This window comes from Nicotiana tomentosiformis, chromosome 1 (assembly GCF_000390325.3).
Source record: "Nicotiana tomentosiformis chromosome 1, ASM39032v3, whole genome shotgun sequence".
NCBI lineage: Eukaryota > Viridiplantae > Streptophyta > Magnoliopsida > Solanales > Solanaceae > Nicotiana > Nicotiana tomentosiformis.
The window spans coordinates 143,538,016-143,608,335 of NC_090812.1; the positions used below are offsets into that span (position 1 = coordinate 143,538,016).

The 70,320-nt window shown below is 38.9% G+C and overlaps 2 protein-coding genes across 2 annotated transcripts; one reads left to right on the forward strand and one right to left on the reverse strand.

Moving 5' to 3' along the window:
- Positions 1–30,143: 30,143 nt before the first annotated feature.
- LOC138910778 (uncharacterized) lies at positions 30,144–37,294 on the reverse strand. The gene is made up of 3 exons (XM_070201993.1): positions 37,267–37,294; positions 31,034–31,669; positions 30,144–30,850 (listed from the first exon to the last, which is right to left on the reverse strand). The coding sequence occupies exons 1-3, from the start codon at positions 37,292–37,294 to the stop codon at positions 30,144–30,146; spliced, it is 1,371 nt and encodes a 456-aa protein (XP_070058094.1).
- Positions 37,200–48,290, forward strand: LOC104099345 (uncharacterized). The gene is made up of 20 exons (XM_009606304.4): positions 37,200–38,550; positions 39,337–39,540; positions 40,269–40,373; positions 40,468–40,533; positions 40,620–40,784; positions 41,160–41,234; positions 41,314–41,468; positions 42,586–42,721; positions 42,809–42,878; positions 42,981–43,108; positions 43,224–43,280; positions 45,380–45,565; positions 45,692–45,784; positions 45,891–45,976; positions 46,058–46,124; positions 46,215–46,281; positions 46,405–46,541; positions 46,885–46,976; positions 47,228–47,294; positions 47,715–48,290. Exons 1-20 carry the CDS (start codon positions 37,336–37,338, stop codon positions 47,877–47,879), a joined length of 3,336 nt encoding a protein of 1,111 aa, XP_009604599.1. The 5' UTR covers positions 37,200–37,335; the 3' UTR covers positions 47,880–48,290.
- The last annotated feature ends 22,030 nt before the right edge of the window (positions 48,291–70,320 follow it).

Sequence of the window (70,320 nt, forward strand, 5' to 3'; positions counted from 1 at the left end):
TCGTGCAAACATCTACTCCACCAAGCCCTCGCCTCGCGAATCTGCCTCTGAACGACTCGAATCTAACCACAAATAACTCAATACAATCAATACGAGCTATAGAAATCAATTCCATATGTATAAGCTAAGTTCTTTAACAAAAGATAAAAAGTCAACTCAAAAGGTCAACCCTAGGCCCACGTATCGGAATCTAACAAAAGTAACAAAATCAGAATACTCATTCAACCACGAGTCCAACCATACCAAAATTATAAAATTCCGACACCAAATCGTCACTCAAATTTCCAATTATTACTCTCCAATACATGGGTCAAAAACACCCAATATATAGGGAACATTCAATGGGTAATCAATATAATTAGATAAAAACAATCAAAAGTTGCTTACCTCTCCAAATCTAGCGACAAACTCTTCAAAACTTGCCTCAATCCAAGCTTCCAAAGTCCAAAAATGAATAAAGCCAAATCCAAGCTGCCTAGGTATTTCGCACCAGCGACGCCAGTGGTCGCACTTGCGATCCTGCTTTTGCGGAGAAAACGTTGCTTCTGTGAAGAACACTAGACCCCCAACCATGTGCACCTGTGGTCCCCTCTTCGCACCTGCGGGACCGCATCTGCGGACAACCTATCACTTTTGCGATCCTAGCCACACTACCCATCTCCGCTTCTACGGAACACAACACGCATGCAGCATAGCCCTCGCACCTGCGACCCACCAGCAGCCTAGCCAAACATGCATATGTGATCCCTGAGCCGCTTCTGCTGCATCGCACCTGCGGAAAATCCCTCGCATGTGCGATTGCACCAGAACTAAAGCTCCAACATTTTTCCTAACTGTAATTCTCAACTCGAATTCAATCTGAATCAAACCCGAGGCCACCGGGACCCCATCCAAACATACCAACACCTCCAAAAACACGATACAAATTCTCTTGAAACCTTAAATCACATCAAACAACATAAAAACGTGAATCACACCCCAATTCAAGCCTATTGAAAATAATGAATTTCCAAACTTCTACAATCAATGCTGGCACCTATCAAATCAACTCTGATTGACCTCAAATTTTGCACACAAGTCATAAATGACGCAAAAAATCTATTCTAACTTTTGGAACAAAAATCCGAGCCCGGTATCTCCAAAGTCAACTCTCGGTCAAACTTCCCAATTCTCTAAACTTCTATTTTTCTAATTTTTGCCAATTCAACTCAAAATCACCTACGGACCCCCAAATCACTAAACAGACACACTCCCAAGTCCAAAATCACCCTACGGAGCTATTGGAACCATCAAAACTTCATTCCGGAGTCATTTATAAATAAGTCAACAACCGATCAACTCTTTCAACTTAGCCTTCCAAATCATGGGACTAAGTGTCCTAACTCATTTCGAAACATCCCCGGAACCAAACCAACCACCCCGGCGAGTCACATAACAACAAATGAGCACAATATAAGAAATAAATGGGGGAACAAAGCTATAACACTTAAAATGAATGGTCGGGTCGTTACATTCTCCCCATCTTAAACAAATGTTCGTCCGTGAACGGGTCTAGAATCATACCTGGAGTCTCAAATATGCGTGGATATATGCTCCGCATCTCCCGCTCGGACTCCCAAGTAGCCTCCTCGACTAGATGACATTTCCACCGCACCTTTACTGAAGTTATGTTCTTTAAACTCAACATTTGAACCCGTCGATCCAAAATAGCCACCGGCTCCACCTCATAAGTCAAATCCCCATTTAATTGAACTGTATTGAAGTATAAATCATGAGATGGATCGCCACAATACTTTCGAAGCATGAAAACATGAAGCACTAGATGGACACTCGATAGACTAGGTGGCAATACAAGCTTGTAAACCACCTCTCCAATCCTGTCAAGCACCCAAAAGGCCCAATATACCGAGGGCTCAACTTTCCCTTCTTCTCGAAGCTCATAACACCCGTCATGGGTGACACTCTGAGTAATACCTTTTCTCCCACCACGTAATCAACATCACGAACCTTCCGATCGGCATAACTCTTCTATCTAAACTGTGTCGTGCGAAGCCGATCCTGAATCAACTTAACCTTGTCCAAAGCATCGTGAACCAAGTCAGTACCTAATAGCTTAGCCTCGCCCAACTCAAACCAACCAATTAGAGACTAACACTGTCTCCCATACAAAGCCTCATACGGAGCCATCTGAATACTCTATTGGTAGTTATTGTTGTAGGTAAACTATGCAAGTGACAGAAACTGATCCCAAGAACCCCCTAAATCTATGACATAAGCACGTAGCATATCCTCCAATATCTAAATAGTGCACTCGGACTATCTGCACATCTGAGGGTGGAATGATGTACTTAATTCAACCCGTGTGCCTAACTCTCACTATAATTCTCTCCAAAAATGTGATGTAAACTGGGTGCCCCGATCTGAGATGATGGACACCGACACACAATAAAGTCAAACAATCTCACAGGTGTAGATCTCAGCCAATTGCTCCGAAGAATAGGTAGTCCCGACTGGAATGAAATACGCGGACTTGGTCAATCGATCCACAATCACCCAAAAAGCATCAAACTTCCTCGAAGTCTGTGAAAGCCCAACTACGAAGTCCATGGTGATACGCTCTCATTTCCACTCTGGAATCTCAAGCCTCTGAAGTAATCCACACGGCCTCTTATGTTTGTACTTCACCTGCTGACAATTTAAGCACCAAGCTACAAACCCCATTATATCTTTCTTCAACCTCCTCCACCAATAGTGCTTCCTCAGGTCCTGATACATCTTTATAGCACCCGAATGAATGGAATACCGCGAACTACGGGCCTCCTCAAGAATCAACTCACGTAGCCCATCTACATTGGGCACACAAATTCAACCCTGCATCTGCAACACCCCATCATCCCCAATAGAAACCTCACTGGCATCACCATGTTAAACCGTGTCCTTAAGGACAAGCAAATGGGGGTCATCATATTGGCGCTCTCTAATTTGATCATATAAGGAAGATTGAGAAACCACACAAGCTAGAACCCGACTAGGCTCCGAAACATCTAGCCTTACTAATTGATTGGCCAAGGCTTGAACATCTGATGCAAGCGGTCTCTCACCAACAGGTATAAATGCAAGGCTACCCATACTCACCGTCTTTCAACTCAAGGCATCGGTCATCACGTTTTCCTTTTCGGTATGATACAAAATGGTAATATCATAGTCCTTTAGCAGTTCCAACCATCTCCGCTGTCACAAATTTAGATCATTTTGCTTGAACAAGTGCTAGAGACTCTGATGATCCATAAATACCTCACAAGACACACCGTAGAGATAATGCCTCAAAATATTCAATGCATAAACGATGGCTGCCAACTCCAAATCATGAACGAGGTAGTTCTTCTCATGAGGCTTAAACTGGCATGAATCATAAGAAATCACTCTACCATCTTGCATCAAGACACAGCCAATACCAATCCGAGAAGCATCATAATACATTGTATAAGAACCTGATATTGAAGGTAAAACTAGAATTGGGGTTGTGGTCAAGTCAGTCTTGAGCTTCTGAAAGCTCTCCTCACACTCATCCGACCACCTGGCTAGCACACACTTCTGGGTCAACCTGACCAAAGGCGCAGCAATGGATGAGAAACCCTCCACGAAGAGACGAAAATATCCATCCAAGCCGAGGAAACTCCAAATCTCAGTAGCTGAAGATGGTTTATGCCAACTCTGAACCACCTCTATCTTCTTTGGATCCACCTTAATCCCCTCACTGGAAATCATGTGCCTCAAGAACGCCACTGAACTGAGCTAAAACTCACACTTAGGGAATTTTGCATAAAGTTTCTCCTCCCTCAACCTCTGTAGTACAATTCTGAAATATTGTGCATGCTCCTCCTGGCTATGTGAGTACACCAGGATATCATCAATAAATACTATGACAAACGAATCAAGATGTGGCTGGAATACACTGTTCATCAGATTCATGAATGTTCTTAGGGTGTTGGTCATCCTAAAAGACATCACAAGGAACTCATAATGACCATAGCGGGTCCTGAATGTCGTCTTCAGAATATGCAAGTGCCAAATCTTCAACTGGTAATACCTAGACCTCAAATCAATCTTGGAGAACACTCTCTCCCCCTGAAGATAGTCAAATAAGTCATCAATGCACGATAAAGGATCCTTGTTCTTAATCGTAACTTTGTTCAACTGCTTATAGTCGATGCACATCCGCATAGTACCATCATTCTTCTTTACAAACATAACCGGTGCACCCCAAGGAGATATACTAGGTGTAATGAACCCCTTATCAAGAAGCTCTTAAAGTTGCTCTTTCAATTCCTTCAACTCTGTTGGTGCCACACGGTACAGAGGAATAGAAATTGGCTGAGTGCCCGACACCAAGTCAATACCAAAAACAATATCCCTATCGGGTGGCATGCCCGGCAGGTCTATAGGAAACGCATCTGGAAAGTCTCGCACTACCAGAACAGAATCAATAATAGTAGTATCAGCATCAACATACCTCACAAAGGCCAAATATGACAAACACCCCTTCCCAGCCATTCGTTGGGCCTTCAGATATAAAATCACCCTACTAGGAACATAGCCTAGAGAAACTCTCCACTCGATCCTAGGTAACACCGACATCACCAACGTCACAGTCTTAGTGTGACAATCCAGAATAGCATGGCATGGGGATAATTAATCCATACCCAGAATCACGTCGAAATCAACCATACTAAGCAATAAGAGATCAACTCTAGTCTCAAATCCTCCAATAGTCACCACACACGGCCAATACACATTGTCCACTATAATAGAATTGCCCACCGGCATAGATACATGAACATGTGAGGCTAAGGACTCACGGGGCATATCCAGATAACGAGCAAAATATGATAATACATACGAATAAGTGGAACCATGGTCAAATAATATAGAAGCATCCCTTTGGCATACTGAGACAATACATGTGATCACTGTGTCTAAAGCAATGGCCTCTGGCCTAGCGGGTAAAGCATGGCTTCGAGCCTGGCTGCCACCTGATCGGCCTCCCCCTCTAGGGCAACCTCTAGCTGCCTTATCCGTACCCTAAGTTGGCTGAGCCGGTGGTGAAGTAACTGGTGCAGAAGTCATAGCCTGACCCCTCTACTGAACTGGACCTCCCAAGAAACGAGGACAATACCTCCTCACATGTCCAAACTCCCCATACTCATAGCAACTCTAATCCGTCAATGGTGATGGAGACTGAATCGGGCCCCGAGAACCAGAATAACTGCTAGAAGAACCTGGCACAGATGAACCTTGAATTGATAAAGCACGAGATGAGCTCTGAGCTAGGAGGGCACTGAGAGATGACTCTCCAGGATGAGCATTGTATGAACCATGGCTAGCTGATGCACCACGATGAACCAGACAAGAAATTTGAGCGGGCCTATAAGGACAACCCCTGCTGGTGGTGAGCCTGTCCTCCAGAAGAAACACCGCTAAATCCACCCAAACTACGAGGCCGCTTGGCCTCCCTCTCCTCACGCTCCTAACTACGGACCTGCTCAAGCCGCCGAGCAATATCAACCACCTCATCGAACATAGCACCTGATGCAATCTCTCAAGTCATAACAAAGTGCAGTACATAGTTGAAGCCATCAATGAACCTCGTAATCCTCTCCCTCTCTTTGGGAACCAACCAAATCACTAACGATCCAACTCTAAAAATCTCATCTCGTACTGGGTCACGGACATACCCTCTTGATATTGCTGCTCAAACTTCCTATGTAACTCCTCTCTGCGGGTCGATGGCACAAACTTCTCCAAGAAGAGAACGGAGAACCCGTGCCATGTAAGTGGTATAGCACCGGCTGGCCTACTCCGCTCATAGGCCTCCTACCATCTGAAGGTTGCCTCCGATAACTGAAAAGTAGTAAATGAGACCCCACTAGTCTCTAGAATACCCGTCGTGTGAAGAATCCGCTGGCACCTATCTAAGAAGTCCTGAGCATCCTCTGACTCAGCCCTACTGAATGATGGAGGCTTGAGCCTCCCAAACCTCTCTATCTCTTCTCCTCTTCATCACTCATAGTGGGCCCCACCTAGGTCAGAGCAACTGCAACAGACTGGGTTGGTAGTACCCCCGGTGTCTGAAGTCCCTATAGCACTTGCTCTGAAGTACAGGCGGCGGGAGTCTAAGCACCTCCCCCGGCCTGAGAAGTGGTTGGCGCGGCTTGAACTGAAACCGCCTGAGCCGGGCAAGTGCAAACAGTCAATATCTAGGACAGAGCCTCCTGAAGGCCTGGAGTCACAATAGGCATAGATGGTGCCTGAGCTGGTCCTACTGGCTCACTACATATGGAATATGCTCCTGAGCTGGAGCAACTTATGGGACTACAAGTGCTGCTCTAGCTATTGTACGAGTTGCACCTCGACCTGTATTGCGGCCCCGACCTCTCAAGGCCCTAGCTGGTGGTACTGGTGGCTGTCCACCCGATCTAAGTAGCACGTGTTCTCACCATCTGTGAGAGAATAGAATAGCAGAATTTTAGTTTTCGGAATCAACAAATTCGCATGACAAGAATATAAAAAAGTGAAGTTTTCCTAATGGTTCGGCAGCCTCTTGAAAATAAGTACAGACGTCTCCGTACCGATCCGCAAGACTCAACTAAACCTACACATGACTTGTGAGACCTACGTAACCTAGGCTCTGATACTAATTGTCACGACCAAAAATCTCACATGTTGTGATGGCGCTTATCGCTATACTAGGTAAGCCAAAAACTCACAAATTACCATGCATTTTAAATTTAAAACATACCAAAATAAGCTTAAATAGTAAATATCGCATAATAACTGATAAGAAAAACATCGCAACTCAATACAAAATTCTCCAAAATTCTGGTGCCACTCAGTACATGAGCATCTAAACGACAACATAGTCTGACTACTAAACACTGTCTAGAAAGATAAAATAGTACAAATTAGTCGAAACGATGGAGAATTAAGGTCGGCGGACACCAAGGCAGCTACCTTAATAGTCTCCGAACAGCTAAAGCTCCAAAGCTAGAAGTCGTCGTACCCCGAAGTACTTGGATCTGCATACGAAGTACAGAGTGTAGTATGAGTACAACTTACCCAATGTACTCAGTAAGTAACAAGACTAACCTTTGGGCTGAAAGCAGTGCCGAGCTCAAAATGATACAGTCCAAACCAGATTACAACGGTACAGTTATGACAGTAATACTACGGAGAAACTCATAATCAAATGGTACACAGTACAAGAATGTAGACATATTTTCAAGTATTTAACAGTTTAAGCTTAACACAGATAAAATATGCCAAGAATGACTGATATGAGGAATGTTACATCTCTATATCTACTTGTCGAAAGTGCATGCCATATGTAATGCATCGCCATGATAACCTTACGTACTCACACTCTCAGACTACTCAATATGATTGTCTCAACTCTCACTCAGTCACTCAGTCACTCAGCACTATACGGTACATGCGCTCACTGCTGTTTGTCAGACTCCGGATGGGCGGATCCTACCCAAGAGCTAATGTAAAGCTAATCTAGCTAGCTGCGGCATGTAGCCCGATCCCATAATAATAATGCCTATAAGTCCTGATGCGGCACGCAGATGCAATAATAATATATATAAAGCCAAGAAGGCATGCTAGGGCGTGCATCCCGATCCACAACCTCTCTCACAACACGAATCTCAGGCCCCAACTCACTCATCAATCTCTCCAGTCTCTCGGACTCACAAATCTCATGCCAATCAGCCCAAACAATGATATACGATACAACAATAAATAGTAACAGAGACTGATATACGTTATGCAAATGATAGATGTGACTGAGTACGAAATTGCCATTTAAGAAAATAATTCAAAAACAGAAAGGACCCCAGTGGGTCTCAACAGGATAAGCATATAGCCTAACATGATTTCTAACATGGATTGCAGCTCAATTACTCTACCACATAGGGATCACATGAATAGCAACAAGGTTTGATGACTACGCCCACATGCCCGTCACCTAGCATGTGCGTCACCTCAACACCAATCTTATAACATGTATTTCGGGGATTCATACCCTCAGAACCAAGTTTAGAAGTGTTACTTACCTCAAACAGTGCAAATCTCTACTCCAACAAGTCATTGCCTCGCGAATCAGCCTATGAACGACTCGAACCTAGCCACAAACAACTCAATACAATTAAAACGAGTTATAGGAATCAATTCCATATGTATAAGCTAAGTTCTTTAACAAAAGTCAAAAAGTCAACCCTGGGCACACGTCTCAAAATCCAATAAAATTAATAAAATCTGAAACTCATTCAACCATGAGTCCAACCATACCAAAATTACCAAATTCCAACATCAAATCGTCACTCAAATCTCCAATTATTACTCTCCAATACATGGGTGACAAATCCCCAATTCTCACCTCAAAAACACCCAATCTATGAGGAAAATTCAATGGGTAATCAATATAATTAGACAAAAACAACCAAAAGTTGCTTACCTCTCCACATCTAGCGTAAACCCCTTCAACAATTGCCTCAATCCGAGCTCCCAAAGTCCAAAAATGAATAAAATCTGAGAACCCTTCGAATATATACTCTGCCCAGGTATTTCGCACCTGTGAAGCCGGGGGTTGCACTTGTGATTCCGCTTTTGCGGAAAAAATGCACTACAACAAAAAGTATTTTAGCGGCAATTATTTAGTGGCAATAAGATAATTGCCATTAATTAGTTCCTTATGTCAAATTGTTAGCGGCTAATGTAAATTAGACGGGAAAAGCTATATTTTTACTGGTCATTAAAAGAAATGGCCAGTAAAATAACTTTTAAATCTTGCCTCCAAAAGCAAACTTTATGTTTTTCATTTCCCTCTCACTTACTCTGCACGCCTCTTCCTTTTTCTTTCTATAGTGTTTCTCTTCTATCTTCCCATTTCAAACATCTCAGAATTTCTAGATCTTTGGACAATCAATGAATATTAAAGATAATAGCAACAACCAAAAAGAAAGAAAAATGATGAACACTGACATTACAGCATTGACAAAGCCCGATTAACTAGTTATAGATCAAAACCCTCTGCCTTACCACTATCGTCGGCATCTCTATCACTGTCAGTTACCTCTCCGATACTTTCGCAAATTTTTCTACTTATATTTGTCATTTTCTATCCACATCCTTATATAGATAGAATATTTTATGTATTCCATTTTGGTAGAAATTAACTATTCTCAAATTTGGTTTTTGTTTTTAGCTTTGCGTTTGTTCGATATTCATTTTGTAATAATAGGTATTGGGTTTAATTCCATCATTTGCCTTTTACTATATTGCTTGTGAAGGGATTTGATTATGAATCATTTGAGTATTCTATATTATTTTAGGAGTTGCTTCTAGAGGACAAAATTAAGAAACCTATTCAGTGTTTGATGAAATGTCACAAAGAGATATGTTTACTTGGATAATAATGACCAATGTGTATGATGTTTTACTAGTAGTTCTATAAATCTTTAAATGTCCAGACATCGTTTTATTTCTTGACATGTGTAGGTTGAGAAGTTGTAATTCATATGACCCTGAGTTAGATTAGTATGATTTGAAACGTTTTAAAGACAAAAGCTCCTAGAGAAGAGAAATAGAGCGCAAGCATATGCAACAATAGACCAAATGAGGAGAACACTAGACCCCCACCATGCGCTCCTGTGGTCCACTCTTCGCACCTGCGGGGCCGCATCTGCGGACAACCCATCGCTTCTGCCATCCCAGCCGCACTACCCATCTCTGCTTATGCGAAACACAACACGCATATGTGGGCTCGCAGATGCGGCATAACCCTCGCACCTATGACCCACCAGCAGCCTAGCCAAACACGCATATACGATCCCTGAATCGATTCTGTGGTGTCGCACCTGCGAAAACTCCCTCGCATGTGCGATTGCACCAGAACTGAAGCTCCAACATTTTTCCTAAGTCCAATTCTCAACTCGAATTCAATCTGAATTACACCCGAGGCCCCCGGGACCCCATCCAAACATACCAACACCTCCTAAAGCATGATACGAATTCGCTTGAAACCTCAAATCACATCAAAAATGCGAATCGCACCCCAATTCAAGCCTATTGAAACTAATGAATTCCAACTTCTATAATCGATGCCAAAATCTATCAAATCAACTCTGATTGACCTTAAATTTTGCACACAAATCATAAATGATACAACAGACCTATTCCAACTTCCAAAACCAAAATCCGATCGTGGTAACCCCAAAGTTAACTCTCGGTCAAACTTCCCAACTCTCCAAACTTCTATTTTTTCAATTTTTGCCAGTTCAAGCCAAAATCACCTGCGAACCTCCAAATCACTAACCGGACACACTGCTAAGTCCAAAATTACCCTACGGAGCTATCAGAACCATCAAAATTTCATTCCAGAGTCATTTACACATAAGTCAACATCCGGTAAATTCTTTCAACTTAGTCTTCCAAATCCTAGGACTAAGTATTCCAACTCATTCTAAAATATCATCGGAACCAAACCAACCAACCCGGCGAGTCACATAACAAACAATGAGCACAGTATAAGCAATAAATGGGAGAACGGGGCTATAATACTCAAAATAACTGGTCGGATCATTACAGACTATCTCTAAAGAAGAAAGGGTTGAGAAGATACTAACTAGGATTTTACCTATCACATGGAAAAGCAAGATCACTGCCATTTAGAAGTCAAAGTACATTGCTACACTTCATTTGGCTGAGTTGATTGGAAATCTCAAAGATTATGAACTTAGGAGGCAACCTACAAAGATGGATATACCTAAGAAGGAAAGGAGATTGGCACTCAGAATCATTGAGGGTTCTGATTTAGAATATGATGAAATGTCAATGATCACCAAAGACTTCAAGATGTACCTAAGGAGACTTCTTCAAGAAGTGGAAGCTATAGCAAGGCTAAAGCTCCAGAGAAGCAGGTAAATGATGGGTGCTATAAATGTGGAAAGCCTAACCACATGATCAAGAATTTTCCTTTGTGGGAGATTGAATAGAAAAAGGAAAGAGATTAACGAAGGAAAATGAAGAAGAAACAGGTTCATCCCAAGAAAAACAACAATAGGGGATCGACCAAAGCAATGGTTGCTGCTTGGGAAGATAGCTCAGATGAGGGCTCTGATGATGATGATGAATGAGCTCTAATGGCTATTGGAGAATATGATGAAGAACCTGAGGTAAATGTCCCTCAATTAAAAGATAAGATCAAATTTCTTTCTAAAGAAAGATCGTCTGAATTACTGTTGGAGTTAATTAATGAGTCTGAATATGTAAATACTAAAAAGGAACAACTATCAAAGGAGTGTTTCATTTTGAAAGAAAAGTTCAAAAACCTTAAACTTAGGGCTTGTGAAAATGAAAATGAAAATGCTATTTTAAAGAATCAGGTTCATGCACTTGATACAACTATTTTAGAACTTAGATATAAAAATCTGAAATTGAAGTTAAGAACAGGTAATGAAATAGTTAGTGATACACAACTCTCACTAGAAGAAGATTTAGGCAAGGTCAAAGATAAGCTATATAAAAGGGATGAACATGTAAGATCTTTGAAAGAGGAATTGACTAAGATTAAGCATAAGCTAGATAGAACATGTAAATGGAACACGTCCTCTAATGCACTTTCATGGGTACAAGAACACCATAGTATCAACAAAAGGGGACTTGGCTTTAGAAACTCTACACCTAAATGGGATCCCAAAAAGCAAGTACCTCACACTTCCTGAGAATAAAATTTGCATTCATTGTGGTAACACTAGACACTATAAAAGTGAATGTGCTGCAAAAGAAAAAGCAAGTCTAAGGAACAAAAAATTATTCTAGGAAAAAAACAGGTTGTCAAGTTGGGCAAAGAAGAATATGATTTATCCATTTGCCTATAGAAAGGGACCCAAACTAGTTTGGGTTCCTAAGACTAACCCATGATTTTCTTTTACAGGTCCAATGAAGGAGAAGAGCCAAATATGATACATGGATAGTGGTTGCTCAAATCACATTATAGGAAACAAGAACCAGTTCCTTTCACTTGCGGCCTTTAAAGGAGGTAATGTTTCCTTTGGAGATGGAAATAAGGTAAGGTCACTGGAGTTGGAAAGGTAGGCAAATCTGATTATCACTTAATTGAGAATGTCTACCTGATACATGGACTGAAATACCACTTGATAAGTATATCACAACTATGTGATAGAGAAAACATGTCAACTTTCACCTCTACAAAATATTTTGTGATTAATATTACCACTGAAAAGATAGTTTTATAGGGAAAAAGAGTGAACAATATATATATGGTGGATTTGTCCACACTCTCAGATAATGAAGTGTGACGACCAAATAGGTCATTTTGAGTACTAGCCTTAAATTTTATGTTTCAAGTCCTCCCATAGCTTCATTTGATATTTCTTAATTTATGTGCATGGTCCGTGTCGATTTTCGAAAAGTTTTTATGTCAAATTTTGAAAAAAATAAAAATTTTGACTAAAAATGAGGCTAGAGTTGACCACATTCAATATTTTGGGTAAACGGTCTCGAATTGGTGTTTTAATGATTCCAGTAGATTCGTATGATGTTTTTGACTTGTACGTACATTTCGTTGGGGTATGGGATGACTCGAACGCGTTTCGGCGCATTATGTCTTTAATTGTGAAATTTGAGTTTAAGTTGAAAATTCTTTGGTTTTGATGATCGATTCTTGTTATTTGATATTTTGATAATTTGAGGTAGAGAGAAAGTTTACATAATGTTATTATACTTGTGTGCATATTCGGTTTGGAGCCCGAGGGGATCGAGTGAGTTTTAGATATGTTACGGAAGAGTTTGCTTGATTTTTGAATTGCTGGTGCATTCCAGGTGTGGTGTTAAGTTACAGATTTCACATTTGCGAGCCTCGCTTTTGCGGCCAAGATATCGCATTTGTGAGCATGGGCTTGGGCTGGGAGACTTCACATTTACAAGGTAATGTTCACCTTTTCAAAGGAGGGACAATCGCATTTGCGAGCTAATTGGTTGCATTTGCAACTACGGGCATTTAGGACAGCTTCTCAAATGCGAAGAAGTTACCCGCATTCGCGATAAAAATGTCATATTTGCGACTTCAGTGCATCTGATGCACTGATCGCAATAATACGCATGCTATCTGAACATAATTGTTACAGGAGACTCAAACTTCATTATATAGGTCTCATGAGCCTTTGCACTTCCTTCTTGCTTGTCAGTACATCCAGAATCCACTTGATTGCTTTGATTTGATGGGAATTGACTTTAATCCTTCTACTAGAAAATAAAAACCCCACAAATTTACCTAAAGCTACTTCAAATGCATATTTCTCTGAGTTTAGCTTCATGTTGTATTTTTAGAGGATCGAGAATGTTTCCCTCAAGTGACTTAAATGATACACTGATGGATTTACCACATGCCATTGATATACACTTTCATAGTGTTCCTGATGTGTTCCCTAGACATCCAATTTACTAAATGTTGATATGTAGCTCCAACATTCTTAAACTTGAATGGTATAACTTTGTAGGAATGACTCTCTTGATTTGTGATGAAGGGGGTCTTTTCTTGGTCCTCTAGATCCATCCTAATATGCTTGTATCCGAAGTATGCATCCAGGAAGCTTAATAGTTCGTGTTGGCAGTTGCATCTATAAGTTGATCAATGTGTGGCAGTGGGAAAGAGTCTTTGGGACATGCCTTGGTCAAATATGTGTAATAACATACATTCTCAACTTTCAATTCTTTTTTGGAAACACAAACACATTTGCTAACCAATCCGAGTTCTTGATCTATTGGATTGATCTAATCTTTGATAGCTTGGATACCTCTTCTTCGATTGGCTAATTCCGCACGAACCCAATTTTCCTCTTTTTATTTTATCGGTGGCTAGTGCGGGTCTATGTTGAGTTTGTGAGTCATTACTTTCAAAGGAATATCTGTCATATTAGCATAGGACCAACTAAAGCAATCTGTGTTATCTCGTAAAAATTCAATTAACTTACCTCTGAGTTTGGGGTCAAGTCTGATCTGATCAGATATAGACTTTTCTCTCCAAGAAGTCAACGAAAAGGATGATTGATTCCAACTCTTTTGTTGTTGAATTAGTTGCATCCTTTTTTCTAGGTTGCTAATTGTATTCGAGATTACGGATTATTCTTGTTCCGCATCATCCGATCTTTTACCAGCTGAAGGATCTAAGTTGCTTGATGACCCTCATTGCTTTGATTGCTATTCTTTGACTCCATCTCTATCCAGGTTATTTTCTAAGACCACAGAGTTGATTTTTCGGGCTGCTCTTTGATCTCTTTTGATTTGCCTAAATTTCTCATTTAGATGGGAATTTAATTAACTGATGTTGGGTGGATGGTACAACATCTATGTCATGAATCCATGGTCTTTCCAAGATGATGTTGTATGCCATGGTTGTATCTACCACTTGGAACGAGGTATTTTTTTATCACACCTCATGCAAAAGTGGGTAAAATAATTTTCACACAAGTTGTTTCACTAGAACTATTGAACTCGGACAATATTCGTGCCTTCAAAATATTTCGGTGTGTCAACTATATTTCTTTTATGACTAACAGGTGCATAATATTTGATGAGATATAAGGATCAACTAAAATACTTTTAACATCAGTATCTAAGACAGTAATTACCAATGGGTCATGATGTGGGAACATCAATCCATCGACTTCTTCATCGTCGAAAGTTATGTTGTCTTCGGCCAACTTCTCCCTGCGTATTTTTTCGTCTGTGACTAAGTCCTTGGCATATTTTTTGTAGTCATTTACCTGACACCACTTACCTCTTCCCCTCCGAAGATAACATTCACTGAATGCTTGGGCGACAAAGCACGAGAGGTTCTTCATTTTCTTTTTGATTTTTCATATAATATTGCTTCCTTCTTTCGCTAAGTAATTCCTTAAGGTATTCCATTTTTAGGAGGTAAGCCACCTCACCTTGTAGAACTTTTCAATTTATGGTCTTGTGCCTGTGATTGTTATAGAATTCACACCCGAACTCTTGACTTCTCTTGTTGGGATCTCTTCTTATCTCTTTAGGCCATCTTACCTTTTTTCCATGTATTTTAGCATGGACACTAATTCAGAGATACTAACACTGAAGTTGTGACCTTCCAACTTTGACATCTCTAAATATGTGCCTAGCCGGGATAGTCTAGTATTGTTCCTTTAGTTGCTACCTATGTTGTCTCGACTTATTCATGTCTTCTGTTGGCATCCCATCGTGAAGGTGTAGAGTAAGTTTTATAACGATTCCTTGAGTTCCTGTGATCGGGCTCCGCTCGTCTTGATGTACTATTTGGATGACCCTCGTATCTGCTTCTAGACTTGTTGTCGGCACCAGTTCGAGCTATTGTATCTTCCGTTATCTTGAGTTTGGTGTTGTAACAGTTATACATATCATTTCAAGTTGTAGGGGAAAAATCCCGGAGACTCTCTTTCAATCTCCGCGTAGCTTTTGAACTTCTTTCATTAAGATTATCTGCAAAAGATATTGCGATCCAATTGTTCGGGACTGGGGGCAATAACATTCTTTCCCTTTGTAATCGATCTACGAACTCCCTAAGTAACTTTGTGCGCCCCTAATGGATTTTGAATATGCCTTTCACTCTTTTTTCCACTTTTTGAGCTCTGGTATGTGCCCTAAAGAAGACATCTGCAAGTTTAGCAAATGAATAGGTAAGATAGAATACCAGTTTAGTGCTCTTTTTTGTGAGCGTTTCTTCGAATTTCGTCACGAGTACTGACTCATTCTCCGATTTTGTCAAGTCCCTTCCCTTAACTCCAGTCGTGTAGGCTATGACGTGATCTCGAGGATCAGAGTTTCCGTCATATTTTGGAATATCCATCATCTTACAACAACAACAACAACAACAACAACAACAACAACAACAACAACAACAACTCAGTATAATCCCACTAGTGGGGTCTGGGGAATATCCATCATCTTAAACTGCTTAATTATCAGTAATGGCGCATCACTTGGCTTCCACAATTGTTGAGAGTATTTGTCCATGCCAATTTCTTTGATAATGGGTGGAACTCCGAAATTTGGTCGGTTTGTTCATTCAATTCTTTAATCTGTTTCAACAAAGTTTCTTACAAGGTTAATTTATAACTTTGTAATTCAAACGTACAGGTTGTGCATGAACCTCCAGCTCACGAGTCTCCGGGCAGTCCTCCAGTACCAAAGTTTCTAGGGACGGAATTCGAAGTTTCAGGGACTAGTTCTAATCTTGGTAGAGGAACTGTTGGTGCTCTGACGTTAGTATTGATAGTTAAGGTCACCAACACTTTTCTGATCTGATTGTTCCATGCATGTTGCTTAGTTATGAAACTTCTCATTGTTTCTTCTAATCCAAGTTGCTCTATGCCTCTGCTAGAAGATATCTCAATGGAATTCTTCCTAAATGAACGCGTGAATTTTCGGGTTTTTAATCATCCGGAGTACTTCCCGTCGGTAACTTGCTGAAAAGGATCAGTTGGTTAGTTGTTAATTTCATACATTGTATTTAAATAATAGTTGACAAATGAGAATTTAAAGATAATCAAAGGAGTTGTAAGATGATCAACTACATTTTGAATAAACACAAATTGCTTAGGTCCATGCGGGTGCCAAACTATTTAACCTAAAATTTAAATAATAAGTTACTTCAATTAAACTTATAGAATTAGGCCACAAGCAATCTTTTCACTTCGATTGAGTCGATCCTATCTAGTGAAAAATGAATGAGCAAATCAAATAACCGTAAATATAAACAATGCGATAGCGATAAAGAAGAAGTAAGGAAATTCTTAGATAATAATCCTATTAAGAATGCAAGCAATCAATTGAAGCGCTAAGAGCAAGATCAGTAGTCAATTCAGTATAATAACAAGAAGACTATATATTTTCGGATAGGCTACAATTGTGGGGAATTGGAGTATTTGTAATGTTAATATAGTGTAATTGTCCCCTAAAATCATGTCTGTCTATTACGAGCATTATCAACTCGTTCTGTGCGTTATGTTGGTGGATTTATAATCGCATAGGAGATAATGTCAAATCTCAAATATTTTAAAATATGTTGAATTGAGGATCAGATTCTCCGGATGATTTTCTCTGAAATGACGATGTTCGGTCCCATTCGAACAATTTCGAGAGATGCTTCTTGATCGACCTTCCTGTCCTTTGATCAAAGATGATCTATCTAGCTCGATGCTTACTAGAAAATACTCGCCATGTAACTAATATTGTGCTTGCCACGTGGTATGACCGTATTTTACCAATATTAATTTTTAAAAAATTAAATAAACACCTGAACCTATTGATAAGTTTGAGTTATCCTTCCCCACAAGATTTTGTATTTGTTTTAAATGTAAGTGTATACATTCGAAATCGGGCATGTCAAATTTCGTAGGTACGAGGAGCTGCCTCGAGAGAAAGCTTGTAATAGACCAGGCTCGGGCTCAATGGCTGAGTATGAAGCATGAAGATCGAAGTGCTCGCTGAAGATAGAGACCAAGTATGACCGACTTCGAGCAGGGCATAATAAAGGAATGGCGAGATATTAGCAACTGACCAAAGATCTCGGCGAAAATTCCGGAACAGATCAAATCAAGCGGTTATTGACGCCAGTCATGGGATTTGTTTCCGTTATTAGAATTGTACCTTATTTAGGATTCATCTACTATATAAAGAGGGACTCCATTCATTTGTAAGGGGCATTGGATTCACTAATAAAGATATACAAAAATGTTGTTCTCTATTTTACTTACTATCCATTACTGTTCATCATTGTTTATCCTCTGTTCTTTACTGTTCTTCTTACTCAACCTCAAGACCATCTCGAATCGAGGTCGAAAGCGCTGCTAGAATACTAGTTTGATTTATTTTACTATTCAGATTACCTATTCAATTCCTTGTTTGTCAATTGGTATTGGATTAAATCGCGTATCCTTAAAACCACCAAATAAGTTTAATTGTTACTCGAATTTTAGGGTAAATAGTTTGGCGCCCACCGTGGGGCTAAGGATATTAGTGATTGTTCAGTACTAATTTTGGTAAAACACATTATTTTATGCTTGTTCTTGTTGAGTGCCTTTGCTTTCAGGTTAAAACATATCAAACTCACAAAACGCATCCACACATGGTAACAATAGCCTCGGATTCCATGATGAAAACGAAAATGTGATTGCTTCAGGAATCGAGGTGCCACAGGCTAATCTCGGGGCAACACCGGTTGCCAACCTAGTCGATGTCAGTTCTGTCACGCCCCAAAACCGAGGAGCACAACCGGCGCTCAACCGAGAGAACCCGGCAGAACAAGCCTGTTAGATTTCCCGAACTCATCCATGAATAAAGAGGAGATGTACTCCATTAATCAAATACTCAAAAGGTTATATTAACAACTTCCTTTTCATTCTCGTTAGCAGCTTCATTCATAATTTTCAAAATATTACGAGTTTATAGAATTACTGAAAAATATGATTTCCAAATACCAACGTGTCTAGTTCAATTCCCAATATCAACCACAACCCACAACTTGTCTACGGAGCCTCTAAGTACAATAGAAGAGTAATATGGAAATGTCGGCAATAAGGCCCCGGCTATACCTCAAAACACAATACATGAGAAACGAAAGATACATGACCCCGAAATAAAGTGGGGCTCACCAAATCAGCTGAAAAGAGTGTATTGTTATCACTGATCAATACCGCCTGCTGTAGAACCACCTGCATCCATTAAAGATGCAGCGCCCCCGGCAAAAGGGACGTTAGTACTGTCGAATAGCACTAGTATGTATAGCTAAAAGTCTTCTTTCAAAATAGAATGCCCATATGATCTATACGTGGAACACATAATATAATGTAATGGAAATAACATGTACAAACAAGGACAACGAAAGTGGCACCTATTGTCTGCATTAATAATGTGTTTCATTATACCGTCCTTAATTTTCACATATCATATTATACACTTATGCGTTTCATAGACCGTCCATAGTGTTTATTCATACCGTACACCTATACTTCTCATACACAATGCACATATCCGTTTCATAGACCGTCCATAAGATTTCATAACACAATATACCTATGCGTTTCATAGACCGTCCACAGGATTTCATAACACAATATACCTATGCGTTTCATAGACCATCCACAGGGTTTCATAAAACAATATTCCTATGCATTTCATAGACCGTCCATAGGGTTTCATAACACAATATTCCTATGTATTTCATAGACCGTCCATAGGTTTTCATAACACAATATTCCTATGCGTTACATAGACCGTCCTTAGGGTTTCATAACACAATATTTCTATGCGTTTCATAGACCGTCCATAGGTTTTCATAACACAATATTCCTATGCGTTTCATAGACCGTCCATAGGGTTTCATAACACAATATTCCTATGCGTTTCATAGACCGTCCATAGGTTTTCATAACATAATATTTCTATCCGTTTCATAGACCGTCCATAGTTTTTCATCTCATTTGGCCATTCACAAGATTCTTTATTCTTGGAACAATAGCCGTATTTCATATTTCCCACTTTTACCTCTTTTAATTTCAAAGATCACCATCAAATATCAACATATAAAATATTTTATAAATCATATACTTCAAATCCATTTGAAATTGGAACTTCAAACACAAATGGTTTCTTCCCAAAGAATGAGACATGCCAACCAACAATAGAAACGCACATGAAGAATCATAAACAATCAATACACCATTTACTCTTGCAATACTCTTCCCCAGAAATGACAATGTACAATTTTAACACATGAGTATATAGAACTCGAATCACCCTGGATATATTTATAAAGCAAAGCATTAGTTAAAGCAGCCATTAATGGGCATGAACGAGTACAAAAGCTCTTAGGCAAATTCTATTTTCCAAATCACATTTAACACGGTTAAGTCGAGGCTCATTTCATATTCTTTATCGCATTCTCTCAAATCATTTGCACTACTAGCCACAATCATAACTTAAATTCTTGGCACGTTGGCCACACTCTATATCCCCAATTGACTTATTTCTCTTCCAACCATCTTTATAGATTATCAACAATAAGACATTTCCGAATCAAGACTTTAGGTACATATATGAACAATTTAGAGTCTTAAGAATATTGAGATTTTCTCACACAATTTGACATACTAACTTTCATTTGAAATACGATTCAAAGCCACAACAATTTAATACGCAACCCATACTTTGAAACTTACGGAGTTACGGGAACATTATGAAATTCAATTCCAAGAGAGAAAGTTTAGCCAACATACCTTGATGGAGCTCTTTAGTGCTACTAAAACCACCTACTACTCTTACAACTTCAATCAACATCAATATAATTCAATTGGACCAATATTAATAACAAATTCCATAATTTAGGCCATTTAGGCATTTTATCAAACACCTAGTAGGCATGAATCTTTATATCTCTTACCCATAGAATTAATTCATCCAACTACTACCATTTACCAACAATTTAACCCATCATCATTCTTAAACAATTCATAACTTCCAACATCACATACATGACCATCCATCCACACCCAACTAAGGCTGTCCAACGGGACGGGCCATCCCATCCCGTCCCAGTCCCGTCCCACTTAATTCTAAATGGGATGGGCCAATGTTAAACGGGACACGGGATGGGACAGGATGGCCATTTCGGCGCGTTTCGGCCCGGCCCGGCCCGCCTGTCCCGTCCCGCGTCCCTTTTTTTTTTTTGAATTATAGTCGTTGGGCAACGACTATAATTGCAAAAATAGATGTTCCCAACGGGCAAGAATGGCCATATTTGGCCCCTACCTCCACCCCTACCCCCCCCAAACTTTTAATATAATCCCTAAGTTTATTAAATTATACTTTGTGGAATTTCTGTTGTATTTGGTAAGTATAAAACTAATCCAACTTATGCACCGGTCATTAATAAAATGATTGCAAAATTATAAAAGTATTTTTTTCTTATTCCCCAAGTTTATTTAATTTCTACTATACTTAACACATTTTTAAAATTGAGAGGTACAAAGGAACTTGTTCGTAAAATTTATGAGAATTTAGCAATTCAAAAAAATGAACAACCATCTCTCGAAGACTGCCAAGCTAACATATATTCTTATGTTAGATCAATGTTTGATAAATATAAATCTATAGAAATAACAGGTGGTGAAACTGCTCCTTCTACTTCTAAGTCTAGAGTAGAAGTTCTATGGGAAGATATGGATGATATAACAGGTTTTGATTCCTCTATTGATGATGAACTTGATTCTTATCTTAATCAAGGATTGGAAAGTATTAAAGACAAAGAAGGCAACGAACAACTTTTGGCATGGTGGAGGGAGCGTGACAAGGCTTTTCTAACACTTTCAATAATGGCCCGAGATATCCTTGCTATTCAAGCATCATCAGTAGCATCGGAGAGTGCTTTTAGTGCGGCAAGATTTTAAATCGGAGATCATAGATATTCATTAGCGGAGGACAGTCTAGAGATTTCCATATTATTCAGAGATTGGATTAATTCAGAAAGATAATCTTGATTTTGAAAAATTAACGACTAGGGAAGAAGAAGAATACAATGAGATACTTAGCACTGGGAGCGATGACGGGATGGAACTCATGGAACATCAATCAGCATTGCCAATTCCAGAACAATGTCCGAGAGAAATTATAGATAAGTTACAACGAAGTTATATAGGAGCTTACAAATATTAGTATGATAATTTGTAATTGGCTACTAAGAGGTCTAGTTCAAACAGAACCCTTCCTAGAAGGTGGCTGCGTAGATTATGTGCTCTTCAAAAGAATTATATTTGTATGTGAGATTTGAAAGTTCTATTAATAAAATAAAAGGCTCTAAGTGTTGAATTCTTTTTATGAATTGTCTTACACTCTTACTTAGTTACTTAACGGCTTGACATTATATTAAATAAATTATAACTCTATTATAAATTTATAATTACTAGAATATTTCATTACAAGTCTTTTGTTTTAATATTTTATAATTCTTTACTTAGTTTTCTATTTTCGGTTTAATTTTTAAGTTTATTAAATAAGTCAAAAAATTAGATATTGCAAACTTTAAAAACTTAGTCATTGTCAAAAAAATAGTCGTTGCCAAACTCAATGCTTAAATAAATTTTTTTTAAAATGGCACTTAAGGCCCGCGAACCCGTCCCGTCCCGCCCCGTCCCATCCCGTTTGTTAGCGGGACGGGATGGGCCTACCGTTTCATCCCATTTGTCCTGTCCCGCCACCGTCCCGGCTAAATGTCGTCTCGTCCCGTCCCGTTGGACAGCCATACACCCAACCAACAAAATTCCATCAAATAATTACCTTTCAATCTCTACAAATAGATATGTATTTAAATTGGAAACTTATGGCTTCCAATCACCATACCATAAGTTCCATTACTTAACTCATACTCATATTCCCATAATATATCCATACATGTAAGTCTAAGAGTGTAAGATTACCTTTTGGAAGAAATCTTGCAAAACCCTCCCTTGAGTTCTTGAAGAACTTTCTTGAAGATCTATGTATTTTATGGAGGATTGAGTTAGTTTTAGGGTGGAATTGATGGAATGAAACATAAATTTTGAGTTAGTTTTAGGGTGGAATTGATGGAATGAAACATAAATTTAGTAGGGATTACTCACCTTGAAGATGGAGGGAGTTGGAGATCTTGAGAGAATGGAGGAAAATCCCAAAGTTCGGCCAAGAGAAATGGGGTAAAATGAACCCCGAAATGAGTATATAGCGTTTCGGGGGCCACAGATGGTGTGGGGCGCTGCCTGTGGCACTGGTTCCAGTAGCTGAAAGATCCTAACACCAGGGATAGCGCCTCGCACTGCCCTGGGCGCTAGCGACGGGAAATGGTTTTTCCTGACACGGGAATGGGCATAACTCTCTCATACGATGTCCGAATTCAACGATTCTTTTTGCTATGCCTCCGTAATTGCAATACGGATCTAATGTTTTAATAAAAACTGAATTTGGAGCTCATTTGATTATTGTGATACCACATATACTCGAAGAAGCGACGTCGAAACATCCTAAAAATATCCAAATTAAATTACGTGCATTCGCCCGAGTCCAAAATCACCATCCGGACCTAATAAAATTATCAAAACTCCAATTCGAGGTCGAATACAAAAGAAAACTCAAACTTGATCATAAATCTCATGGGTCTCCTTTAATACTAGAATACGTTATTCCCAAATACCGTTGTCGCACTTTAAAATGTTAAATCATTAGGAAATTTTAACGGGGCCTTACAAATTCATTTGCAAAATTTTACGAGGTTTTACACTTAAGTACTTCGAAATTTTCTAGGGTGTTACAAGTTCGCACGTTGCTCTAAACGCGGACCTAGGCGCAGATCTCGATATAAGTGTACGTAGAGAAGGCTGATCTAGTGGCCAAGGAACATAGGCCAGATAAAAAAATTGAGACATACAACTCTCGAGTTGATCAGATACCAGGGGCACCGCCAATCTTGAGAGGGATGGATTCGAAGAAGTTTGTACAAAAGCCGTTTCCTCCAAGTGCGGCTCCGAAGACTATTCCAAAGAAGTTTCGTATGCCAGACATACCCAAATACAGTGGGACTACCGATCCCAACGAGCATGCTACTTCATATACATGCTCCATCAAGGGTAACGATTTAGAGGATGATGAAATCAAATCCGTGCTATTGAAAGAATTTGGAGAGACCCTTTCGAAGGGAGCAGTGATTTGGTATCACAATCTACCAACAAATTCCATCAATTCTTTGCCATGTTAGAAGATTCTTTCGTAAAGGCACATGCCGGGGCCATAAAGGTCGCAACGAGGAAATTGGACCTTTTCAAGGCAAGACAAAGGGATAATGATATGCTAAGGGAGTTCGTGTCCCGATTTCAAATGGAATGCATGGATTTGCCACCGGTCACAGATGATTGGTCTGTTCAAGCATTTATCTAAGGGTTGAACGAACGGAGTTCGATAGCATCACGGCAAATGAAATAAAATTTGATCGAGTATCCCGCAATAACTTGGGCAGATGTACATAATCGATATCAGTCGAAGATCGGGGTCAAGGATGACCAACTAGGAGCCCCTTCCGGTTCAATATATCTAAACAGGTCGACAGTTAAAAACCAGAGGATGTCAACAGGGAGCCAAGGTCGAACATGGACCGATATCAACCATATACCGCAGATCGAAGGAATAATGGTTCAGGATGCAATTCCGCCCGGAACGATCGAAGAAGTGATCGAGGACAGAATTCTCGGGGACTTATGAGCAAAAGTGGTTTCGACAAGTATGCCAATCCCACAAAGGCACCTCAGTTATCGTAATATAACTTTAGCATCTATGCATCGGGAATTATTTCGGTAATCGGAAGGATCAGAGATACTAGGTGGCCCAAACCCATACAAACAGATCCTTCCCAAAGAAACTCAAATTTGATGTGCAAGTATCATGGCACGCATGGTCACAAGACCGAGGATTGCAGGTAATTAAGGGAGGAGGTAGCCCGTCTATTCAATGAGGGCCACCTTTGAGAGTTCCTCAGCGATCGAGCCAAAAATCATTTCAGAGAAAGGGACGCCAACAGGAAAAATGAACAGGAGGAACCCCAACATGTCATTCATATGATCGTCAGCGGGGTCGACATCCCACGGGGACCCATATTCAAACGCACTAAGTTATCAATCATTAGGGAAAAATGAACCCGAGATTATGTGCCCGAAGGCACTTTATCATTCAACAACGAAGAAACAAAAGGCATTTCTCAGCCCCACAACGATGCTCTGGTAATTTCTATCTTATTAAATAAAGTTTAAGTGAAACGTGTTTTAGTGGATCCAGGTAGCTCGGCAAATATCATCCGATCGAGGATTGTGGAGCAGCTCGGCCTACAAAGTCAAATCGTACCCGCAGCTCGAGTCTTAAACGGCTTCAATATGGCCAGTGAAACAACTAAAGGGGAGATTATTCTACTAGTGAACATGGCTGGAACCATTCAAGATACCAAGTTTCACGTAATCGAGGGCGACATGAGGTACAATGCCCTGCTTGGAAGGCCTTGGATCCACAATATGAGGGCAGTCCCTCCGACTCTCCACCAAATGATGAAATTCCCGACGTCGGACGATGTAAAAACAGTATACGGGGAGCAGCATATTGCAAAGGAAATGTTTGCGATCGATGAGGTGACCCCGATATCGACACTATCAACCTCGAAAAGGTCGACCATCAAAGATAAACAGGAAGTCAAATAGCAATCACGACTACTAGCCTCGACCGAATTAGGGAAGCGGGAGATAGAAGAAGAAGAGGAGGATTTTCTGACCCCTCAAACTTTTGTTGTTCCCAAAGATACTGACGCCATTAAGTCAATGGTCGAAGAGCTGGAACAGGTTATATTGATCGAGTACCTGCCCGAGCGAAATATATACCTGAGAACGGGATTAACCCCCGAACTCAGGAAAACACTTATTCAATTTCTTGTTGATAACATGGATTGTTTTGCTTGGTCCCATTTAGACATGATAGGGATTCCATCGGAGGTAACGACACATCGGCTAAGCCTGGACCCTAGATTCAAACCGGTGAAGCAAAAGAGAAGACCCCAGCTCGAAGTAAAGTACGCATTCATAAAGGACGAGGTAACTAAACTTCTCAAAATAGGATCCATTCGGGAGGTGAAATATCCTGAATGGTTAGCCAATGTAGTTGTAGTCCCTAAAGAGGGGGGAAACTTAGAATGTGTGTAGATTATAAGGATTTAAACAAGACATGCCCCAAAGATTCTTTTCCACTACCTAACATCGATCGCATGATCGATACCACGGCCGGCCACGCGATCCTTACTTTTCTCGATGCCTATTCCGGGTACAATCAAATCCAAATAAACCTGGAAGACCAAGAAAAAACTTCATTTATAACCAAGTATGGAACATATTGTTATAATGTAATTCCCTTCGCACTAAAAATTGTAGAAGCTACTTACCAACGCCTAGTGAATAAAATGTTCGAAGAACAAATAGGTGAATCAATGGAGGTTTATATTGATGACATTCTAGTTAAGTCTCTGCGCACAGAGGACCATTTGGCTCATTTGCAGGAAACGTTCGAGATTTTAAGGAAATACAACATGAAGCTCAACCCCGAGAAATATGCTTTCAGGGTTGGTTCGGACAAGTTCCTCGGCTTCATGGTATAAAATCGGGGGATCGAGATCAACCCCGATAAAATCAAGGCCATCGAAGACATCGCCATCGTGGATAGTGTAAAATTCGTATATAGGCTAACTGGACGGATAGCTGCCTTAGGCCGATTCATTTCGAGGTCATCGGATCGAAGCCACAGATTTTTCTCTTTACTCAAAAAGAAGAGAGATTTTGCCTGGACCCCGGAATGCCAACATGCATTGGAAGAGTTGAAGTGATACCTATCGAGCCCACCATTACTTCACACTCCAAAGGCAGATGAGAAACTTTACTTGTACTTGGCAGTATCAGAAATCGCAGTAAGTGGTGTCCTATTTCGGGAAGAGCAAGGTACGCAATTTCCCGTTTATTATGTAAGTCGGACCTTAGGAGAAGTAAAAACTAGATATCCACACTTAGAAAAATTGGCACTTGCACTGATAAGCGCCTCTAGAAAGTTAAGACCATATTTTCAATGTCACCCCGTATGCGTATTAACCATCCACTTCGTAATATTTTACACAAACCCGAACTGTCGGGCCGATTGGCCAAATGGGTCATCGAACTTAGTGGGTACGACATCGAATATCAACCCCGGACAGACATCAAGTCTCAAATTTTAGCGGACTTCATGGTCGGTTTCACGCTAACCCTCGTACCCGAAGTTGAAAAGGAACTCTTGTTGAAATCAGGTACGTCATTAGGGGTATGGACCCTTTTTCACAGACGGTGCTTCAAATGTGAAGGGGTTCGGGCTAGGCATCGTGTTAAAGCCGCCCATGGGTAGAACTATTAGGCAATCTATCAAAACTTCTAGGTTGACTAACAATGGGGGCAGAAGTCATTGAAGTCACGTAAACAAAACCTTCGAAGTTCAAGAGGATAGAATGCAAAGGTATTTGGACAAGCTGCAGGTAATTGTGCATCGTTTCAAGGAATGGACTTTACAGCATGTACCTCGAGAACAAAACAGTGAGGCTGATGCACTTGCAAACTTGGGGTCGTCGGTCGAGGAAGATGAGATCAGCTCGGGGACTGTAGTTCAACTCTCGAGATCCGTGATCGAGGAAGGTTATGTCGAGGTAAACTCTACAAGCTTAACCTGGGATTGGATGAATAAATATATTGAATACTTGAAGAATGGAAAGCTCTCATCGGACCCTAAAGAGTCGAGGACCTTACGAACCAAAGCTGCTCGATTCACATTGGCTGAAAATGGAACATTATACAGAAGAACATTCGATGGACCATTGGTAGTGTGCTTAGGACCAGGAGGCACCAATTATGTTTTACGAGAGGTCCATGAAAGCACTTGTGGGAACCACTCTAGCGTCGAATCACTCATTCACAAAATCATTAGAGCAGGATACTACTGGGATAGCATGGAAAAATATACTAAGGAGTTTGTTCGAAAATGTGATAAATGTCAAAGGTTTGCACCGATGGTCCATCAGCCCGGAGAACAACTTCATTCAGTACTATCCTCATGGCCATTCATGAAATGGGGGATGGATATTGCCGCCCCCCTTCCATCGGCCCCAGGTAAAGCTAAGTTCATTTTATTTATGACTGACTATTTCTCTAAATGGGTTGAAGTACCAGCATTCGAGAAAGTGAGAGAAAAAGAGGTTATAGACTTCATCTGGGATCACATCGTGTGTCGATTTGGGATACCCGTAGAAATAGTATGCGACAATGGTAAGAAATTTATCGGCATTAAAGTGACGAAATTTCTCGAACACCATAAAATAAAAAGGATATTGTCAACACCGTATCACCCTAGTGGGAACAAACATGCCAAATCGACGAACAAGACTATCGTCCAAAACTTGAAGAAAAGGTTGAACGAAGTTAAAGGGAAATGGAGAGAAATTCTGCCCGAAGTCGTTTGGGTGTATCGAACAACATCGAAGTCCAGTACAGGGGCAACTCCGTTTTTCTTAGTATATGGCTCTGAAGCCTTAATTTCAGTCGGAGAACCCAGCGTAAGGTTTCAACATGCATCGGAGGAATCAAACCACGAGGCTATGAATACTAACCTTGAATTATTAGATGAAAAACGAGAAGCGGCACTTGTTCGAATGGCTGCACAAAAGCAACGAATCGAAAGGTACTACAATAGAAGAACCAACCTTCGCCACTTCAAGGTCAGGAACTTAGTCCTAAGGAAGGTCACCATCAACACTCAAGATCCTAATGAAGGGAAGCTCGGCCCGAATTGGAAAGGACCCTATCAAGTCCTTGATATAGTTGGAAAAGGGTCTTATAAACTCGGAACGATGGACGGTGAACTATTACCAAACAACTGGAACATATCACTTCTCAAAAGATATTATTGTTAAGGTATGATTTTCTCCCTTCTTTTGTCTATATATATTCAACGCTAACTCATTGCATGAGTTCGACCAAAGACATCGAGACCTTAGGTTTTAAAGTACGCGTTGCACTCTTTTTTCCTTAGATCGGTTTTTATCCCAACTGGGTTTTTTCGGCGAGGTTTTTAACGAGGCAATAATTATGTGCTACCTGAGGACAATTCAATAGTATCCAAGGCTTCTTTGCAATCAACCTCGAATACTGGAGGGCATCACCCTCGGATGATGTATTCTCGAGAACAGTACTTCATGTCAAAGGGCCTCGATAGGGAAGATTTGTAATGGACCAAACGGTCAAGTGAACCGTGTCCATATAAATTAGTCGAGCCCCGATGGTAAAACATGTACACATGTATAAACTATTCAAAGAAACATTCTCTCTTTATTTAAATATTTTGTGTCTCGAAGAAAATTATCAACTTTACAAACCTCATGCTTATGATATTGCGAGAAATGGCTCAAGAGCCAAAATGCAAGTATACACTCGGAGACTACCATCGATAATAGGCGTATTCGAGTGTATATTCACAAATTCATAAGACCTCAAAGAGGCACCCCTCGATCTATAGGCCAAGGATACCATTCTCAGGGACTGACATTTCAAACAAGTTCGAAATGTTATTGGGAAATAAGAGCAAGAGGCATATCCGAAGGCTACAGCCAAACTAAAGGCTACGGCCAAACTAAAGGCTACGACCTAAATAACGCAGCTCGGAGACATCCGAATTCCGCAATAATGATAGGCCTTCAAATTCTCTGAAAAACCGGTTTAAAAAGGCTACCTCGACAAACAATCAAAAGGGCTTCGATAAAATCAGTCCTCAAAAAACCTTAAGAGGTATCAAATTATCTTTAACACAAATGTGCTAAGGCACAAAAGGCAAAATGGTTTCAACCGACATCGGACTTTGTCTTTTAAGCCGAAAGGGGGAAATAATAGCCGTCTTTTAGAGGCCATATGGGCCCAACCTAAAAGAGCCTAAGGGCCAATACATTTAGAGTTCGAGACTCTGTTCTCACTCAACTTGGACCTAAGGGTTCCACTATTCCAAGTTCAAATAAAGTTGACTTGAACTTAGCTCAAGGATCTGCCATAAAACCTTAAAGGGTATCTTACTGCAAGTTCAAAAATTATCCATTATTTGATAAAACATTTAAGGGTTTATTCTATTCTAAGTTCGAAACATACTCGAACTTAGTTATAAAAACAGTCAGTCATGGCATCGATCAAGCCATCTGAAATCTCGAATATATTATTGAACTCGGGGACTCGCCCTTGCGTGTCTAAAAAACCTAAGGGTTTTGTTCTAAGTCCGAACTAGTGTTCACTCGATTACAAAGGCTGCAACAATAGAATTTTCACAAGGCAAAAGCACAAAATACGTTTGAACATAAAAGTGAGAAGATATTCAAAAGAAGTTTTTCTATTATATATTGACAGAAAAAATTATGTACAAGAGACTGATTAAGGTCTTACAAAAAGGGAAACTAAGTCCTAAATACGGCCGGTTTCGACCTCTTCTTCGGGAGCAACTTCTCCTTCAGGCCCCTCATCGGATCTGCCTCGACTTCCGTCTTCATCATCGTCTTCGTCATCGAAAGAGGCAAGCTGCCTAGCTTCAGCCTCAAGCACCTTGGCTCGGGCTATCTCCTCGGAGAGGTCAAAACCTCGAGTATGGATTTCCTCGAGGGTTTCCCTCTGGGATTGACATTTTGCCGAGTCAATGATCCATTGCTCTCTGTCAGAAGCCTCCCTTAGCTGCATTTGAGCAGCCTCAACATTGGCTCGGTACATGGCAATGGACTTGTCTACCATGACTTTTGTCTTCTCGATCTCAGCTTTGGCCTCAACAAGCCCGGTTTCGAGCTTCTCGATCCTCTTGGCTTGGGCCGAACTTTTCTCTTTGACGCCCCAAAGTTGAACCTCGGCCGATGATAGTTTGGCCAAGGTAGTTTCTTTTTCTGCAGCCAGGCGGTCCATATTCTCCTTCCACCGATCACAATCGGCCTTGACCTGATCGACTTCTCCCCGATGCAACTCGATCATTTCAACCTTTTGCTGCAGCTGAGATAACGAAGTATTAGCTTCCACAGTTGGGTCAAGTTCATACTCTATCAAAAGGATGTTCACCTGCTTATCTAGCTCGGCCTCTTCCTCACGAGCCTTGGCCAAATCCGCTTGAAGGTCCTTCGTCTTTTTGGCTGCAAAGAAGCTTCAGAGTGTTCCTCTCCTCAGAGACCTTTTGGAGCTCAGTTTCACACTAGCTGAGGTCAGCTCGAAGCTTGGCAAAGGCTTACACAAAAAGGGAAAACACAAGTTAGATTTAGAAAAAAAGAGTAAAGAAAAGAAGTGCAGTAAACAGATTCTTACCCGAGATAAGAGACGTTGGGCCTCTTCTAAAATAATAGAAGTGTCACTGATATCAGAGGCATCATCGACTCCAGTAAAGCAATCCCGAAAAGGATCCCCTACACTAGAGCCTCTGCCTATATCAAGGGTCTTCAACTCTCGAGCTTCCCTTAACGCCTCCTCATAAAAAGTCGGAAGAGAAGGCAAGTGACCTGCTATCATGGTCCCGAGCATGTCGCTCGGGACGCTCTGATCGATCTTCGGGGTTTTAGAACCGGCCCAGTCTAGTGTAGCTGTAGATGGCCGAGAAACGATCTCGACCTCTGGTAATTCGGGATGCCCACCCGATTTCTTTTCGGAAGCCTCCTCGACACGAGGCTTGATTTTAACAGTCATCGGCGGCTCAGAAAGTTTAGAGACTTCGACGGCTTTCCTAGGTCTAACCGTCAGTGCCGAGGCATTTTCCTTTTCTTCCTCTTCTCCGTCTCTCAATTTTTGGACTGAGTCCATCGTGAGAGCGATTATATTTCTCCTCACCCTTCGAGGTTTGGGCTTCGGTTCCTCGGACTGCGAGGCAGTTTTCCTCTTCTTGTCTTCCCCCGGCTTCGGAACCGGGGACTTGGTTTCTTCCTCGCCACTTGAAAGCCTCAAAATAGCATCCTTGGTCAGGCCTGCATAAAAGAAAATTAGTGACGAATGAAGTATAAAAAGTGTTTCAAAACATGAAAAAGGAGATCCTTACCGTGATTCTTGGCCTCCCATATGCCCTTTGCCAAATCACGCCATGCGCGTTCGGCATAAGTGGAAGTCGAGGCTAACTTCCGAACCCAATCTTCGAGGTCAGGTATCGCTTGAGGCATCCAAGGAACAGTTGCATGTCGAAAGGGGATATCAGGCGAAGTCGAAGAAGGTACGAAGAACAAAGTTTAAAAGATCACTTACGGTTGAAGTTCCACTCCTCAGGAACGACATCTTCTCTTCCGGGATAATGTCACGGGTCCTCACCCGTACAAAACGGCTCATCCAACCCCGATCCTTGTCCTCGTCGATGCTCGGGATCAAGGCCTTCATTGCCCGGTGTTGGAGCCTGATTAGTCCTCGATAGATTCGAGGCCGGTACAACCACATAAGGTGATTTAGAGTAAACTCTAGCCCCTCGGCCTTGCTAGAGAAGAAGCGCAACATGATTACTGTGCGCCATAGAGAGGGATGGATTTGGTCGAGGGTGACCTGATATCTTTTACAAAGATCAATAATCACAGGGTCGAGGGGACCCAATATGAAGGGATAAGTGTCAACACTTAGGAACCCCTCCACATAAGCGGTGATGCTCTCTTCGGGAGCAGGAATTTGCACCACGACCTCGGGACCACAGTTGCAGTTCCTCTTCACGGCCTCGAGGTACCTATTTGTTATCGAGCACATGTACATCGACACATACTCACATCGGCCTGGGATCGATGAAGTATTTTCGACCTTGAAGTCGGATTTTAGAGTACACGGGCCGGGAACATACTCGTGGGGAAGCGGCTCCACCGGCGCCTTGCCGCTGGACGACCGGGAAGAGGAGCAAGAAGCTTTCTCCTTCTATGGTACGGTCTTTGAGGTTTTCGCCATTTGTATAAGTAAAGAAGAGCGAAGGAAGATGAAAAACTGGTGGTTTCAGTGCTAACGAATATGGCTCTACAAGCGGCGAAAAGGAGGAGACGAAAAGAGTGAGAAGACTTATAGGTTTGATTAGATAAAAAGTAAAGTTTGATTAAATGAAGGAGCGGGTATTTATAGGCTCACGGCGACGGTTCGATGGCGCTAGTGGTCGACCGCTAACTGACAGGCATTAATGATTTGGGGAACTGAACCGATGGGACGTTTCGATCACATCCGTCACTTACGTCATGAGGACGACGTCATGATCGAGGTTTCGGAAAATCAAGGCTCAAAACGTTTCTTATCATTTTATTCCAAATATTGCGGGGACTATCTGTATACGGTCGAAATCGGGCATGTCAGATTTCGTAGGTACGAGGAGCTAGGGCTGCTTATCGGACGGATTGGGCGGTTATTTACTCTTAACGGTTTGGGTTATCGGTTATCGACTTTTAAATGTACTAATCCGCTAGCCACCCGATAAGATATCAGGCGGATTGGTATCAGTTTAGCTCTTATCGGGCGGTTATCGGCTAATTCAATCTATATTGCATGCATTAATTATTTGCTGACCGATGTGACTCAAAATAAAATTCATATGCTCAGCAGACTACATTCCAATCTATAGAATATAATAGATGAGTCCATTATATCCCAAAGCAGACTACATTACAGATGAGTCCAGAATACATGTCTTTCCTCCGCCCACAACTGCAAAGGAAAAGTCAATGATTAATTTTGAAATGATAAAATTCTAGTCTATATTCAAAGTGAGTATAGAATACATATTTCAAAATGATTAATTCATAAGTGAGCAGACTACACAGAAATGTTTGGCCTGCAAGTAACGCCAAACAGTGCTTGAATTTATGCAGCTTCAAAGTTCAAACAACAGCTTAATCCATAAGCGAGTAGATCCCTGTAAAAAAATATGCATACACCAAATTTCAGCATTAGGCAACGAAGTAAAGACTGTGATAAATAGTACTGTCTTGATTCTTGTTTGATGTTTAGATGACTTTTCTGATACATATTCTTTCCGAATAGATCATTAAATGCTCAATATTGTTTTCGCAACGTATTTTCTAGTAGATTAGAAATAGAGATAGAGTACTGGAACTCCTTCAAATAGTGACCCAATACGTTATATATGGAAGTGGAAGAAGGATATTTAATATATATATATATATATATATATATATATATATATATATATATATATATATATATATATAACGGGTTAACGGACCCCAAACCGATAAGCCGTTAATAAAAAAAGTTCAATCTGTTCTCCGTCCGTTAAACCATTAACCCGATACCAATAAGCCATTAATCTTCGGTTTCGGTTCGGTTTTCGGTTTCGGTTCAGTTTTGAACACTCCTACGAGGAGCTGCCTCGAGAGCAAGCTTGTAATAGACCAGGCTCAGGCTCAATGGCAGAGTATGAAGCATGAAGATCGAGATCGAGCATGACCGACTTTGAGTAGCGCATAATTACGGAATGGCGAGATATTAGCAACCGACCGAAGATCTCGGCGGAAATTCCGGAACAGATCGAATCAAGCAGTTATTGACACCAATCATGGGATTTATTTTCGTTATTAGAATTGTACCTTATTTAGGATTCCTCTAGTGTATAAAGAGGGATCCCATTTATTTGTAAGGGGCATTGGATTCACTGATAAGAATATACAAAAACGTTGTTCTCTATTTTACTTATTATCCATTACTATTCATCGTTGTTTATCCTCTGTTCTTTACTGTTCTTTTTACTCAACCTCGAGACCATCTCGAATCGAGGTCGAAAGCGCTGCTAGAACACTGATTTGATTTATTTTACTATTCAGATTATCTATTCAATTTCTTGTTTGTCAATTGGTATTGGATTAAATCACGTATCCTTAAAACCACCAAATAAGTTTAATTGTTACTCGAATTTTAGGATAAACAATAATATAGTTATAAAAAAGTTAATTATTTAATATTTAATCTCTTTATAATACTTTGACACCTACATAACAGCTAATTCCAATTCATACTCTTCTCGATTTGCCGTTAATTAGCCCCACCAATATCAATATTCTTAACTTTTTTCTGGTCCTGCCTTTTAAATTTCTTTTTTTTTTAATGAATAGAAAAGTACAAGGCCGACCAAGTTCTATAGTCTAATTTTTGTTTGACGGCTAAGTCTGAAAAGAATAAAATATTAATATATTTTTTCATTAACATTCAGATTTTCTTTCTATTGTTTTTATTTTATAGAGTGAGCAAAGTGAGGAAAGGAAATAAAAACGAGGAAAACAATAAGAGAAATTTCCACTCTTTGCTCACTAAAGAGAGAACGGCAAAATAATTTTCCCTTTCATATGTTGGATTAGGGGTGCTTATCGCGCGGATAGGCAGATCGGGCGGATAATTACGCTTAACGGTTATCGGATTATAAATGTAGTAATCTGGTAGCCATCCAATAAGACAACATGCAGATTGATATCGGATTGACAATTATCGGGCGGTTATCAGGTGGCTTATCGGCCAAATCAAATAGAAATTTTTTGAACAATCATTCAATCAATACCAAACAGTTTCAAATCAATACCAAATTTTTAATACCATCTAAAATCTAACCAAACAGTATTTTTACATTGAAAAGTTTTCAAGACTACTCATACTGTCATACACGTATTAACCAAAATTTTAATACCTTCAAGACTACTCATACAGACATACACGTATTAATCATTGAGATTTTAATTTTTCAACTTCTCAGATCTCAATTCAAGAGAGAGACAAGACTGACGACTTCTCTGTCTCTAGTGGCTGCAGACAATTGAGAATTAGAAAATAGAAATTGGGGATTTAGCCATTTAGGGTTTATATAATACTTTATATACATAGGGGTAAAAGTGTAAATATAAAAATTCTTAACGGTTTACCCGATAAGAAAATTGAGTAATCCGCCCCCAAACCATTAAGCCGTTAATTATAAAATCTCAATCCGTTTACCATCCATTACCCCGATAATCCGATACCAATAAACCAATAAGCCATCGATTCGATTCGATTAATGGTTTCAGTTTGATTTTGAACAACCCTATGTTGGATAGTCTCACAAGTGGAAGGAAAATTCCAATCTCCCCCCCCCCTCCTTTTGTTTTCTTCATTTTTTGTCCATGCTTTCCTCTTTTTAGTTTTCTTCGTGGAACCCTTTTGGAAAACCTATTTTTACCATTTTAGTTCAAATTTTTACTATATTCATTCAAGAATACCAAACAAGGAACTTGTGACAATTTCAATTGTTCTCCATTTGCGCTTCTCTCATTAATTCGTATTTTTCTTGACCATGTTTATTTCTCTAAATTTTTACTTAATTCATTCTTTTCTTAATGTGACTAAAATTCTTTTTTTTTTTTTTTGCCTCATGTAAAAAAGTGTTTATCATTAGAGGTGCCAAGTGGAAGTGTGATGATCTTTGCTGCAAGAGTACCGTTCTAACTGATTTCCAATATATATATATATATATAATAAAAGCACAATAAATTTAATGTTAAAAACATAGGGTTGTTTGATTGTGAAATAAATTATCCCGAAATTATCGTACAATAATTAAATAATAATGGAATTACTTAATAGAAATACTTTTATACATAGAAGTTTGGTTCGCTATATCAAAAACGAGATATAATGTAAAACATGTGTTTATTTAAACTAAATAAATCGGGATAAATTTTTATTTTTAATTTAACCTTGAATTTCTTTAAATATTTTAGGAGAAAAGTATTAGAGAGGGACAAATGAGCCATTTTATTATTTTACTAAGGATTAGTAATCTCGAGATTGTTATCTTATATGAGTATAAAGTTTTCATATAAACTAAATAATAAATATAATTGTGGTATACGTAATTCTAAAATTGCTAATCGCAAAATAAAAAATTATACACCAAATATAGAATTAAATAATCTCATAATTTATACCAAAATTATAATCCCTTATTCCACCATTCAACTTACTCTTAAAATCTGAATCCACCAAATATAAATATTCTACTCCCTTCGTTTCAAATTAAATGATGTACTTTTTTTTTAATCTGTTCCAAAATAAATGACACATTTCTAAATTTAAAAATAATTTAAGTTTAAACTCTTGATTTTACCCATTTTACCTATAAATTTCAAAAATTTTCTTTTTCCCTTAAACTCTATGCAGAATCCAAGTAAGTCATTTAAATTCTCATCTAAATTGAGATGGTGTGGGAGTATCTGCCTTTTATTACACCCTAGATATTTTAATACCCCGATAGGCTTCAACCTGGTTCCTACTTAATCATGTCATGTCTGCCCGCCCTGTCAGCACAAGTTGTATTTTCTTTTGTAAAATAAAAATAAATGAGGGAGAACCTTTTAGTATTTCTTATTCTTTTATTTTTTAATGAAATAAAAAATTCAAAACCAAAAACCCTCCTAATCCCCACTCTCTCTATTTCCACGAAGTCCAAAAAGAGTGCGCCAGTGTGTGTTTCACGAATCACGCCTCTCTATATATTCATAGCGACACACACTTCACTCATCCCTGTGTGTGTGAGAGAAAACAAAACCCCAATTTCACAAAACTCAAAACTCACCGCCACCTTCTTTCTTCTCCATAGCCATATCCACTCACACACACCTCTCTCTCACTCACTCAATTCGCCATGGCTGCGGAGCAAGCTCAACTGGCTGCAATCCTCGGGCCAGATTCAGCACCCTTCGAAACCCTCATCTCTCATCTCATGTCCGCTTCCAACGAGCAACGGTCCCAAGCCGAGTCGATTTTCAATCTCATCAAGCAAAATGATCCGAATTCACTCGCTCTCAAGCTCGCCAACGTCCTCACCTCTTCCCCGCACCAGGAAGCCCGCGCCATGTCAACAATCCTCTTACGAAAGCTCCTCACGCGTGACGACTCGTTCATCTGGCCCAAACTCACCGAGTCGACTCAGTCGGGCATTAAAACCGTCCTCCTCACGTGCATCCAGCGCGAGGAATCGAAATCGATAATTAAGAAGTTGTGTGATACTGTATCGGAGCTCGCTTCTTCGATTCTCCCCGAAAACCAGTGGCCTGAATTGTTGCCGTTTATGTTTCAGTGTGTTACTTCTGATTTACCTAAATTGCAGGAATCCGCGTTCTTGATATTCGCGTTGTTGGCACAATATGTTGGCGAAATGTTAGTTCCGTATATTAAGGATTTGCATTCAGTGTTTATGCAGACGCTGAATCATTCGCCCAATCCTGATGTGAGGATTGCGGGATTGAGTGCTGTGATTAATTTTATTCAGTGTTTATCGAGCTCGAACGATAGGGATAGATTTCAGGATCTGTTGCCTGCGATGATGAAGACGCTGACCGAGGCGTTGAACAGTGGGCAGGAGGTGACCGCGCAGGAGGCGTTGGAGTTGTTGATTGAATTGGCGGGTACTGAGCCTAGGTTTTTGAGGAGACAGCTCATTGATGTTGTGGGCGCAATGTTGCAAGTAGCCGAGGCGGAGAGTTTAGAAGAGGGGACGAGGCATTTGGCGATTGAGTTTGTGATTACGTTGGCTGAGGCGAGGGAAAGAGCGCCTGGAATGATGAGGAAATTGCCGCAGTTCATTAGTAGGTTGTTTGCTATTTTGATGAAGATGTTGCTAGATATTGAGGATGACCCCGTTTGGCATAGTGCTGAAGTTGAGCATGAGGATGCAGGGGAGACGAGTAATTACAGTGTTGGTCAGGAGTGTTTGGACCGTTTGGCGATTGCATTGGGCGGTAGTACTATTGTTCCTGTTGCGTCGGAGCAGTTGCCTCCTTACTTGGCTGCTCCCGAGTGGCAAAAGCACCATGCTGCACTCATTGCACTTGCTCAGATTGCTGAAGGTTGCACAAAGGTACTAATGAATTTTCTATTTCATTTGTCTTTGTACTCTGTTAGCACTTTTTACTTTAGGTCTATATGTCAGTTGAAATTATAAAAAACTTCTAGTACATCATTTTATTTTTATACTGTATAATATTGGCCTGAGATGAATTTATATGGAGTAACATGGTCGGTGAGGGTTCATATAGCTGACCCCAACTGTTTGGGCTTAGTTGTTTTATTTGTCTTTGTACTCTCTCAGTTCCATTTTTAATATGTTAATTTTACTTGTATATCATATTAGTGATAGAAAAAGAACATGTTAAAGTAAATATTTGTCTGATAATGTAAAAGTTAATTTATATAGTGTACTTTACATGTATTGTTGAAATTGTAAAAGTTGTTTATAAATAGAATTGTGTCAAACACTTTGGGACATTCTGGAAAGGGTAGATTTCACATAGATTAGGACAGATGGAGTATTTATTAAGAGTGATCTCTGATGACCGTAGACCCATGTATGTTGAACATCATAGTGAAGATGGTGCTTTTTGATGGTTAGTTACTTGCTACTACAGCACAGCTGAATCGGTTGCTGATCCTCATTGGTCATTTTGGTTATTTTCACGAGAGTTCATTGGACTAGTATTGGTTTTTAAACAATGCCGTGTTGCCAATCTTGCAAGTATATTTATGTATGAGTTGAAGACACTTTACTCAGCAATCTGTCTGAATTCTGTCTGTTTGTCAATTTAAGTCTTGCTTATTTTGCTTTGCTGGTTGATTTTAATTCCGTGACTTTTTTCTGCTGTGATAGGTGATGATTAAGAATTTGGAGCAAGTGGTAAACATGGTTTTGAGCTGTTTTCAAGATCCTCATCCTCGAGTGAGATGGGCAGCTATTAATGCAATTGGCCAGTTGTCTACTGACTTGGGGCCAGATTTGCAAGTACAATACCACAGCAGAGTACTGCCGGCATTGGCAACAGCTATGGACGATTTCCAAAATCCACGAGTACAGGTTTGTCCTAGTGCTATTGTGAACCCTTTTTAGATGCTGTACCTTTGTGAAATGCCCCTTTTAAACAGTAGCAGAAGATAATGCTTAATAAAGGAGAGCCAAGGCTTCACTTTTTTACAGTATTGGTTTCATGTCATGCCTATAAGATTTTTTATTATTGATTGTTGTCATCTGAGAAAGAACACAACTCAAATAAAGGGTTTATACGTATGACACCAATTAGTTGAGATTATGATGTAGCTGTTTTTATTTGTACACTTACACTAGGTCAGAAGTTTTATTCCTCCTTGCTTTTGGTTTCTGGTTAGCCACTTTTATGGATTGAATGATTAAATGTACCTCTTTTTTTTGGAGAACCCTTAATTTGCCTTAAGGAAAAATTATCTGTTGATGAAACGGGTGTGAAAAGAGCGGAGCAGACACATAGGTTGAATCCAACGTAATTTGGATTGAGGTTTAGCTGATTATTGTCACTTGTGGGAAGAATGATAATATTTTTTTAAAAAATATGTGAGTATACTTAATTAATCATTAGGGGTAGCGAATGTTTTCAGTACCTGATTAATCAATTGTGATGGTGAGTTTTCGTAACTTCAAAAGTGTAGCCTGCACTTAACTATCATATACATTACTGTTGGTTATGGTGCTTATGCATGTTATTGCTTGGTTTGGTTGTCAATGCAGTTAAATTATTATTTTTGCTTTTTTTTCTTTTCCTTTATTCACAGGCACATGCTGCATCAGCTGTCCTCAACTTCAGTGAGAACTGCACACCAGAAATTTTAACACCTTACCTAGATGGAATTGTTAGCAAACTGCTTGTACTTCTGCAGGTATTCTACAAGATAGCATATGTGTCTTATCTTTTACTACTGACAAATGGTGCTCATGATTTCTTTCTGCTCTTTGCTATTGTCTGAAATGCAGAACGGCAAACAAATGGTGCAAGAAGGAGCATTAACTGCTTTGGCTTCGGTGGCTGATTCATCCCAGGTATTAACTTGTTACAGTTCTCTGATACCATTAATTTTTTTTATCTCCATATTGGACCACAATGGTTAATAAATTACATTCAACAGGAGAACTTCCAGAAGTACTATGACGCTGTAATGCCATATTTGAAAACAATCCTGGTAAATGCGAATGATAAATCTAACCGCATGCTTCGAGCCAAAGCCATGGAGTGCATAAGCTTGGTTGGGATGGCTGTTGGCAAGGACAAATTCAGAGATGATGCTAAGCAGGTCAGTATGACAATAGAGAAAAATGTTGCCCAGTTTTAATGGGTGAGATTTTAGTTTAACTTAGCTAAAGATAGGGCATAATTGAAGAAAAGATCCATATAGGTGATACCCACTACTTGGGAATAGGACTTAGACTTGGTAGAGAACTTTCATTATTATTATTATTTATAAAAATATTTATCTTTTTCTTTGCTTTAGTTTTACTATATTTCGGTAATGATCATATTGCCGACCCTAACTTGTTTGGGGCCGAGGCGTAGTTGTTGTTGCATTGTATCAATGTCCTTACAAATAGTGGTCCCTCATACATATGTTTCACTCGTATCAGTTCAACTTTTAGCATATTGCTTACATTAAACTTTATTGTCTTTACAGGTTATGGAAGTGCTTATGTCACTACAAGGATCGCAAATGGAAGCGGATGACCCTACTACTAGTTATATGTTGCAGGTTTGGGTGCATTCCTTGAATCCAAAGACACAGAACTTATTTGAACACTGTCATCACTACATTCTTGATTTCATTGTAGGCATGGGCCAGGCTTTGCAAGTGCTTGGGACAGGATTTCCTTCCTTACATGAGTGTAGTCATGCCTCCTTTATTACAGTCTGCTCAACTAAAGCCCGATGTGACCATATCATCTGCAGATTCAGACAATGAACTTGATGAATCAGATGATGATAGGTAATATTTTCTCAATGAAGTTTACGCTTATACCTTTAACTTGAAGTTCTTTGCTGATTGGGTTCGTCTCAGCTGGTATCACTTGTCATTTTGTATTTTATGTTATGTAGAAATTTGTTGGTAAAAAATATAAAATTGGTGAAATATGCTGGTCAGACTTGGGTTAAACTGTTTATGACAGGAAACAGTAGAAAACCTTGTAAAAAAGTTACTAAAAAATGAAACCTTCAGAATTCCAAATAAATTGCTATATTTTATTCTTTGATTTAAAATAATAGCCACAAAAAAAAAATCCACAGTGTATTGACTTCAGTCTAAGGAAATTGTTGTTGAGTTTTAGTGGAGTTTGTTTCCACATCTTTCATATGCCATTCTGCAGATGCCCAGCATAACTTCATGAGTTGGAAGGAAATGATCATTCTTTGTCACTAGAGTTTTCTAGTGGTGAAGAAAAATTATAAATTTTGTTTGATTTTGGGTTCTTAAGTTGCATTTCAAATAGATCAATGTCCAACATAGTAATTATCATGCTAAATTTTTTAAAGTAAATATTGTTTTTCCTTCTGAAAATATCATAAGAAAATGAAATGTGCTTTCTGTCCAGAGGTAGAGCATTTTCATTTAAATCCATATAACTTGAATAATAAGAGTGTAAAAAATAACTAAATGGAAGGACTCAGGTTTTTAAAGAGGTTGCAAAAATCTCTAATTATAAATTAGTTTTGGGATACTAAACGTGTATATATCTGCAAAAGCAGTAAGAAATTCATAGAAATAATGAAAATAATGAAAGAACACACAGATGGTGCAGGGCAGAAAAGGGCATATTCCTGAAAAATGTTGAACAGAACAGGCCGGGCGAGTTAAAACTTTAGTGGGTTAAGGTTTGCCCGCCCCGCCCCATTTACATCCCTACTTGATACAATTCAATTAAGAGGATAATGACTTCATTCCTGCATTCAAAAGTTCTGATATGCAACAAACTTAGCTGTATATTCTAAACGTTTATGATCTGTTCTCATTTTTGTTCTTATGGACTTATGAATTGTATCGGCTCCTCATTTGTGGGCACTCTTTGGAGTTCCGTCAGATCTTAGTTAAGATTCATATCTTGCAGTATGGAGACCATAACTCTTGGGGATAAAAGAATAGGCATCAAAACAAGTGTCTTAGAGGAGAAGGCTACAGCTTGTAATATGCTATGCTGCTATGCTGATGAGCTAAAGGAAGGTTTCTACCCATGGATTGATCAGGTTGGCTTTAATAATCACTTGCATATTCTTTTTTACATGCTGTTGAGTAGAATCCCGCTTAACAAGGGACATTAATGCATTAAATAGGTTGCTCCGACGTTAGTTCCACTTCTCAAATTCTATTTCCATGAGGAAGTAAGGAAAGCGGCGGTGTCAAGTGAGATTTCTTACTTTTCTATACCTTTCTTTGGTTTTCCGTTCTCCAATTATTGTTTTTTTTTGGGTGATGACTGATATTCGATTTTGTCTTGGCTTATAGCAATGCCGGAGCTGTTACGTTCTGCTAAACTGGCTGTAGAGAAAGGGATTGCTCAGGGCCGAAATGAGTCCTATGTCAAGCAATTATCTGACTACATTATACCAGCTTTGATTGAAGCTTTGCATAAGGTTGACCTCTCTAGTTATTTGTTGGTGTTATGGTGTTCTTTCTTCTGTAGAAAGTGATTATGGTACATGTGTTGGGATTGGAGGTTTCTGACATTTCGGTTGCTATCTCGTGCAGGAGCCTGATACAGAAATATGTGCAAGTATGTTAGATGCAATTAATGAGTGTGTGCAGGTTGGTTAATCTTTTAAGACGGTTTATTTCTTTTGATGATATGTTAACCATGATAAGCTTTTTTTTCTTCTTTTAAAACTATTTCCTTTTAAGTTAACAATATGATGAGAGAATTAGCCTCTGCAGCATACGGTGTTGTGTGGTTTGTTATGTGGCCATTTATGTTTACTTTTTTTAGTCATTTAAATTCTTTCTTTTGCCTTTATTAGATGTAGCTAATGAGTATCGGCACTCGCATTGGAAATTAGAGACTTGTTTGTATGCAATAATACTGCAACATGCATGATTCATTATCTTGTTAAATACCTTTTATGCATGGAGTCAAACCTAGTTCACATTCTAATTCTACAGAAGCATCTTGATAGAAAACTCAGTGCAGCCAGCAAATGTGACTCACAGTTCTTTCAACTTGATGTCAGATTCTGGAAAAGAGGCTTTTTAATCAGAGAGCCTCTCTTCCCTCAGCCCCCACCCCCACCCTCACCCCCCAAAGAAACAAAGCTAGGCAGCTCACTGGCCGTTGAGGCTATGACATTGAATAGGCTTAGTCACTTATCAAATAAATTGTTACATTAGTTTAATCAAAGCTAGAAGCGGGGCTGGTAGCTCTGTAGCTGAAAATATGTCAGAGCAGTAATAATAAGCTTGTAAAATTCATATTTGTGATATCTATTGAAGAAAAGTGGATCGTAGATAGAGTAAGGCCTTATTTGTTTGCAGAATGTTAATAATTCAAATCTCAGATATTAAGTGCGTTTGTTTATTAAGTGTGTTTGTTTTTAAAGTATGAATCTTAATTATTCAGATCTTAATCATTAAGTTTTTTATTTTTTACTTCACAACCACTTAATGGGTCTTAATGGGTCTTAATAGGTCTGTATGATTGAAATCTATAACAAACACTTAATTTCATTAAGATGCTATCATCCACATTTATTATTAATTGCCACCATCGCCTACCATTATCAACAATTACCATGCCACCCACCACCACCACCACCTCCTCAATCATAGTCGCCACCATTATCAACAACCACCACCTAGAATCCCCACTACCCCCACCACCATCATTCTCAACCACAACCACAACTAACCACCCCAATACCATCAACAACCATAGCCGACACTGCCCACCATTATAAACTACCACCACCATTCTCAACCATAATCGCCATCACTATCAATTACTACTAGCTACTACTCAGAACTACCACCGCCAACCACCGCCTGTGGTTAGGACACCTCTCTATCAAGGAGGCGGCGGGGATTCGAATTCCCCTGGGGTATGGGTACTACGAAAGGAAGTTGATCACGGAGAGAAGGGCCTTTGTCTGGTTCAGTTTCACTCTAAAGAATGTCCATTTATCTTCCTATTCCATTCTTCCTATCCTACTGGAAAGAAAGGGAACTGCTTCATCAGTCCACCTGAAGCCCCTTCCTCCAGCGCTCTCACCTGATCCTGAGCCAGAGGCCCCCGAAGGAGCCATCATCGTCTTATTTTCCAGATCAAGACCCACAAAAACCATTGCAAGTAGGAAACCTCCGGAATACCACCCGAACCGACTAACAACCAAGTGAACAAGAATTCGTTAGTCAGGATTCACAAGCACCACCGTTAGCCATCACCACCACTATCTACCATATTTTAAAAATATATATATTTTATTGATAGAATATTAGATTAATAAGTATTTTATTTGAATTTTATCTTTATTAATTTTCAAATAAAGATAAATTTTATACATTCAGATGTTAAAAAACAAACAATCTTAATCATTTAGTATTTGGATCTTAATACACATCTTAATATTCAGGCGTGTATTCAGATTTAATTGTCTTAATCTTAATGCACATTTTGATATTCAGATGTGTATTCAGATTTAGGCGTTTTAATCTTAAAAATACAAATCAGGTCTACGACATGAGACTTGGGAGACCTAGAGCTTGATTTCTAGAAGTAATTACTAGAAACCTGTGAAATGGCCTTTGTGATTGCACAGGGCTTAAATGCATCTTTCAATATGTGATTCTGTCAGTATTCCATGTGGAACATAAGATGTTTAATCTTATTAAAGATCCTCTTTTGCTGTTTTTTTCAGATCTCAGGACCACTCCTGGATGAAGGTCAGGTCCGAAGCATTGTGGAAGAGATAAAGCAGGTCATCACAGCCAGTTCAAGTCGAAAACGAGAACGCGCAGAGAGGGCCAAAGCTGAAGACTTTGATGCCGAGGAAAATGAGTTGCTAAGGGAGGAAAATGAGCAAGAAGAAGAAGTTTTTGACCAAGTATGCTTTTAACATAAGATTGAAGTTCATAGATGAGTTAGAGTGGTGTATCTTGATACATATCTCAAACCTTGGAATCTATTATATGTCTTATTTGTCGAATCTCATTATTATCTTTTTTACTAGGTTGGTGAAATATTGGGCACACTGATCAAGACATTCAAGGCAGCCTTCTTGCCTTTCTTTGACGAACTTTCATCATATCTCATGCCTATGTGGGTAAGGATCACCTCATGTTATTTGATACAACTTTGTCTTTTGTGCTGTTTGCATCTCGTTATATAACTCTTTTTTCTCCGTCCCTTCCCCACTTGCATCCATTAAGGGCAAGGATAAAACAGCTGAAGAAAGGAGGATAGCAATTTGTATCTTTGATGACGTTGCAGAGCAGTGCCGTGAAGCAGCTCTAAAGTAAGTCTATAGCTTTGTCTTAAAATTGAGCTGCTAGTATTCTAAGTGTTCGATCTGACTGTTTTTCCATTTGCAAAATAGGTACTATGACACATATCTGCCTTTCCTTTTGGAAGCATGCAACGACGAAAGCCCGGATGTCCGGCAGGTTTGTATAATGTTTTGTTGGTTGTAGCATTTTCCAGACAAGTTGCACATGCTGTTTTATCTAACTGAATCCAAATAATGTTTTGTTCAGGCTGCTGTTTATGGACTTGGTGTATGTGCAGAATATGGGGGTTCTGTTTTCAAACCTCTTGTTGGAGGTATGCTATAGTTGACTGTGGTTTTTGAAACTGTTCCTCTTTTACTTTTTTGCTCGGATTATTCAACTGAGATGGGAGTACTGTGTTCTTATCTTGATTTCATTTATGACCTTAATAATTCAGAGGCTCTATCAAGGCTCAATGTCGTTATTAGGCATCCTAATGCTCTTCAACCTGAGAATGTAATGGCATATGATAATGCTGTTTCAGCACTGGGGAAGATATGTCAATTTCATCGTGACAGTATTGACTCAGCCCAGGTATAGTATTCTGTAAATCCAAGCTTTTCTTTTGTTAGATATGCTCGTATATTTATCGCTACGATATGCTTGAGATGGAGCAATGAATTTTCAGGGGGGGTCTAGATCAGTCATCTGTTTTTCTTTCAATCTCTTTGTGCTTTAGCTTCTGGAAAAAAGTCAATTTATACTTTACCGAGTGGAAGTGTGCTTGTTTTGATAAATCTGTCCTTGATTTTGCATGTGCGTACATGTCAAATATTTTCTAACCTATGTAGCCTTTGCACGAAGAGAATTCATTTTCCCATGCTACTTGGTACTCTGTTATAATCGTCGAAGTTCTCATTTTTATGACTTTTTGCAGGTTGTTCCTGCTTGGTTGAATTGCCTTCCTATAAAAGGTGACCTCATTGAGGCCAAGGTTGTTCATGATCAACTCTGTTCAATGGTTGAAAGGTATTATATGAATAAGCTAGTTGGTTCCTCTCTATCCTTTTTGCTCCATTTGTGTATCCACTATCCTGCATCAATATCATTCATATAACAGTTATGTGTTTCTTTGATCTATGGGTGGTTGATCTGATGGAGTCATCTTGACATGTTTTGGCATTCGCCAATCTGCGTCACTTAACTCAAACTTGCCGACATGTCCTGATCTTTTAATGTTTCTTTAGTCTTTACATTTTACCGTATTTTCCTGCTTGCAGGTCAGACCGAGAACTTCTGGGTCCTGACAATCAGTACCTTCCAAAAATTGTGTTGGTTTTTGCTGAGGTGAGTTAGTAAAGCTTCTTGTAAAGGATGAGTACTTGTAAAAAAGGTGGCAGTCTTATACCTAGATTCCCTATTTTGAACCAGTGGTTGGATCCACATTTTCAGTTGGTGCAATGTTTAGTTTCTTTTTTGTTTTTCCTTTTTTTTGGGGGGGGGGGGGGGAGTTTCTTATTTTGTTTTCTTTGGTGGTGAGAGGAGAAAAGTAGGGAAGAGATGGGAAGCACCCACTTACTCATCTCTTTATTCTGGGGTTCCAGCAGAACACTTTTCTTCTCTTTTTCTTTTTTGGTTTTTTCCCCTCTTTGTACCTTTAGATGGGTTGATTGATCAGCTAACATGATTGTCCTATGTTTCCCTTCATCTTATTGATTTTCATGTAGTAAGTGCCATTGTGTAAATGCAAATGTGCTTCGTCTGTAGGTTCTATGTGCCGGAAAGGACCTTGCTACAGAGCAAACTGCTAGTCGGATGATTAATCTGTTGAGGCAGCTTCAGCAAACATTACCACCAGCCACTCTGGCCTCAACATGGTCTTCCTTGCAGCCTCAGCAGCAGATAGCACTGCAATCCATTTTATCATCGTAGTGTCATGGAGGTTGACAATTTTCTCCAATGCAATGAAGCTGCTAGACTGTAGCTTCTCGTGTGTCATATTTCATTCTCGATTCTTTCTCATAAAACATCATTCATTTGGGCTTTGAGGTCATGCATCAGCCTGTTGTCACTTTGGTTGAAAGTGTGTGAGCGAAGGCGGAAAACCCTTCTGTTTTTGTAGTATGTGTATATTAGAAGAGTTGCATTTGAGTCCTCCTGCAAGGATAGGAGTGTTGGTGATTATGGTTGTTGAGAATTTTTGTTTATCAAATGAGTTTTAAGCTCAAGGGTCGTCAGGGAGACGACTCGTCACAGTTTTGGTCCAGTCATCTTTGTTCTTTACATTGTGGGGATGGTACAAGGATTAAATTATAAATGGTGATTCTTTGTTGCTTTGATGAACTTTTCTTGCCTGAGATCCTGAAGTTTTATTTGTGAGTACTGCAGAATTCCTGAGTCTGACACAATTCAGACAATTTAGCAATTGCAGCCTCTTAGTTAACAGGGAAAAAAGTGGTGATATTTTAGTATGTCTTTATTTACTTGATATATTTGCAGGCATTATTGGTTTACGTATAGGTGGGTGGGAAGGGTTGTGGAGTAGGGGCTATGGTCGGCTGTTGGGAGTTTGGCGTCATTTGGGTAGAATGATTACAACTTCATCGTTGAAGGGGGATAACTACGAATAATGCAAATCCATTTTCATCGTCGATTGGGCAAGACTCTTAATATAAAATTTTATTGTTACAACATTGTAGAATCATGACCGTTTGGCATGTTGCACGCCTAAGAGCGAAAAGATAGTGTAAGCTTTGTTACTTCGAATACTAAATGTTTAGTTGGCAACACTTCCAAATGTTACTTCTTGTTGCATCCATTTGCAACGAGACTTGTTGGTTGGGGTTTTCTCTAGTGTCCCTTCATGCTTTGGATCTTTGTTTCTTTCTAAGTCCTGCCATCTCCTCTTTCAAGTACCCTTGGTAAAACAATAAAATTGTGAGTTATCTTAAAAACAACAGCTGAAATATCATTTTTCCCTGCTTGTTCTACTTTAACATTTCAATTTTATTCAAGTGTTACAATTCTAAATATGACAATAAGTTTCAAGATGACAAGTGGCGAAAAACTCTCTCTAGGAAATGTTTCTCTTGGGCGTAAGTTAGCATAACCTACGCCATCCATAGGAAGAAGAGCTCGAATTCCTACGGAGAAGGTGAGAAAGGCGCAGGAACAAGCACAAAAAATACGCAACCAGCAACAATGACAGGAAAATCAAGCACAAAAGACGAAAAACAATAATCCAGAAGCATCAGAGAAAAGGAAAGAGGTGAATGAAGAACATAATACAGGAAGTGGAAATTCCCAAATTATAGAGGAATGGTCTGCAATCTAAGCATCCCGTAGCAACGGGAAGATGTCATGGGCAGAGGAAGTTGAAGCAGAGGCGATTGAACTTGAGAAATCAGGAAAATCGACCAGGAAGAGCTCAGTTTGGGACAATTTCGACATCAACAAGATATCGAATGCTGGTTTCAAATTGGATTTCGTTACGCTAGAGATAATCGATGAGGTACCTGTTTGTGAAATTGAGGTAGATGACATAACTTCTGAAATTGAGTATTGGCAAACTGTTGTTGTTTGTTATGTGTTTGGAGAGACACCCCCTTTCTTAGTACTGAATGGCTACATATAACGATTGTGGGCTAAATATGAGATAAATAAAATACTAATGCTGAAAAATGGGATAGTAGTGGTAAGGTTTGACTCTGTAATTGGGAGGGATGATGTTGTTCAGGTGGGCATTTATCATTTTGATAATAAGCCGTTCATAGTGAAAGCTTGAAACCCAGAGATGGAGTTCGCGAAAGAGGAATTACATACAATATTCATTTGGGTAAAATTACCTGGATTGGATTTTAAATATTGGAGTCCTAAAGGACCAAGTAAAATTGGAAGTTTAGTCGGGAAACCACTTATGGTGGACCAAAACACATAAAAGAAGGTGGGTTTGAGCTTTGCTAGGCTTCTGATTGAGGTGGACATTGATGGCAACTACCTGAAAAGATATTATTCCGGAATGAACGGGGAAATCTGGTTGAACAAAGGGTGCAATATGATTGGATATCTACATTGCGCAAGTTCTGCCAGAAATATGGGCACACTGATGAAAACTGCAGGAAGAAGAATAAGCCTAATGGGGAGGAAACAAAGAGACCTATGCCAATCATAGTGAAGGAAACAAAAGAAGGAAGACAGGTTACACAAGAGAAAAGGATAGAGGAGAACCAACAGAACCCTGGGGAAAAGGAGGAGAAAAGGAAGACACAGAAGTTTAACCAACAAATTGATAAAGAGGGATGGATTACACCTCTGAACACTAGGAAGCAACAGACAAAACAAGTGACTCAAATGCAGTCTACAAATATATTTCAAGCATTGAATATGCAAGGAGCTAGTAGGCAAGGACCACTGAATAAGGACCGGAATGGGGAGGACATCAAATACCTCCATTGGGGAATGGATAACATGATATGCTGGAATGTAAGGGGCCTAAACAGCCCCAATAAGCAGAAGGAGGTCCAACTCCTTTGCAAAAGAGAAAGTGTAGGAATGGTAGGGTTAGTAGAAACAAAAATAAAGAAGGGAAGGATAGAACAACTAGCTGATAAACTATTCCATGGGTGGAGCTATGTTACAAACTTAGAGCATCACTAAAATGGTAGAATTTGGATGATTTGGAGACCAGATCAATATCTAGTGCAGTATGAATCTGGCAATGCACAGGTCATCACATGTAAGGTGACTAACAAAACTAACAATGTAATGCTTAGGCTGACAGTGGTATATGCATACAATGCAAATGATGAAAGAAGGGAGCTATGGAACTATTTGAATAGAATCAGTATTGGGAGTCAAGATCCTTGGATCACAATATGTGACTTTAATGCAGTCATAATATGGAGGATCGAATTGTAGGAAACCAAGTGACAAAGAGGAAAGTAATATATTTCCAGCACTGTGTGGAGTCTAGTGGTTTGATAGAATTACCTACCACAGGGAGTAGATTCACATGGAATGATAGACATGGAGGAAATAGAGTGTACTCTAAAATTAAATGGGTGTTCATCAATAATGTTTGGCTGAACCAAATGCTTGCATATGGAGCTAGATATCTACTAGAGGGCATAAGCGATCATTGTCCAATTAAGGTAGAACAATTACACATAAAATAAAAGACAAGCAGACTTTTCTGATACTGCAATACATGAGCAAGTCATCCAGATTTCTTGGGGAGAGTTGAGACAACATGGTAACTGCAGGTGCATGGATGTGCTATGTATCAAGTAGAAAGAAACTAAAAGCATTGAAGCAAGGATGGAAGGAACCAAACAAACACCATTTTAGGGATATCCTAGCAGAAACAGTGGAGGACAGAACACAATTAGAGCAGATGCAAAGAGAGTTACACATAACTCCCAGAGATCAGGATCTACAGAGAAAGGAAAGAACACTGTCACTCCCCGAAATCGATGAGCGCAACCGGCGCTCAACCGAGTGAACCCGGTGGAGCAAGCCTATTAGATTTCCTTCTACCCAAATTCATCCATGAATAAAGAGAAAATATATCTCATTAATTAAACACTGAGGGGATTTCATTAACAACCCCAATTTCCATTCCCATTATTTACTCCATTATTAAGTCTCAAAATACATACACTTTCATAGCGGACATGGAACAAGTGATTCAAATACATCATGATAATTTTACTTTCCCAACACCAATACACAACCCACACTATGTTTACGGAGCCTCTAACAGATACAACAGAGAATTATGATAGTGCCAGCAACAAGGCTCCGGCTATACCTCAAACACATTACATGAGGAACAAAAGATACATGACCTCGAAAAGAAGTGGGGCTCACCAAGTCAGCTGGAAAGTGAGTGTACCGCTATCACTGATCAATGCCGCCTACTGTGGAATTACCTGCATCCATTAAAGATGCAGTGCCCCCGGCAAAAGGGACGTTAGTACAGTTGAATAACACTAGTATGTATGACTAAATGTCCTCTTTCAAAATAGAATGCCAATATAAGAAAGGGACAACCATGTAAACAAAGAGCAACAATCAATGATATCCAAAGGTCACGTTACAACACAACAATTTTCAAAATACGAAAATAAGGCAGTGAAGATGATAATCAAAATATGAAGATAATATTATTATTGGTTAGAAGATCTTTAGTACCGATTCACCACAGTTCATAATACCACTATTCCCAATACCACTGTTCACAATATACACATCATAACCAACCTCACAATACCACTGTGAATTTAGCACGGAGTCCGTTCACTACCCGATCGACTAGGCCGTCTTATTTGAAGACATCAACCACAATCACAATCTCAAGCACAATCACAATCTCTATGCAAATACACCACCGTGAATCTAGCACGGAGTCCGATCACGACCCGATCGGCTAGGCCGTCTTATTTGAAGACATCAACCACAAACACAATTTTAATTACAATTTCCATCACAATCACCACCATGTGTGCGACATGGCGTCCGATCACGACCCGATCGGCTAGGCCGTCTCATGTGAGACATCATCCTTTTCTATCATCAATCTCATCACAAATAAGGGGAATAACTTTGTTACATCAATCTCATTCCAAATAAGGGAAAAACTATTTTTTGATTTGCATAAAAAGGAAACATAAATACAGATTTCATTTACCTCATGACCTTTCATATCGTATATAGCTTCATTGGTACTTTTAACCACTTACAACATCATTATTTCATTATCTCTTTGGACCATACATATGATTCTTCTTTCATGGCACAATGTCCGTATTTCATATTCCACACTTTCATTTCTTTCCTTTCATGGGTCATCATCATAAATATCAATATATAGAATATTTCGGAAATCATAACTTTAAGTCCATTAGAAATGAAGACTTTAAACACAATATATTTTTTTCCAATAAATGGAGTAAAATGATTGGCAATCGAAGCGCAAGTTAAAATCATAAACAAGTAACACACAATTTATTCTTGAAATACTTTTCCCCAAAGAGGGCAATACACAATTTCAACTCATGAATATGTAAGAGCTCAAAACACGTTGGGAATACTTACAAGACATATCATTAGTTAAAACAACTACATTTGGGCATAATTTGAGTACATAAGCTTTTAGGCAAATCTATTTTCGAAGTCATTTAAAACACTTAAATCAAGGCTCATTTCATAACCTTTCTCACATCGATCATTTCATTTCATCGGCACTGTTGGCCACAAGTATAACTTTCTTTCTTGGCACGTTGGCCACACTTTATATCCCAAATTCACTTATTTCACTTTCAAACATCTTTATATTTTATCAACAATAAGATATTTCTAATCAAGACTTAGGTACACATATGAGCAATTAAGAGACTTTAGCATATTGAGATTTTCTCACACAATTTGGCATCATAACCTTCATTTGAAACATGACTCAAAGACATAGCATTTCAATACACATATCATTCTTGAACACATTCCTAAAAGATAACATAACGCGATAGGAACATTTAGAACACGTTTTGAATACATAATTCTTGACACTTTTGCTTATTCGGAATACATATTGAGCATATGTCTTTCAACACTAACTTATTCGGAATATCCAATTTTATAATGAACAACTCGGGACTTACATAAATTTCATGAACACCGTAGGATTCAATTCTAAGAGAGAAGTTTAGCCAGCATATCTCGCTTTGAGCTTTCCTTAAATTATTACAATGTTCCGAAAATTCTAGCAATCCCAATCTATTTCGAGACATAACAAAAGTGAACACAAATTAGGAAGATATTCATGATTTCAGCTCATTTGAGCATTTTATCAAACACTAGATGTGCAAATTTAATTACAAGGTTCTTCCACAAGATTTTCTTCACTCTACAACCCAATCTTTACTTATTTGAGCTCAACAATCTTCCCACAAACATTATTGGTACATGAATATATAAATAATACTCTTACACACAAGAATCATACTACCAATCACCCATCCTTTACCCCAAACTCGAGATTGAAGACTAGGGTTAGAACCTTACCTCTTGAGTGAAGATTTTTGAGATTTCCTTGTTGGATTTCAAAGCTTGGACAAGATCTTGATGAACAAATCACTTGAGCTTCTTCCGCTCTCTAGAACACTCTCACTTCCCTCTAAAAATATCAGTTAATCCCTCAAAAATGAATCCTTAGGCTAGATAAATGAAATGGGGGTCGGGTAATAAAATTAAAAAAATGGACCCTCTGAAATCCAGACCGCGCTACAGACCAGGCTAGGCACGCTCTGTAGTGAGCTACAGACCAGGCTTCGCAAGCTCTATAGCGAGCTACAGACCAGGCTTCACGAGGGATATAGCACGGTCTAGCGCGCAACAGACCAGGCTTCACGAGGGATATAACACGGTCTACCGCGCTACAGACCAGGCTTCGTGAGGGATATTGCACGGTCTGGCGCGCTAGGAGTTGGGCGACATGAGGTCGAAATGATTCAACTCCCCAACGCATTGTTCAACCCAAAAAGTCCGAAAATACAATACATTAGCCTACCTTGGCACCACGGAACCTCAAATTCCTTAGCGAAATTTTCCGGGGTCTTACATTCTCCCCCGCTTAGGATCATTCGTCCTCGAATGAGGAGTAGAGTCCGTCCTCAAACACTTAACATAACTCGTTTCCTATTCCACACACCTTAATGTCACGACCCAAAACTAACCCCCTGTCATGATGGCTCCTATCGTGGAACTAGGCAAGCCGACTCATTTCCAAAATAAAATGATATTTTTATTTCTAAGATAATTTCAAGGTTATTTAACATAAAAACCTCCATTTAAAGAGTTCAAATCAAAGAAAAATAGAAGTGCGAAAAAGAAAAGCCCGACATCGGGGTGTCACTAGTCATGAGCATCTACTATAATCTGTCTAACAATATCAAGGCTAACTCAGCCTGGAAAAATAGCTAAATAATACTAGAGGAAGATAAGAGGGAGAAGAGCAGGGGCTGCGATCGCCAAATAGCTACCTTGCTATCTCCAAGAAAATCTGCAACCGAAACACTCAATAACCGCTACCGTGTCCAGCCACACCTGGATCTGTACACAAGGTGCAGGGAGTAACGTGAGTATGCCAACTCAGTAAGTAACAACAATAAATAAAGACTGAGCAGTAGTGACAAGCAATAAAGCATATAACGTTCATATCAGTAAATCTCAGTAAAATACCACATGCTCTTAAAATTCAGGATTTGAATCAACCATCTCGTTTAAACCCAGTTCCAACAAAAATCATTTTTATTTTTTTCCAATAGTTTTTCAAACAAAGGGCTCAATGCAAAGGTGAGCAAAAAATGATGAAATCATAAACAGCCACTCGGGCAGACCTCACAGTCACTCGTGTCACTCAGGCATACCTCACAATCACTCTTGCCACTCGGGCATACCTCACAATCACTCTTGCCTCCCAGTCACTTAGCACTCGGCACTCGGCACTCGCACTCAGTAGGTACATGCGCTCACTGGGGGTGTGTACAGACTCCAGAGGGGCTCCTTCAGCCCAAGGGCTGTAATATGCACGGACAACTCACATGCGATAATAATAAAGTAAGCTGCAGGCGGGCAGCCCCGATCCATACTCATCCTTACCAATCAGGCCCTCGGCCTCAATCAGTCACAAGTATGCTCCAGGCGGGCAGCCCCGATCCACATTCATCCTCACAAATCAAGCCACTCAGGCATTTCAGTAAAACAGGGCATTCGGCCCAAAACATTTATATGCATCAAAATAGAGTCATAAAACTGAGTTATGCAGTAAACAAGTATAAACATGACTGAGTATAGATTTTTCAATCGAAAACAGTGAGAGGATGATACGAAACAGCCCCCAAGGGTCCAAACAGCATTGGCGCAAGGCCCAAACATGGCATTCAGCCCAATTTACATAAAATCTTTCTAAATCATATAAGTATCAATGGTTTTAACAAAGTATGCAACTTTACAGTTGCTACGGGGCGGACCAAGTCACAAATCCCCAATAATGCACGCCCACACGCCCGTCACCTAGCATGTGCGTCACTAAAAATAGTAGAATAATACAAAATCCGGGATTTCATACCCTCAGGACTAGATTTACAATCGTTACTTACCTCAAACCAGTCAAATCTCTGCCCCGCAATGCTCTTGCCTCTGGACTCGGCCTCCAAATGCTCCAAATCTATTCACAATCAGTATAATACCATCAATATATGCTAATGGAATGAATTCCACAAGAAAAGCTTCAAAATTAGATCAAAACCTGAAATTGGCTCAAAATTCGCATGTGGGCCCACGTCTAGGAACCCGACAAAAGTTACAAAATCTGAAAGCCCATTCAACCACGAGTCTACCCATACCAATTTTACCAAAATCCGACCTCAACTCGACCCTCAAATCTACAAATCTAATTTTCAAATTTCTAAGTTTCAATCTCTGATTTACGCCTCAAAATCATGTAATCTAGTCGGATTACTCGATGATAATTCATTATTATGGAGTAGAAATGATCACAAGGGACTTACCTCAAGTTTTTCCTTGAAAATATATCAAAAATCGCCTCTCCCCAAGCTCTAATTTGTCAAAAATGGCAAATGGGACGAAGTCCATATTTTTATAATTCTGCCCAGACATCCTCGGTTCTGCCTTGATCTTGGCCCTCGATCTTGGCCTTCGATCGAGGTCCTCGATCCTGGTTCTCGGTCCTGCCTTCGATCTTAGGCTCGATCGTGGCCCTCAACCCTGAGCTCGATCTGGGCTTCGATCGTGGCCCTCGACCCTGAGCTCGATCTGGGCTTCGATCGTGGCCCTCGACCTTGAGCTCGATCTGGGCTCGATTTCTGGGCAGAAGAAATTTCCAACAGAAGGAAATTGCAGCAGCTGTTCTAGTTCAATTTTTGATCCGTTAACCATCCGAAACTCACCCGAGGCCCTCGGGACCTCAACCAAATATACCAACAAGTCCTAAAACATCATACGAACTTAGTCGAATCCTCAAATCACCTCAAATAACGCTAAAACCATGAATTACACCCCAATTCAAGCCTAATGAACTTTGAAATTTCTAATTTCTACAAATAACTCCAGAACCTATCAAATCACGTCCGATTGATCTCAAATTTTGCACACAAGTCCTAAATGACATAACAAAGATATTTCAATTTTAAGAATCGGATTCCGACCCCGATATCAAAAAGTCAATCCCCCGGTCAAACCTCTCAAAAATAAAACTTTCGGCATTTCAAGCCTAATTCCTCTACGGACTTCCAAATAATATTCCGGACACGCTCCTAAGCCCAAAATCACCATACGGAGCTATTGGAATTATCAAAATTCAAATCCGAGGTCGTTTACATATAGGTCCATATCCGGTCCACTTTTCTAACTTAAAATTTTCAATTATGAGACTAATTATCTCATTTCACCCCGAGTTCTTTCCGGACTCGAACCAACTAACCCGATATAATATAATATAGCTGAATAACACAAAAAGAAGTAGGAATGGGAAAAACATGGTTATAACTCTCGAAACGACCGGCCGGGTCGTTACACTTAAGCTCCCAAATTTGACAAACTCTCAAATATTTCAGAAATTTCGGCAGAGTCTCCTCTGCAATTGGGCCTAACCACTGCTAGAGAATCACCAAAACCACTCCTAACAACATATCCACAACTAGACAAAGCATCACAATGTATATAAACAACACTAATCTCAATATTACAGGCATTATATTATCAAGAGTGATATCTGGACATCAACTGCAAATATTTAAATCATAACATATAGAAAGTACCTTTCAAATCATAACCATTTACTATACAATCAAGCGAAAATATTTTCTTTCCACAACACTTTCGGCCTTCAAGGTGACCTTCTCGACTCACAGAATTTGCCATAACACATTAACGGAGGCAATCTCAACTCCCGAACTTATCTAACAAGGATGACAAATAATTACCCCTCATAAGCCAATTATCCATTAACTTCACCTTCTCTAGCTTTCACCGGAGCAATAGACAAAGGATTCCCAACTACCTTCTTAGACATAGAAACTTGAAACACCGGGTACATGGAGGGCAATGGTGGGGAAACATCATACTCATAGTTCGGCATATTTCTTTCAAGATTTTGTAAGGCCTAATGTGACTACACATTCTTTACCTTTATTATTAATTCACATAACATCCTCATGGAGAAAATATTGAAAATAACCCGTTCACTTTCTTCAACTCTAACTCTCTACGCCAAACTCCCAAACTAAACCTTTGGCGACCTTCATCAATTATTCTAAGATATGCTAGCATGAATATGACCATAAAATTTCCTACTCAATATATTTGATCATGGGATGATGCTTCTTCTTTGACATATTTGAACCTTCAACCCCCGTAGGTTTACTATAAATAGGAACAACGAGGTTCGAGATTGGGCTGGAATTATTCAAGAATCCATCAATGTGCTGAGCAGGGTATTTCAGGAAGTTATATCCTAAGAGATATGAAGGTTGCTACCAATAGCTCTGACATGGTTAATCATTGTGATGACATCATTTATTCTACAAATGAGGCATAAAGTTGCCTAGTAGTCATTGATAAAGTGGGAACCATGTACATGATCCCGAGATTTAAAAGAAATGAGTCATTTTAGGCATGCGGCATATAGGAGGCATGATCGGGAGGATAAGGACATTAGCATCAACTATTCTTGGAAGACTATGAGTCATGAAAAGGCAACAATAACTGTTTTATTCCATATGTGCCTTGTTCGGCAATAGTAGGCCTCAAAGAGAAATAGCCAAATATGTGACACCAATCGCCTCTTGGAATGTAGGAAAAATCAGTTTAACTCAAAATGAGAATATTCTGGCACCCTGAATGTGATATGAGTTTCAAAATACATGTAGTTGCATTACGCTCTTAACATTAACTAATACAAGGAATAGATATGCCACAAGCCCATGAGGATGAAAAAAAAGAAGTTGAACACTTGTGAGATTATTATTATTCTGACAGCTTAACCCTTCACAATAGTTGATCCTAAATGAGAGGACTAGAGATATGACAAACTTGTCTTTCAAATCAATATACTCATGATATGTGCTAGAATCTTAAACATCCACCTGAAGTTGGGAGATAAAGGTTGTGATATGGCTACTTAAATTCCAACCACACACGAGTGAAACCATTTAGCTAGGACATCTTAATATTAGGATGAAATCATGTATTGGTTAGAGGGAATTAATATTGTGCTTTGAGCTAGACATGTTTTTGCCATAATAACTCTCAAGCTGCAATACCAGGCCACTTCATGGGCAACTGCAATACTAGGAATAAAGTGAGCTACTTACTTTGGAATGATCTAAGTAGATATGAAAGTCATACTGAGATGGACAAACAAAAAGATCTTCCTGTGAAGAATTTGTGAAAATCTCAAATTTCCCAGAAACTTTATATAGACAAGTGACCCCTTTCAGTTTACATGTACACATATGATAGGTGCTGAGATATGCTCTCATGTTACTAGACAGTTAAAAGGATTCATGATAATATTCACAAAGGAGTAAAGTGATTGTTCAAACCATAGGAGCCACATACACCGGAGAGAAAAAGAGTGGCTCAAGAAGGATCTCAACACTAGGCCGCTATACATTGGATTTGATACCACATAGGTAAACTTTATGATTGTGCATGCATAAGCACAAGTGAGCAGATGTTATCTATTTGAATCAAAAGTTTCTGTAAGAAATTCATCAAGTATAGTCCCTTGTTGAGAATTGAAGGAAGCAAGTGAGAAGTATTAATCCTAGAGTTATAACTCAATTCAAGGACATAATTATAGAACTCAATTCCTCAAGAGGTCGTAAATAAGAGAATTATGATAAAGAGGCTTCACGAATACTGCGTCTCGTTCAAAGAGTAGGTACATGCAATATTTTGTGATTCAACGTTTTGGTTAAGACCATATTTATGTAGGCCCCTTCAATATGGATGTACATATACAACAAGGAAAATAATGCGGTGTTCACAATGAGATAACAATGAGTGACTTACTAGGTGATTTTAGATTGACATGGTAGTACCTTAATTGATGCCCCTCCACTCCACATCCATAACATACATTGGTACCATAGTGACATATGCCCGAATGACATCGCCTATACTTCTCAAAACGAGGAGGAGGTACGTTAAACTAACTCGCTCCACTGACCTGATATTTACCCTTTTGCATAAATCATAAGAATCTCTCTTATCCTTCCTCCAGGACCCCGTGACGGGATTAACAATCTCTGTACCAGCTCTCTGTATGGGCTTTTGGAATTCCCCAAGCCTACCACCCCTAACACGCTTCTGAGCATACTCACAACACGACCAAAAATATTCTCGCCCGCATATCGGGCAGACCGGGCTAGTTGTACCCAACCTAGGGAATTTGTTCTTCTTGTGCCCCCTCTTTCCACAACCATAACATATTTCAAGAATCATCCAACATAAACCCGAGTGGCTCTTCTTTCATATCAAACATTCCGGCTTATTGATGCCAATAATTCTCTTTTATTTCTTAGGTACTCTCACCACATATTCCGGTGGCGCGATAACACTAATAGGAACAAGGACACTTCCCCTAGCAACTGGCTCTTTCAATACCTCTTTGCTGTCTCGAACCCGTGGGTTACTCATATGGAAAATGAGTTATGACGAGGAAATTAACTTCCTATTTTGAGCTTTACCGCACGATATGGAGTACCAAAGAAGTGTGAAATTCCTAAATGTCCAAGTAGCCTCCTCATTATAGATGTGAACGACAACACACCGATAAGAAGGACTCCACTAGACACGACTCCAAGACATCCTAGGACACTTTAAACCTTAGGCTCTGATACCAAGTTTGTCACGCCCCGAAATCGAGGAGCGCGACCAGCGTTCAACCGAGTGAAGCCGGCCAATCAAGCCTATTAGATTTTCTTCTACCCAAATTCATCCATGAATAAAGAGAAAAAATATCTTATTAATTAAATACTGAGGGGATTTCATTAACAACCCCAATTTCCATTTCTATTATTTACTCCATTATTAAGTCTTAAAATACATACACTTTCATAGCGGACGTGGAACAAGTGATTCAAATACATCATGACAATTTTACTTTCCCAACACCAATACACAACCCAAACTATGTCTACGGAGCCTCTAACAGATACAACAGAGAACTATGATAATGTCGACAACAAGGCCCCGGCTATACCTCAAACACATTACATAAGGAACAAAAGATACATGACCCCGAAATGAAGTGGGACTCACCAAGTCAGCTGGGAAGTGAGTGTACCGCTATCACTGATCAATGCCGCCTACTGTGGAACCACCTGTATCCATTAAAGATGCAGTTCCCCCGGCAAAAGGGACGTTAGTACAGTCGAATAACACTAGTATGTATGACTAAATGTCCTCTTTTAAAATAGAATGCCAATATAATAGAGGGACAACCATGTAAACAAAGAGCAACAATCAATGATATCCAAAGGTCACCTTACAACATAACAATTTTCAATATACGAAAATAAGGCAGTGAAGATGATAATCGAAATATGAAGATAATATTATTTTTGGTTAGAAGATCTTTAGTACCGATTCACCACAGTTCACAATACCACTATTCCCAATAACATTTTTCACAATATACACATCATAACCAACCTCACATTACCACCGTGAATTTAGCACGGAGTCTGTTCACTACCCGATCGACTAGGCTGTCTTATTTGAAGACATCAACCATAATTACAATCTCAAGCACAATCACAATCTCTGTGCAAATATACCACCGTGAATCTAGCACGGAGTCCGATCATGACCCGATCAGCTAAGCCGTCTTATTTGAAGACATCAACCACAAACACAATTCAATTACAATTTTCATCACAGTCACCACCATGTGTGCGGCATGGCGTCCGATCACTACCCGATCGGCTAGGCCGTATCATGTGAGACATCATCCTTTTCTATCATCAATCTCAAACAAAATAAGGGGAATAACTTTGTTACATCAATCTAATCCCAAATAAGGGAAAAATATTTTTTTATTTGCATACAAAGGAAACATAAATACATATTTCATTTACCTCATGACCTTTCATATCATATATAGCTTCATTGATACTTTTAAACACTTACAACATCATTATTTCATTGGCTATTTGGGCCATACATATGATTCTTCTTTCATGGCATAATGTCCGTATTTCATATTCCACACTTTCATTTCTTTCCTTTCATGGGTCATCATCATAAATATCAATATATAGAATATTCCGGAAATCACAACTTTAAGTCCATTAGAAATGAAGACTTTAAACACAATAGATTTCTTTCCAATAAATGGAGTAAAATGATTGGCAATCGAAGCGCAAGTTAAAATCATAAACACACAATTTATTCGTGAAATACTTTTCCCCAAAGAGGGCAATACACAATTTCAACTCATGAATATGTAAGAGCTCAAAACACGTTGGGAATATTTACAAGACATATCATTAGTTAAAACAATCACATTTGGGCATGACTTGAGTACATAAGCTTTTAGGCAAATCTATTTTCTAAGTCATTTAAAACACTTAAATCAAGGCTCATTTCATAACCTTTCTCACATCGATCATTTCATTTCATCGACACCATTGGCCACAAGTATAACTTTCTTTCTTGGTACGTTGACCACACTTTATATCCCCAATTCACTTATTTCACCTCCAAATATCTTTATATTTTATCAACAATAAGATATTTTCAATCAAGACTTTAGGTACACATATGAGCAATTAAGAGTCTTAAGCATATTGAGATTTTCTCACACAATTTGGCATCATAACCTTCATTTGAAACATGACTCAAAGACATAGCATTTCAATACACATATCATTCTTGAACACATTCCTAAAAGATAACATAACGCGATAGGAACATTCAGAACACATTTTGAATACATAATTCTGGACACTTTGCTTATTCGGAGTACATATTGAACATATATCTTTCACACTAACTTATTCGGAATAGCCAATTTTATAATGAACAACTTGGAACTTACATAAATTTCATGAACACCGTGGGATTCAATTCTAAGAGAGAATTTTAGCCAACATACCTCGCTTTGAGCTTTCCTTAAAATTACTACAATATTCCGGAAATTTTAGCAATCCCAATCTATTTTGAGATATAACAAAAGTGAACACAAATTATGAAGATATTCATGGTTTCAGCTCATTTGAGCATTTTATCAAACACTAGATGTCCAAATTTGATTACAAGATTCTTTCACAAGATTTCCTTCACTCTACAGCCCAATCTTTACATATTTGAGCTCAACAATCTTCCCACAAATATTATTAGTACATGCATGTATAAATAATACTCTTATACCCAAGAATCATACTACCAATCACCCATCCTTTATCCCAAACTCGATATTGAAGACTAGGGCTAGAACCTTACCTCTTGAGTGAAGATCTTGTGAGATTTACTTGTTGGATTTCAAAGCTTGGACAAGATCTTGATGAACAAAGCACTTGAGATTCTTCCTTTATCTAGAACACTCTCACTTCTCTATAAAAATATCAGGTAATCCCCCCAAAATGAACCCTTAGGATAGATAAATGAAATAGGGGCCGGGTTATAAAATTGAAAAAAATGGACCCTCTGAAATCCGGACCGGGCTACAGACCAGGCTAGGCACACTCTGTAGCATGCTATAGACTCGGCTTCGTGAGCTACAGACCAGGCTTCGCGAGGGATATATCATAGTCTACCACGCTACAGACCAGGCTTTGCTAGGGATATAGCACGGTCTGGCGCGCTAGGAGCTGGGTGACATGAGGTCGAAATGATTCAACTCCCCAACGCATTGTTCAACCCAAAAAGTCCGAAAATACAATACATTAGCCTACCTTGGCACCACGGAACCTTAAATTCCTTAGCAAAATTTTTCGGGGTCTTACAAATACAATACCAGAAGTTCAGAAGGTCTTCCTACCTAGCAGAAAGCTTCCTAGAGCAACGAAGCAAAGCAACATGGATAAGGATTGGAGATGACAATTCAAGATATTCTTTTCTCAGTAATTAAACACAAGAAACTTCAAGAGGCTGTTACACAATTGAGGGATGGCAATGATGTGATACACACAGAACCAAAAGAGACAGCCATGATCTTTGTAGACTATTATAAAGAATTATTGGGGAAGAAAGCGGTAAACAGAACAAGAGCAGTAAGAAGAATTCTGAGGAATAGCATGTGCTATCAAAAGTAAAACAGATGAACATGATACAACCATACACAGGGAAAGATGTGAGGGATGCTATATTTAGTATTGACAGCAACAAGATCCCAGGCCCTGATGGATATGGAATTTACTTTTCAAAAAGACATGGAGGATTTTAGGGAAGGATGTCACCACTGCAGTACTCCAATTTCTAAACAATGGGAAGCTACTGGCGCAATTGAATGCAACAATGATAACCTTGATACCTAAAGTACCAAGCCCACAGTATACCGGTCAATTTAGACCAATATCCTGCTTCAATGTCCTGTAGAAGTGTATATCCAAAGTAATATGCAAGAGATTGAAACAAGCCTTGAACTATCTAGTAGCACCAAATCATGCAGCATTTGTGGAAGGGAGATCCTTGGTACACAATGTCCTTATATGCCATGATCTTATGAGATACTATAACAGGAAAACATCACCAAGATATTTAATAAGATAGATTTAAGGAAGGCATACGACATGGTGAGTTGGAAGTTCATAGGTGAAGCACTGACTGGATACGGGTTCCCTGAGACTTTCATACAATTAGTCATGACATGTGTTACCACCACTAAATTTACAGTGAAGGTTAATGGAGAAAGTGTTGGGTATTTTGAAGGCAGAAGAGGACTGAAACAAGGGGACCCAATATCCCCACTACTATTTGTCTTAGTCATGGAGTACTTGTCCAGAACACTTAAGAAAATGAGTGAGCTTCCAGATTTCACATACCACCCAATGTGTAAGGATCTCAAGTTAACTCATCTGATCTTTGCAGATGGTTTGATGATTTTATGTAAAGGTGATATAAAATTCATTGCTAGAGTGATGGAGGCCATAAGCCATTTTAGCAGAACAGGATTTACTATAGGGACCCTTCCTATCAAGTACCTTAGAATGCCCCTCTCTTTCAAAAAGTGGAGTAAAATGGAATGTCATGAACTAATGGGGAAGATAACTAATGGGGTCAGGAATGCCTACTCAAGATGCCTATCATATGCAGGGAGGTTACAAATTATAAATGTTGTATTGTTCTCAATATATAACTTCTGGGAAGCTGTATTCATCCTACCTCAGAGTGTTTTGAAAGAGATGGACAAAATATGTAGGGATTATCTTTGGGGTAGTACTGAAGATCACAGAAAACTTACATTAGTAGCTTGGGACAGAGTGTGTACTCCTAAGAAGTATGGTGGGCTGAACATCAAAGGGTGCAAGAATTGGAATATAGCTGTTGTAGGAAAACTACTCTGGTAATTAGCAAGAAAGAAAGATGTATTGTGGGTAAAGTGGGTGCATGGGATATACATGAAGCAGGAGAGAGACATTTGGAATCACAACCCTCCTACTGATAGTAGCTGGTACTGGAAATTAAATTCATTAAAAGAAGTGATGGCACAATGGTATAATAATGGGAACTATGTGCTGCCAGAGAATGGAGAGTACTCATTAACAAGGAGCTACAATGCACTACTAGGACCACAGGTAAGATTGCAGGAGGCAAATTTGGTGTGGAACAGGGTGATGCAACCTAAGCATAGATTTTGTGTTTGGTTAGCTAACCAAGACATGGTACTAACCAAAGAAAGAATGACTCGATTGCATATCCCAGTAGAGGATCAAACATGTAAACTGGAAATTGGAGACTCAGAAGTACCTATTTGCACAGTGTACATGGGCTAGAGCAGTAAGAGAAGGACTGTCCAATTGGATGGGGATCAAGTTGCCTCAGATGAATATTCAATAAAGTATCCAGTGGATTAAAAGCAGGCACTGGAAGCAGAAGAAGAAAGAGATAGTTGTTGCAGTATGGAGAGCCATGATTTATCAGATCTGGCAAACACGAAATTGAAAGATCTTTAGGAACACTGATATACACACAAATCGTGTAATAGCACAGATACAAAAGGAAACAAGAATTAGAGTAGAAGATATACAACATAGGAGAAGAGTTAATACTTGCCAGGGATTGATTATAAGAATTTGTAATTAGTATTTGACTGTCCGAGGCTTAGCGAGATATAACACCCGTCCTAGAAGGTGGTTATATTCCTAAGTGCTCTCTAGGTGTTTTAGAATATTGGTTGTTAATGATAATTTCACAGTTATTACCAAAAAAGTTTCAAGATTAATTATTATTAAGCAACTAGTAAATATATTCGCGCTTCACAGAAGCGCAGTCATCAAACGAGAATAAAAATATGGGTAAATAGTAATTGTTAGAATTATTATCGTAAAAAATCAGTCTTTACTAAGTAGCCTACAAGAGATAAAAAATAATTTGTAAACTCATAATCTTGAGATAACTCATGCAGTGAAAATTTTAAAGTCATCCTTAAGATTGACCATTAAAATATAATTCTTATTCTAGTATTTTATCTCTAGGAATAATATTAAATTTTATGTAATAGCAAAAGTGAGTTTCAACAAAATTTATTCTCAAGAGCATACAATGAATGATAGTGGAAGTTGTACTCTTTGATCATTTTCATCTTTTGTATATTCTCTGTTGTAACACAATTAATTGTTCTTTTTTTATTTTTTATTTTATCATCATTAATCCCTATCAACAACCAAGAAGTTCTCCATTGCAGACAAAAATCCAACACAACTTCTAGTTTTCTATCTCTCTTTATATATATATATATATATATAGTTTGTATTTTATGATATTATGTTAAGAAAAAATAAAATACAGAGAAAAAAGAATTGCCCTCCAAAACAAAACAAGAAGTCAAATTGTACCTGAAAAATAACAAGATAGTTAATTTGGATGATCTTTTGACCAATTATGCCTTTTGTTTTCTGGGTATTTATTGGTGTGAGATGACAACAAGATAGCGTTGTTTAACAGGGTAAGCCGGAGTGGTGGCACTTGCCAAGCAGTGGGATCTTAATGGCGGTATAATATGTGATTATTTATCAAAAGGATATTAAAAATCTAAAATCATTTATCCAAAAAAGATCGGCTTAAAAGATATAAAGAATTAAATGCCATGTACAGATGCTATTAGTTTAGTAACTAATAGCCTATATTTGGTTTCAAAATATTTTTGGAACAAAATTACAAAAATACAAATCGACCTTACTTAGCTGAAATAACTAAATTAGTTTTTAGAGATTAAATTCTTCTGGTTTTCGAAATTAGAAACAAACATAAACTCAGTTTGATACACCAACAAGTTTTTATTTCTCGAAGTACTCTAATTCAACAATTTTATTTTTGAAAAAAACTTAACGTACACAATATTTAGCTTGATCCACAATGCAATTAAAGTACAAAAAATATTTTCAATCCTCTTTCTAGCCCCAAATTATTCTAGAAGTTACTCGAAACCAAACATTAAATGTTTCACAAGACATCTCCCTCTAAATGTTTGGAACCAATTTGTTTGTTGTCCATTCAGCTGATATAAGTAATCTGGATTTGGCCTACTTATTTCCATTTGAGATGGCCCCGAATTTCTTATGAATTATGAAATATATTACATCAAGAATTTAATTATATATGCTTTCACAAAACTAATCTAACGTGACAAATTCAAAGTAATAATAATCTATATTACTATTGGTACACGAGATCTTTACATATACTATTAAACTTAATAATACTATATAAGTGACAAGTGAAGAATTTTTGTCGTCCTCATAGAGGGCAATTTGGAACTTGCAAGAATTTTAAGGACCATGTTTAGTTGTCAATCATATTGATTTTTTTTCTCATTCTAACGAGAACACTAACATTGCAAATTGAAAGAAATGCATATTGAACTTTGATCGGTCTTCACAAAACTAGGATTTTGAGCACATTTTATAGCCACGTGTTTGTCACTACTCACTCCCGGAAATAACCTCTCTATCCCTCCGGGTAGGGGTAAGGTCTGCGTATACTCCATCCTCCTCATACCCCACTAGTGACATTATTACTGGGTTGTTGTTGTTGTTGTTATATGTGTTGGTCACTACTCAAATTCGGGGCATCAACTGGCGCCTAAAGAGCTACTACAGGGAATGAGGTAAAAAAGACTTTTGAAATCTTGTGTAACAATTTAGGACACATTTTTGGTTAACAAAAAATGTGTAATAAAATGGGTTCGAGGGTCAGATTAAAAGTAACAAAAGTTATGGGTAAATATTAAAATTTTCAAAACTTTTAAAAAATCATACCCATTCAAATTATTTTAAATTTTCATTTCCCTCTTCTTTCTCCTCTTTACTTCTTCTTCTCCTCATTCCTTCTTTCTTCTTTCTCTTTCTCATTCTCCCATTCATCTTCCTTACTTTTGTTACACCATGTGCGTCCCAAGGTGACGTATAATGAATATGAGACTTATTAATCATGATTTAAATGAGTTTAAAGTCATAATATGACTATATATGATGTTTGGATAAAAAATATAAATTTTGGGAAAAATCGGATTTAAGTTGCGGAAAAACCGACTAAGGATTTGCCTTGTAACTGAGCTTTCTGGAAAATACATTTCATGTACTATATGAGGTATTTATGGGACATATTATATATCAAATTGAAGGTCTTGGAATTTAGTTTTCAAAGCACTTAACCGTTCATTCATACGACATCCAGATAAAAAGATATAAGCGTCGTAAGATGGGCCAATGCGAGGGTGCCAAGCTAACACCTCTTTGACTTTTCAAAAGTTGATATACAGGTCTTAACTCGTCTCTCTCTTTATTTTTACACAGAGCCCGACCATAGAACACCATAAAACCTATCCTTGAGCTCTCTAATAGGAGTTCAACGAATACTAGCATCTCGGGTACGAAATCGAGAAGTGATAACATCAGAACGATCCCTACGACGTAAGTATCATTATACCGCCTCTCTTTTTTCTTTGTAGTTCGAGTTTTGTAAGGTACTTCATAGTTAAGAAACGTTTAATTTCTGTATTTAAGTGTTTAAATATCAAGGAAGGTTGATAAATTAATTTTCTAATAGTTAGAACTCACGGGACGGTGATCGAAAGTCGTGAGTTCGATTTTTTTCCACTTGTAGTGGAATGTTTTATAGTCCACATGTGTTGGCCTATTGTACTGCTGATTTATGGAGTTTGGAAGGATAAAAGGGTGTGGAGAAACGCCACATGTGGTAGGGTAGTAGGTTGGTCACTCGTCGTTGCAGTTTCAGGCTAATTGATAACTTGTTGATTGAGTGTGTTATGGTATATTTGGGGTTTTTATTGTATTGAAGGTTCCGAATTGTAATTAGGTTGGTTTTGAGTTGCTGATTGTATTGTGTTTGTATCTCGCCTATAGTAGTCTTGAGGGAGCAATAAAATCAAGGGAAATACTGCCCGTTTTATTTTAGAATCGAGTTATCGTTTGAAATACGTAATATACCAATACCATCTAAGTCGTACATGTATTTCTTTGTTATAGGGTTAGCGCGCTAGTTATCATAAGCTTGTTGTTGAGTTGCATTGATGACTTGAGGTATGTTAAGGCTATCCCTTCTTTTCTTTTTGGCATGATCCATATAATACAACGAAACATGTAAGCACACAACTTTCATAAATGATTCTATTATTAGAAGTACTAGGGTTGCCTAGGTTCTGGATTCCCCATATGTCCTACTATCATATCGTCTGTTCATGGGTCTCATGACATTCCGAGAGATCTTATTGACTTACTTCATTATGCATTGCATCCATTTATACATGTATATTGACCCATGACCAGATGACGTTATATACACGTATAGTATATGTATATGGGGTATGGGGAAAGGTTATGGCGTTACTTACACACCACCACCTGATCAGCTGGTATACATTTATGACTTCGCCCACAGAGGCTGAGATGATATGATGGGATGCCTTCACAGGCTTGATGCTGTTATGTACGCACATACATATGCATGATATGATATTTATACGTATATGCATGACATTATAAATATTTCATGATTCACAAAGCTATTCAGACTTACAGGTTGAGTCCTTTACTCCATGTTTCTTTCATGTCTGTTATATATTAATTTTTATGACTTACATACTCGGTACATTATTCGTACTGAC

Excerpts from the sequence above, each read along its gene's own strand:
- LOC104099345 (XM_009606304.4), top strand. The coding sequence starts at position 37,336 with ATGGCTGCGGAGCAAGCTCAACTGGCTGCAATCCTCGGGCCAGATTCA. Across the intron at positions 46,977-47,227 it reads CTCTGTTCAATGGTTGAAAG|GTCAGACCGAGAACTTCTGG; the intron begins GTATTATATGAA and ends TCCTGCTTGCAG. Across the intron at positions 47,295-47,714 it reads TTGTGTTGGTTTTTGCTGAG|GTTCTATGTGCCGGAAAGGA; the intron begins GTGAGTTAGTAA and ends CTTCGTCTGTAG.
- LOC138910778 (XM_070201993.1), bottom strand. The coding sequence starts at position 37,294 with ATGGCTATGGAGAAGAAAGAAGGTGGCG. Across the intron at positions 31,670-37,266 it reads GGAGAAGAAAGAAGGTGGCG|GCCTGACCAAGGATGCTATT; the intron begins GTGAGTTTTGAG and ends TCTTTTATGCAG. Across the intron at positions 30,851-31,033 it reads TATTTTAGAAGAGGCCCAAC|CCAAAAAGACGAAGGACCTT; the intron begins GTCTCTTATCTC and ends GCTTCTTTGCAG.